At 48.1% G+C, this 72,089-nt stretch overlaps 1 long non-coding RNA gene and 1 pseudogene across 1 annotated transcript; both read right to left on the bottom strand.

Moving 5' to 3' along the window:
* Positions 1 to 19,368: 19,368 nt before the first annotated feature.
* On the bottom strand, positions 19,369 to 69,330 carry LOC135908650 (uncharacterized). Its single transcript, XR_010566382.1, has 2 exons — positions 68,736 to 69,330; positions 19,369 to 19,613 (listed from the first exon to the last, which is right to left on the bottom strand). It is a non-coding gene; the product is annotated as an uncharacterized lncRNA (long non-coding RNA).
* On the bottom strand, positions 49,014 to 49,193 carry LOC135908660 (U2 spliceosomal RNA; annotated as a pseudogene).
* Positions 69,331 to 72,089: the final 2,759 nt, after the last annotated feature.

The raw sequence follows: 72,089 nt of genomic DNA, 5'->3' as shown, positions 1-72,089 counted from the left end.
AGCGCCGGAGCCTGTCTGCCCAGCTCACCTGCGTTTTGTTGCCGTCGTCCCCGCCAGAGCCCCCCGGGGTTTCGTGTAATGGGAATCATCTCGATCTCGATTCGGACCTGGGCCGGTGCCTGGACCGGGACTTGGAGATGGACCGGCCGCCACCGCCTCCAGCGGGAAGTGTCGGCATGGAGCTATAGCGGCTCCTGTCACGGCGTCTGCTGCCGTGGCTGTTGGTCCATGTCGATACTTTGTGTGATTCAGTGCTGCCCGACCGCTCCCTGGACCGACTCGCGCGATTGTCCGCCACAGCTTTCTGCGATTGATGTTCATTCTGTTGTTGTTGTCTCCACCGCCTCTTTCTAAGAAGATATGGGGTCTTGAATCGTTCACGGCACTTTTTGTCTCGCGTGAGGTGTCCCTTCCCACACATGAAGCATCTTGGCTCGCACCGATGATGTTCGGGTGGATTGAGAGTTCCGCACCCGTGACATTTCTTGTTCGGTGTCGGGCAGACATCCGCTCGGTGGCCGAGGCGGCCACAGGTGGTGCATGTTACGTACTGCTTACGATATAGTAGTCATCAGTATTCAGCTTCGCGGTAGTACACGTAGTGTGGTACGTATGTACCTTCAAGAGGGAATATAAGTGCGTCAACACCTGAGGTAAAAATTTTAGCCTATAAATCCTTAATACGCACTATCATGGAGTATGCTAAATCTGTATGGGATCCCTACACTAAATCAAGCCATCAAAAGATTGATAGAATCCAGAGGTTAGCATCAAGGTTCATATTTAACAAGTACCGCTACTGCCAATTCCCCACTGTACTTTGTAAGCTTGCCGACTTACCTCCGCTAGATTTGCGTACCAGGTATGAGCGACTGAAACTAATTTACCTTATCATTAATGGTCACTTGCTTGTCGACAAACACAAGTTCTTCAAAATCTCGACAAATGAAATATCCAGACGTCGTCATATTCAGTACATCACACCCCCTCACGTCAGAAATGACTGTTTTGGGTACAGCTTTGTCCCGAGAGGTATTACGGAATGGAATGCGCTCCCCGACTGTGTCATGTCGCCTCATGCGTTGAGGAATTCTTACAATGAGCACACGTTATTCTTTTTGCCGCTAACTAATATGTATATCATAACTTTGCCAAAGGTGTATCTGTTCATTTTATGCGAAGCATATTACGAGGGCTCAACCCAGCTCCTCAGGCGCGGCGGTGACCATGAAATCACGTGACACCGTGACGTCACGACAGAGGAGAAGTGGCTTTGGCTCAACTCTTGCAAGACGGGCTGGGTGGGAATCGAACCAGGGTCTCCGGAGTGTGGGACGGAGACGCTACCACTGAGCCACGAGTACAACGCTTCAAAGCGGTACAAAAGCGCCTCTAGTGAATGCGGTGTTGCCTTAGAAACGCGCTGTTTCTAAGGCGTGCGTCTCTTGCTCAGGCGCACATTTCGTTGCCGCGCCGAACGCTGCTTTGCTCGACGCTCACCGCGTCCAATGCGGGGCGCGTAGTCGCTGCCCTGTAGCCCATTGTCTTACACCCCTTGGCGGGTCGACGGGAACGCTGTCGCGTTCCACTCTTGAAGGCGAAGAAGTAATGCATGAGTTGTTTCTTCGTCTAGCCGAACCAAATATAGCCAAGCAACAGCAGTTCACCAGGCTAAACAGTGGTTCAACAACTAAAATAAAGGCTAGTATGCTTCGCATCCTGGGCTTAACCTTACCTAAGCCACAGCCATTTTTCTTTTTGTTTCTTATTTCTTGGGGGAAGTTGTAAGGTGCATAGATTCTAAACTGATTCGCGTCCCTGCTGAGATGTCTGCAGTTGTTCATTTACTTGCTTTTTGTTGTCATACTGTATCCTTTTATGTGTTTGTATCTTCCACTCCTGTAATGGCCCGGGCTGACAGTATTTATTTATTTTATTTATACAATACTGCAGGCCCAAATGAGGGCCCAAGCAGGAGGGGCAGAATACATAAATATTTGGGTATGCACGTACATATATACATACAGACATGAAAAGAAAATACAAAAGCAATGCAACATATGTAAATATTATAAGAAAACAAAAAATGAAAGCGACGACTAATAAGATTAAGAGAAGGTACACCGAAGGAAGGCAACTTGACCAACATTAGAACAGTATCACACGCATATATGAGCACTGGCAACCACTATCCAGACAGGGAAAAAAAAGTACCAGAAGTTGAACGAGCGCTCATTGCAAAATACTGAATAGAATAAGGATGATGTGGAAAGTATTATACAATATTCACGTGTAAAAAGAAGAAGAAAACAGTAACAAGGTTTACCCATATGGCAATACCCCCAGTACCAAAGACACAAGCAGTCAATAGAAGTCAATAGAAGTGGCTTTGGCTCAACTCTTGCAAGACGGGCTGGGTGGGAATCGAACCAGGGTCTCCGGAGTGTGGGACGGAGACGCTACCACTGAGCCACGAGTACAACGCTTCAAAGCGGTACAAAAGCGCCTCTAGTGAATGCGGTGTTGCCTTAGAAACGCGCTGTTTCTAAGGCGTGCGTCTCTTGCTCAGGCGCACATTTCGTTGCCGCGCCGAACGCTGCTTTGCTCGACGCTCACCGCGTCCAATGCGGGGCGCGTAGTCGCTGCCCTGTAGCCCATTGTCTTACACCCCTTGGCGGGTCGACGGGAACGCTGTCGCGTTCCACTCTTGAAGGCGAAGAAGTAATGCATGAGTTGTTTCTTCGTCTAGCCGAACCAAATATAGCCAAGCAACAGCAGTTCACCAGGCTAAACAGTGGTTCAACAACTAAAATAAAGGCTAGTATGCTTCGCATCCTGGGCTTAACTTTACCTAAGCCACAGCCATTTTTCTTTTTGTTTCTTATTTCTTGGGGGAAGTTGTAAGGTGCATAGATTCTAAACTGATTCGCGTCCCTGCTGAGATGTCTGCAGTTGTTCATTTACTTGCTTTTTGTTGTCATACTGTATCCTTTTATGTGTTTGTATCTTCCACTCCTGTAATGGCCCGGGCTGACAGTATTTATTTATTTTATTTATACAATACTGCAGGCCCAAATGAGGGCCCAAGCAGGAGGGGCAGAATACATAAATATTTGGGTATGCACGTACATATATACATACAGACATGAAAAGAAAATACAAAAGCAATGCAACATATGTAAATATTATAAGAAAACAAAAAATGAAAGCGACGACTAATAAGATTAAGAGAAGGTACACCGAAGGAAGGCAACTTGACCAACATTAGAACAGTATCACACGCATATATGAGCACTGGCAACCACTATCCAGACAGGGAAAAAAAAGTACCAGAAGTTGAACGAGCGCTCATTGCAAAATACTGAATAGAATAAGGATGATGTGGAAAGTATTATACAATATTCACGTGTAAAAAGAAGAAGAAAACAGTAACAAGGTTTACCCATATGGCAATACCCCCAGTACCAAAGACACAAGCAGTCAATAGAATCGGTGTTTATCAATAGTGATAATGGCAGGCTGTTCCAATCTGTTACAGTGCGAGGGAAGAATGAAAACTTAAAAAGGTTAGTTCGGGTGTTATAAGGCGTCAAAGAATTATTGAATAAAAAAAAATAAACACTGTCACCACAAAATCGGTGCGTCCCATGCGTCTTGTGTGTAGTATAGTCAGGTTTCTGCAGTTCACCAGGCTTTTTTTAACGTCCTCGGGCGTGTCATATTCTGGTATACCATGTATGACTCCCTTGGATGTGTTCTCCGGCGCAGTAATGTAAGGGGCCGTACTGTAGGTGCTCGTTCCGAGTTGGATTTCCTGTATGTGGCTGTAGCGTTTCGCATTCTCCAGTTTCGGCGTGCTCACGGTCACGGTGTTTTGTCTTGGATTAAATCGTAGCGTATCTTCTGCGGCATTTTCTGGTGTCAGTGCGGCTGCCAGGAGAACGCCATCTTTTACGTGCGCAATCCGTTATTCCGACATGTCAAGCCCACCTCTCTGGCGGATCACGATCTTGCAGTCATCCTCCGGTAGCTGCGGTTGCCTCGAGGCCATTGGTCGCTGTAGAATTGAAGCGTTCGCTGTTTTCCACGCCGTTGAAACCGGCGAGTCTCATATGTTCTTGGATCGCTCATCGAGGTCTGGGCGTCTCTCGCCGTTATTACGGCGTTCGTGAGCCGCAATCCATCCCTGGTCGTCATATTCTTCCGGGTAAATAGTCTTCGCTTCCAGTTCTACGACGTCCATCTTCGCGTCTCGCGGCGAAGCGGGGGGCCCGGGCACCGCACCCGAGTCAGGCGTCGTTCCAGCCGAAGTGGTCGGAACAGTGAAGTCGTAGACCTAGGTAGTTAGGGCTAGCCAAGCCACCGGCATGGCAGCGTATTAAAACTGCGTTTGTGGCTCAAAAAATTGCCCACCTGGGATAATCCCGATGTCTGCGTAGTCCGTGGACCTCCCGGTGTTAGGTGTGGTAGTTCTAGAGACGAGAACTGCGTTTTCCCGCCACAATCATGTAAAATTTTCGGAGCCCATGTGTATCCCGTCTTGTCGGCTCGGCCCCCTAGCGGTCTTCTCAGAAAGGTTTATATACTGGAAATATATAATGGAAATTGCGCCTCCAACAGTCACTAGAATTGAAATTTTTCTTTGAAATGAAACAAGTGTCATTAAAATCGGTCCATGGGACCTTAGAAGAACACTTTTGCGTTTTCGTAAGATAGAGGGACCTTTAGCTCAGGCCCAACTCCGACGCGGCCTATTCAAATACATATAAAACGCAAAAACGTTTTTCTGAGATAGACCCTGGACCGATTTTAATGAAAATTGCTGCATTTCAGAGAGAAAGCTAAATTTTAGTGACTATCGAAAGCGGCATTTCGATTTATGTCCCGAATTTTCTTTAAAAGGTTTTCAAATATTCAACAATTTGAAAAAAAAATATAGAAGCACGAAGTTTACAAATTCATAGCTCTGCATCAAGAGGAAAGATCGCGGTGCTGTAAACGGGATCCATTAGATCATTCAAAGCGCACAAATTCGATATGTCATTTTACACCTTACGCGAGTTTGTTACGTTGGTTACAAGGGTTCTGCAAAAGCTGTATATTTATATAACAAACTTTTTTAAATTTTCATATGTACCATATCGATTTTGTCTGCTTGATATGTAATATTAGATGCAATTCACAGAATTGTATTATCATTTTTTCGTTGTTGAGTTAGCGTGGTAAACTTCATAGTTTCGCTTCTTAAAAATTTTAGATTTTTGCCAGCTTTGAATAAAACATTGACGACATCACTAAAAAATTCGAAAGGAAAAGTCACTAGATTTTAAGTGTTTCTTTTAAATGCAACAAACCGCGTCAAATTTGGAGCTGTGGTTGCCGAGAAAAACGAATTCTCCTTTTACATGTGCTCAGATAGGAGCACCCGAGCTGAAGTTTCCTCAACTAACAGTGTCGATGTGAGAAACCGGGTGACAAACTATATCGAGGAAGTCACTTCACAAGCGAATTGTGGATAACCTTTTACCTAGTGGCTCTGTCGTACGTATACGTAAATAGTTGCCCTGTTTACTGTAATGTCTTTCCCTGTTTTATTGAGTCCCCGTCCGACCCATGCTCTATTGACAGCGGTTCTGGCGTAAGCACCAAACGTTCGGCAGTTTCGGTGTGGTCAGCAATAACTTCCCTCCCTTCCTATTTTATTCTACTAGAAAAAAAAAACATTTATACGACATATGTAATGTAGTTACATACACAGAGTAATAAGCAATAGAAACGAGTAATCAACGATTAGGACTATTTTAACGACCGGTCGAAATTCATCGGCCTCACAAGCTCTGCTAATAAAAAAGTGAGCTAATTTGTCGCGCATCATGCTTGCACCCATTCTGAAGCAAAAAATGAAGCACAGTAAGAGCGTAAGACGTCCCGGCTAAAAAATCGCACGGCAATTCATCAGCGTCGCTGCTGCAGAGAAAGCCATCGGCAAGTGCGCTGCGTACACCATGCGCGACTTTTCCAATATGCAGAGAGCAGAGGGGAAACAACAAACCCAGCGAATGTTAATCAAGCAGCTCTTCCTAGAGCGGGACCTGCATCCATCAAGAGCATGGCGTGATGAGTCTCATCATTTGCTGGCCCCGTCGTTTCGCGATGGTTCGATCAAAGGAGGAAGCCGTCCAATTTTTTTTTTTTCGGAAACTACATATTCTCCCTTCGACTCATTTCCCTTGCAAACGTCAGATAGCCTGGGAGGAAACGTTCCTTTATTGCCGCTTTCTTTTTCGTGCGTACTTTGTAACGTTTTGTCCCACCCACAAGTTCCATTTTGGAATCGAAATGCTTTGGATCCAGGCAACCTTTGCATTTACGATGGCGTGATGCAAAGGCCAGCTCTCGATAACTCGCCAAGCCCCGCTGCGCCCGCCGTGGAAAGGAGTAAATACTGCGGTGAAGCGGAGATGAGCTGCCGGGCGAGGCGTGTATAAACCGGCCAGTTCTTCGGCAATCCGAATTGAACCGCGGGGCAGTTACGCCCGCTTGCTCGACAGCGGAACGCCGACATTTAACTTCGAATCGAGCGCACACACGCTACACCAAAATGCGTGCAACGTGTTAACTCATGCACGTACAAGGCACAGTGAGGTCGCGCAGTTCACGACAAGCGTAACCTGACGCGGCCACACGCTATTGGACATTGCGTCTGGAAGCCCTCTGTGACACGGGAAATTGTACGATAAACTACCCAATGGCATTACACTTCATAGGCTTAATTGAAATCTTGTGCGCTTCAATCGAAATACTTGCCGCTTCCTCGTAGGCGTTTCTATTTCTTGGTGACCCGTTTTCATTAGTTTATATATTATACAACTCCAAGTTGAGCTCTTCCAGTGTTGAGACTTTGTGCTTAAGGAAAAGTAATTAATGTAGACCATAAGATGACCATGTAGCAGTCGACGAAAGGGAAGCACCAAGCTCTTCTTTTCTTTCTTTCTTTAAGGTTTTGAGGCAACAACAGCAAGTGTAAGTCCTTTGAGCCACAACTACATGAGGCAAGGACAAGCAACCAGAATGTATTGGGAATTAAAGGGATCGACAACATGTGCTTATAATGCACATTGTTTTAGTATACAATGCAAAGCGTAAATTCCGAGGTCTCTACTCTTGCAGCAGTTACGCGGCAGGCGCCGTTGAGCATCTGCTTTTAAAGGGACCCTGAAACGATTTTGGCGATTTTCTACAAACGTACTGAGTCGTTAGAGTAGGTTCTTCTGATCATTAATTGATGCATCTAAGTGCTCTGCGTAAAGCGTGTAATTTATTATAAGGTATTAAAAATACCCATCGCTGCCGATCGCAGCGCACTGCACGGCGGAATTTTAAGCCGCCCCTACCCATATGATGCAAATAACCCATATTACGTCACATGGGCGAGCTATCTGATTGGCTGACCAGGGCGCGTGGTCGATAATTTTTCCAACTTTATGGTGAAAGAATGATGCTCGTAATGGTTGGAATGTTAGTTACTTTGTTTTTGTAAAAAGAAAATAACTTAAAGAGAATACACAAGAATAGTTTTTTAGTACACTTCAGCACTTCCGGCACACAGCAAGTGTCGTCTGCTTGTGTTACAACGTACTCCATTTTGACGAGAGCTCCGCGGTCAGAGTCGGTCTCAGTCTTTTCGCGAGCACTATGATTCGACTTTGTTGCCTTGTGGACTGCAAACCTAGCGACCTGCAAACCGCGAGTCCAGTATTAGGGCAAACGCAAGCGCAAGGGGACAGGGTCTGGCCGCTTGACTGTGCCGGGATGAGCCACGAGACGAGCCGAAGGGCAAATGTGAATGGTCTGCACGGTGCAGCCACCTGGTGGCACAGAGCTCAACCATACACAGTAGCAGCAACGAAGTGTATTCTTTGCTGCTGGTGTGTATTTTTCGCAGGAGTGTAATCATCAACACGTTGATTTATAAATGTTTAAAATGCTTTACACTTGGTTAGAGCAATATTAGCGCTTTGTTTGACTGGTTAAGCGCTGCGCCAGCAAGTGTCTGGACCGTGCAGACCGATCAGGCTGCTCACGTACGTCTACGCTAAAGTTCCTTCATCAGCTTGAGTTTATGCCTCCAGTCATTTGCCGAAATGACCAGCTTGCCTGTTTTTAGCGGAGTACCGGACACGTTCGTCGCTACGACAGAATGCTCGCAACGCACGCTGCTTCGATAGCTCTCGGTCGACGGCCAAGCGGCTAGCGGAGAGGTCTCGCGCGGGAGGGGGCGTGCTCCTAAACAACCGGAAGTGAGCGATGTGACGTCGCATCGTGACGCTGAACCAGTGAAGGCGGAGCTTAGCGCCGCTCGCTCGGCGAGCGAGTTGAGGAGGAAAAGCATAGCTAGGGAGGAGGGTAACTTCTAATCGCTTGCAGCTCCATTAATACGTAACGCTTCACTTAAATTGTGGTGCGAATGTTCTACTTAAGCTGTACCCTACGCGCCTACAAAATTTGTCCGAACCGTTTCAGGGGCCCTTTAATAAGAATTTGCCGACATCTCCCTCTGATAGTGCTTATGTAGCCTATGCTGGGAGTAGTAAAAGTGATCGCGACAACAATTTTGGGCCGGTAGGAAATATATTTCCATAAGATCCGCTGCGCCAGTCATCATAAATTAATACCTTGTTTATCGTGGCGATCGCCAGGTGACTCATGCTTGCGTAATCGTTTAGGTATTGGTATAATGTAAACGTGTTTGTTTCTATTTCCCGTAGAAGCGTCGCTTATGCGTCAGCGATTTCCAAGCAAAGTCGAGATCCTCCAGCTCGTCCGGATTAAAATTAATTATTTAAGCCGTGGATGGATCCAAGGTATGCCATCAAGAGCCACGGGTCGGGCAGGGGGTTTCAGTAGCTTCCGTGACAGCAGCGCTACTCGTGAAGGTAGACTATTTTCGGCACCGCAATACGCGCTGAGCATTGCGCGAGCGCATATAAAATGTAAGAAACGTTTATGTTAAACGTACGGTACAGTTCATCACCACTAGCCTACTAGCCAACATATACCAGTTTGTTATGACGTGGGTTTACACGTTAGTATCCAAGTCGCATAGCGGAGTGTCGCGACACCAAGCTTTACGCGACTTTGTGTCCATAAAAAATTATAATTGCTCTTTCAGTCACTAACATCCCCTTCAACTCTGTCAACAGTTCGAACGCCCACACTTTCGTAATTTCCATCATGACCTTATGCCATGTGTTAGGTTATTGGGCCCACTAAAAGCACCGAAAGAGAGAGAAGCATGAAAAGGCAGCGACAACCAAGAGGACACGAGGAATAGGAATAATAGCGTAACACTACGTTGATGTAGTTTAGCTTACAGTTTCAGTTTATTCGTTATTCAAAAAACAATAAGTAAACAACAAATAGTATGCAGACGAGTATGCATAGTGATGTATGACTTTACAGGAAGAACGCACGTCCAGTGAGCCAGAAAAAGCAAGAAATACATGACACCACAGGTCCAGAACCACCGAATATTACAGAAGAATCGACATTTGGGAAAGTCGGCACTGGTTGAACATAATGAAGGGGTAGCGCAAGACGACTAAGACAAAGAGAGGGAAAGACACAGAGCAGCGCCGAACTCGCAACTAACTTTATTAGAAAGCACACACACACATACTTAAGCACTACCACCTATACCCACGTGCTCTGCCATCGACGGTGTCATCAGCGCACAGGCAAACAGCAAAACCTTCTAATCTAATGTTCTACTATGAAGCGGTCTGAAAGTGCAAATTCACTGTCGCGCAAAGTTAATGAAAGCATGCTTACAGAAAGCATTTCTTTTTTCCAGATATGATACGCCTCAATGATATCCCTTGTAGTCTGTTGCTATGTGCGGAAAGAATCGCGCTTTCTCTAACGAGCGGATCACAGCCATGTTCAAAGCAATACCGCGTGACATGCGAGTACGCATTGCCCACTAGCGAGCGCCAATGTCCTGACAATATAGTGTGCAGGCAGCGACCGGTTCGGCCCATATAGACGTGGCTGCAGGAAAAAGGAAGCTGACAGGTAACTCCCATCCTACAAACAGGACGCACGCTTAACGGTGCAGCCTTTGTAATAAATGTCGAAGTACCTCGTGCCAACTTCCTAACAATCTTAGCCCAAGTGGCAGTGCCTATGCATGTGTTTGGGTTCTAATAAAGTTAGTTGCCAGTTCAGCGCTGTCCTGTGTATTTCCTGCTTCTTGTCTTAGTTTCCTTGCGTTGCCCCCCTTCAAGATGTTCAACCAGTACCAACTTGCCCAAATGTTGATTCTTCTACAACACATTTATTACACCGGGTTCTTTTACTCCTCCTAACAACTACCACCCATCTAACCCAAGTATGCTCACGTCGATGACGGCCGTGTGCATATGCAGGAGCAGGATTTCCTGGAGTGCCTCAAGCCGATTGGTTGTGGAACACCGTTCGGCCTACCCTTCCAAAAACACAAGAGACGAAGATGCCCGAAGCAACAGTATTGGTTCTCGGCGAGAATACTCTACCACAGGAGCATAGAAGAAACCTTCGGCTGCGCCCAAGACTTGCTCACTAGCCAAGCGTGACCGCACCGGAGAAGGTGACTGTGGCTAGGTCTGTCACCCACCGGGGGACCGAAGGAGAAAGACTGCGCCGATTCGTAGCTTAGTGTGCATATATGTTCTGGGACGATCAGAAAAAAAGCGCTCGAAGACGAACTGTAAACGAATATGTAGAGTATGCTGCGAGTATATAGGGGCCTTCATGTTTTGACATCCGATAAGGAGGGTTTCTTTGTTGCGGTGCCAGAGAAAATCTGCTACAAAAAGTGCTAGCTGTCATAGAAAAGAATTTACGATTAGATCTGAAGGCCGCTAAAGCTAAGGAGCGCGCTGTCGCTGGTTAACAGCCACAACATTCAGCAGCTAATGTCACCAGTAAAAAAGGGAAAGGAGTAAATTCAGATATTTTCTTCGCTGCAACAACTCACAATCTCGACATTTTGTCTCGAGCAACAGTCACGAAACGGGATACGTGAAAGCGGTTTGTGTGGCCTATCTACAAAGGGATGTTTAATTAGCGATTATAGATCCTTTTATGGTAAAAAAGACGGATGATCTCGCCAACTTCTTCGTGCAATCATATCCTGGCAATGTTAATGTTTAGCATCGATGTTCGAGGCCGATACTATAACATACAACATGATGAAAGTGTTAAGCTGTGTATCCTAGAGGGCAACAATGAGCTCAAGTTTTCTAGCATCAGTGGTGTATGTGTTAGTAGTTTTGTCGAAATTCTCTTTTGATTTGGCTTCAACTTTTTTTTTATTTGAAAGGAAATTTCTACCGACAAAAAAATGGCATTTGCATTGGTTCTAAAGTTGCTCCGCTACTATGTAACGTTTTCCTAGGCAGGGTTGATAGAATCATAGAAAATAACCTACAAACTATCAAAGTGCTAAGGTATGTACGCTCTTTTAATCTTTGTGATGAATTCTAATTTCCAACAGACGGTTGCTAACGTAGCTCAAGTGCCCCACAAACGTGGCTCAGTGTTAGAATTTACACATGAAGTGCCAGCTAAGAATGAACGCAATCCGTTTTACTCTGTGAAGTTATAACAGAACTACAGTCTAAAAACAGTTTACACCCTTTGGGGTGTATATTTCCCACACAACGATAATCGCCATCTGCCTTGCTTGCGTTTCCTTCCTTGAAAACGCCGCGACCGCTACTTTCCTGTCGGGAATGCTATGCCATGCTGATAACGCGCATGCCGTTCGTTACTGGGAAGCACCGGGCTCACCGCATTAAAGAAAGCAAATGCGGACCAGACAGATGACGATTATCGTTATGTGGCAATAGGGTGTAATTTGGCTTAAGAGTGTACACGCATAACCGCCATGAAATCAAGTTCGAATTTACCTTCTCTCCCATCACGTCGCAAACAACTTCACCGCTGTCTTTCAATGATGTCTTTGTGAATTACAAAAGGAACTGCTTCAGTGACCGCGATAAATGTCCCTAAGATTACATCATGCTAACAAAGTCGACATCCTTTCAAAATTAATTCCTTTCAGCTTCATTTCTCTTACGTATATCTGACCATCACCTTCCCGACATTGTTGCTCTAATCCTGAACCTGACCTCCTTAAGAACGCCCTAGCTAACAGGTATAAATAAAACGCATTTTGTACCTGCTTCTTTTATGTTAACAATATTAATCTTGCTTTATTTCGTTATGTTTTATTCTTTATTTTGTTATAGCTAGTTTGTATGATAGAGCCCATTTTTCTATCTGATACTTTTATGATCATGTGTAACCATGCTTGATTTGTTGTTTCACAGACTGTATTGATACATATCTTTTGTGTTGCTTCCCACTACCCTGTGTAATGCTTCGGCCCCGAACGCACATCAAATAAAGTTAAATATGGTTTTTCATAGGCGTCGCGCGAAGCATGAGCTTCCACTTGGGGAAAGCGGAAAAAAAATGGCTGTGGCTTAGCTAAGGTTAAGCCCAGGATGCGAAGCATACTAGCCTTTATTTTAATTGTTGAACCACTGTTTAGCCTGGTGAACTGCTGTTGCTTGGCTATATTTGGTTCGGCTAGACGAAGAAACAACTCATGCGTTACTCTGCTTCGCCTTCAAGAGTGGAACGCGACAGCGTTCCCATCGACCCGCCAAGGGGTGGAAGACAATGGGCTACGGCGCAGCGACTACGCGCCCCGCATTGGACGCGGTGAGCGTCGAGCAACGCAGCGTTCGGCGCGGCAACGAAATGTGCGCCTGAGCAAGCGACGCACGCCTGAGCCTTAGAAACAGCTCGTTTCTAAAGCAACACCGCATGCACTAGAGGCGCTTTTGTACCGCTTTGAAGCATCGTACTCGTGGCTCAGTGGTAGCGTCTCCGTCTCACACTCCGGAGACCCTGGTTCGATTCCCACCCAGCCCATCTTGCAAGAGTTGAGCCAAAAGCCACCGAGAAAATCAGTCTCTGTAGCACGCCGCAACCTTCGCTTCTCATTCCAACGTGCAGCTCTGTCTCCAGGAGGCATCTCACCTCGTGAGTGTCTAGCAGAGGCAAGCGCAGCTGCTTATACAGTAAAAGCTCGTTAATTCGAACCGCAAGGGGAAGCCGCTTCAGTTCGAATTAACGAAAGTTCGAACTAACGAAAGTGAAGGAGAGCAACAGTACACTGCGATTTGGAAGCAGTAGGGAATGTCAAAAATTTGGCGTGTCAGAAAGTGATGGCGTGTGCCGCGGCCACGCGCCATCTTCAAGTCGAAGCTCTGGGTCCGACTGTGCGACACCACCGATGTCCACCGAAACGAACGTTAGCCGAGGCTTAACACCATCACAATGAATCGCGACGGCCGATACCTCCTAAGCTGAAAACAGAGGTACACAACCGATGAAGACTGCCGAGACAAAGACGCCGAACATGTGAAGGTGGCGAAGGCCCTGATTCGTTGGTTCTTGATTGCAAGCGCAGCTGTGACGTACTTGATTCTCTGTGTTTTGGCGCTTGCCGTGCCATCTCCGCACAAAATTAGCAGCTGCACAAGATTTGCAAAGCCTCCGAGATTCGCAACGGGCAAGAAGTATCGGAGGTTACGTAGAACGGAGAGGCGGCAGCCGCCGCTGCCTTCTGGCTGACCCCGCGTCGGTTAGATTTTTTTCCGATTTTGCCTTCTCTCGCCGTTCTCTCCTTTTAGGAGGCAATACAGCCTTGTGTGTAGGCAGTAGGCACGTTTCTCTGGCCGTGTGCCAGGCGAGCGTAGTTCGAATTATCCGTGAGGGAACCTTCTCGCGTTCGAATTAACGGACTTTTTTATACATAGACTTCTGTGGAGCTTGCCCGGACCAAATCGTACAGTTCGAATTATCCATAAATTCGAATTATTGAAGTTCAAATTAACGAGCTTTCACTGTATACCGCCGCGACGCCGCGAGCGACGGCGCGAGTTGGAGCACCGTTTCTCCTCTGTCGTGATTTCACGGTGTCACGTGGTATTGAAGGCGACACCGCCACGCCTGAGGAGCTGGGTTGAGCTCTCGTAATATGCTTCGCATAAAAAAATGATGCTGTTCATGGTACAAAGCAGAAACCGAGCTCAGTCCTCCCGCAGTCGTATTCGCCGGTGCCGCATAAATAGTACGGCACTCGAGTAGAATGCGCCTTCACAACGTCGCGTTCGCCTACACACGTACTTATTAGCGTTGCTGAGGTTCTGCTCAAGTCGAAGCTATCGAATAATTCCGCCAGCGCGCCTTGTGTAGATAAGAGGAGCGTTGCTGTCATCCCATATATCCACGGCTTATCGCACCGTTTAAAGAAAATAGGCGAACGTGCGAATGTTAAGGTTGTGTTTTCAGCTGCTACCAAATTGCAATGCCTGTGCAGACTAACCAGACCAGGCCTCTCTGATAAGCGCACGTGCAAAAAGAAACATCAGGAACCGTTTGTTGAATGTGTGGAAGCAGTTGTTTATAACCTTCCTTTAAAGTGTGGGAAGAACTACGTCGGGCAAAGCGGAAGGTGCCTCAACGAGCGTTTAAAGGAACACCGGTACAACGTAGCAGAAAAGCGGGGCGGGTTCCTTGACGTCCACTGCAGGCATTGCAGCTACACTATTGCCGGGGTGGATGATGGTGACCATTCGACGTGTGCTCCAGCATACAAAGACTGCTCCATTGTGGGAAAAGCCCGAGGTAGGATAACTCGCGAAATTATAGAAGCAGAAATGATTGATAGGCTTGGCGATAACTGTGTGTCTAAACCATCAATTGCCCTTTCCCACAAAGAGTAATAGTACCTGCGCAATAGTGTGTAAAGGTTTTTTTGCAAACAGCGCATGTATGATGTACGCGAAAAAGTTGTATATATGTATGGGTCCCTTGCTCGAAATAAAGATTGTTGCAAGTTAGCGCCTGCGTGTGTCACGTCTCATCTTCGTCCTTGTCTTTTTAACGCGCTATAAGCCTCACGATGTCTTACCAACAAGCCCAAATCACTGCTTTACGGCAAGGTTACCTCGTAATAAAGTTCTTTTGCAGCAACCATTTTAGAACACAGGTCTTTTTTATCGCTATGGAATTGCATGAGTTTCGTTGAGTCACCAGAGCGTTTCGATCGACGTAATTTGCTCACACGACGTGATGAATGCAAAATGTCCCTAGCCATACAAGGAATTCCAGTGTTTGTTTTCTCTGTTTTTAAAGGAATGAGAAGGTTGATACACATACTGACAAGAAGCTTGTCAAGGTATATCTCTAGTGGTACTTATTACTTCAAACCCATGAAAAGAATCGCATAGGGAGTGTTATTACCAGGAACTCAGTCAGAAAATGTGCGGTTTATATAGCAGGATTTAGGGACGATGCCAGGAACTGGAATTAACACAGCATTGTGGTCAGGCATTCCATCAATAACATCGCATTCTGCTTTAGGTCGCCATTGGTGTCATTACCCAAAAAAGTCGCAGTTTCAAACGAAAAGCGACGCATCAATTGCGATAGCAAATTCGTAGACATCTAGACGAAGTACAGGTAGTTTTATTGGCCGTATAAATTTCGAAACATTCGCTTACCACCCGAATTAACAGGCAGACCTGCTTGACAATTCTGCAGAGTGCACAAGCAAACATGAACACATAACACTCGATGAGCGCAGACACAATCTGTCAAAGCGAGGCGTGAGCAAGTCCAATCGGTGGTACAAATTATTCCGGAGTCACCAACTACGGCGTGCCTCACAATCAAACCGTGGTCTTGGCATGTGAAACCGCGCAATTTTGACCGAGTAAAACAAGCGACTTAGTTACAGCACCTGAAGAACAAAGAGAAGCAGCTGTTGTGCGCGGCGATGCCCTGCCATGGCAGGGCATCGCCGTTTGAGGTGCATCTCAAATACAACGCGGCGACCACTCAGCCCTCGTGTCCTCAAATGAGTACACATGCATGGTGTACGAATATATGCAGTGACTGACCGATGCATGGGCGCGGATTTCCTTCATTAATATTACCTTCTATAGGGAGGAAAAAGGAGGCTCCCAAATTCTCATTACACCTCATAGAGCGGGCGGCGAGTAATAAAACATAAAGGAAAGACGCGCTATTAATTGGGTTAGCGTCAACCACGCCGTCTTCCATCGTTGTCGCCTTTTGCAGACGTTCTGACAAACGCCTATGTGCGAAAAATGATATCCTTAACGATGGAGATGTCTTGCAAGTTGTTCTAGCTTCATTTTTCCTTTCTGGCTCGTTGTTTATGGGTCAGTGACACGTTCTTTTCTTAAATCTTCGTTCGAGGACACTAGGGTCGTAAGGTTCCCTCGAGTGGGAATTCCGGGTAACATATAGACGCCTTATATAGAGAACGATGGGAAGCCGTAACGCTTTTTGTTGTGACTGGACAAAAAGTCGAGACTGACGCGAAGAGGAGCGGTACTCGGTAACGGGAGAGAGGACAGAGATCATTCAGTGTGCGACGACGTGCGCGGGCTCTCAGAGTGCTCAGCACATTACAGCGATCAACGGAAGAGTTCGCGAACGTGACTTGTAAGAAACCACTTCTGCGCCAAACGAAACCCACCAGACGGCGGTTGGAAACGAGCAACTGAAGAAAAGAGATGCGATTGCAATAACAAAGGCAAGCAACCGAGAACTGCGCCCAAGGAATGCGGCGTTTACACGGAGCGATCGAAGAGGCGAAGCAGCGATATGTTAGAAAATAAAATCAACGGCTCTGTTAGGTCGGGCTGCAACCGGTGATGCGAACCTGGTCGGCTACAACAAGGCTGCACCAATTTCCATCTGCTTCCTTTGCCCTGCAGTCCTCCCATCTTTCCAGCCAGCCCACCCTCTGTGGACGGGCATGTTGTGCCTGCCGAGAAGAGGTGGTTTTCTTGTGCGCGAAGTGAAAACGACTAGTTTTTTTTTCCCGGCTACACCACTTTCTTGTTGTCACTTGATATTGCTGAGGCGCTAGCGCAGTGTCAAGGCGTGCCGTGTTGCGCGAAGATTAGGGCGCCGCTGGGACCAGCGGCCACTGCAGGCTGCCCAAATCTCGTTTACACAACAAATAACCGCAGGCAGCGGCGCCGCACGGTGGTTAAACACGGCTGCATGGTTCCAGAAGAATCGAGGTCTGCTCAGCTGGACAAAGCAGAGCTTGGTCGGGTGTAAACAAAGAGAATGTGAGAAGAATGCGCCAAAATTTTCAGCCCACGAAACAATCATCGCAAAACAAATCACATATCACTGACGGTGCGAAGGCTGCGCCAGGCGGTGAAATAGGCGATTCAAGCCAGCCTCCTCCAGCACAGCCAATGAAGTAAGTTATTTGCGTAATGTTAATGAATTTGTTCTCTGGCATTATTTTTGCATTCTTTAAACTTCCTTTCCAAAGTAAAAGGTCATCAGTTCTAGAATTCCCACCTCAATGTCAAAAGAGAGAAAAAAAACAATAGACTGCCACCTTTTGTTCAACCCGGTGTGTCCTTTTCTTTTAGGACTCTTGCCTAGAGAAGCATGATCGACATTATGGTTTCTGGAATTGGGCCCATGGCCTTGGTAATTTGCTTATGCACTTGCATTGCCTTCTTCTAAATCACATAGCACATAGTCAAGTGCGTACGGGCGCTAGCCCTATATTACAGAATAGCAAATATGGCTATGTGAAATTCAAATTTACTGTACGGTACGGTACTACCTATTTTTAGAGTATAGTCTGTAATCTAGGTAGAAGGAACTATTTTTTAAAGAAGTTTAGCAACCCCAGCGCTACTGGGGCAGGTTAGGGCTTGAAAAGATAAGCTTGTGCCTGCTGGCGTTGACAAAGACGTATTCGTCGGGCTTTTGAGGGGTACGCACTCGCTTTACGAAAACAATGCACCACCATCTCGCCACCGAATAGGAAAGAGGACACAAAAGACCATCCTTGCAAGAACTACCTGTGCGTTACCATGGCGAATAGCACCCGTGTGACCCGTGGTCTCGCTGTACATGAACGCGCACGTTCCAGTTCTGCATATCGAAATACAACGGTTTTATCAGGTTTCCAAGCATGCAATGTCCGAACGTGAGCAAATAGAACACGCTTTGAAGCGCTGGCGGCATCTCCATAATCGCATGTCGACCACCTGCCATTCATAGAACCATCTGCTAAGATTAGTTAGCGTTGTTACGATCGGCCTGCAGGGGTAGTGACCTGCAAACCTTTCGCGGCGCGCTGCAGTAGCTTCGATCGTTCTGCGGGAGTGGCGTCCTTCAAGGAAACCGGCGACGCCTGCTAGATTAACCGACCATGCACTTCCTTCGGAGAACTGGAGCCCAAAGTAAAGCTAATCAAACATGCGCCTCCTTCGTCGAGTCGACGGCGCCTGCAAGTCAAGCCACGTTTGGCGGACCGAGTATTGTTACCTGATTCGCCGCCGCGTTCATGGTCTACTTGCAGCAAGAGAGCTTAGCTACTGGAAAAGGGTGTCCTGCGGTGCGTTTTCGCGAGCCCCAGAATTCGTCAGTCTGCTGACTGTCGTGGCGGCTACCCGAGAAGTCAGCTCTGGAATTAAGAGGCGCCCACTGGGGTAAAGCGTGACAACCTGCCTACAAGGACCCGCTCAACTCGTTGGGTTCTGGGAATCCAAAGTGCGTATGTGAGTGTGTGAGCCCTCCCCCTCAAAGGTGAGTCGACTACGCCTCCAAAGACTGTGGACGGTCCGATTGGACGAAGGTTCGAGGGCAGTTTTCCCTCACCTAGAGATCTAGGGAGGACAGAGTGTTCTTATGCAGCGGTGTGCTTGGAGCTTTGGGCTCGTGTGCTGTGTGCTTCGTCTTTCATTCTCCATTTGGGAGTCATGCGAGACTGTTGAAATGTATCGCCTGACTTAATGTATATTTTGTACATAAATCCCGTACTCATAGTTCTCGATGAGAGCAAGTTCCTCCCTACAACCACGTCCCAAGTGTGGGTGAGTTGGACGACGGCATGGGCCAGCTACCACATAGTTCATGCTCGACTACAACCCTTACAATCGGATGCCAGCGGTGAGATCGTCCTCCAAACCTTACAGCGTGCGCACCACCGCTGCTGTATCATAACTTGCGAATTTTATTGCGAGAACAATGATATGGATACTCCTAGCGAATTTTTGCCATTGTCGTCGCCGTCGCCGTGAGGTTCCGTATACGTTTAGGTAACTGTATGCTATATGATGTGCAGTATGTGCGGGTTATATTGTCACATATATCACTGAAGTTACCCGTACCAGGTCTTACATTTCTGACAAAATTATTCCTCAATATTCTGAGAATGGCAGCCCAGAAACAAATGGATGAGTGGATGGAAAAACTTTATTGAGTCCTGAGATACGCGATTATCGTGCAGCGGGCGGCTCCCACGTTGGGACAGGCAGGGCGAGCTTGGCCGCCGCATCGTGGGCTCTGTGGACGGCCCAGATTTGGTCCCCGTAGTCGGGGCTTCGCAGTGAGGTATTCCATCTTAACTAGTCTGCTTGATCTGTGCTTCGTAGCGAGGGGCATCACCATCGCACTTCTGTAAACTGAATCTGCATGAGCATCTAAAGCGGACAAATACGATGTGCGAGGTTACAGCTGACATGAAATCGTTACTATACTTACGATAGTTTTGCAAAACTCTACTCACAAATTTAATATTCTATTCGAAAATTGTCTACAGAACTACATCAAGTTTGTCCGCTTTGAGGTAATGAGATGTCATTTGACACAATCGTGATACGGTTGATTATTACTGATATATAGAGTAAAAAACTTAATATGTAAATTTGTTTCATCAACTTGGCAAATTTCAAAAAAACTTTAGTAAATACACTGACAAACTAAATAAAAAGCTTTCTATGGTTGCTAGGGGTTAGCTATTTCTTGAATATTGTTGAAGTTTATTTGTCCTGCCTGCTTACAGGAACGGGAGCAGAGGCTAAAAGCTACGTAGCCTCACAAAAGGCCTCTGCTCCTATTGCAGTTCGGCACGCAGGCCGATATACATGAAAAAATATTGTACCTCTAATCATTTTGAATAAATGCATCTTTCACAGCAGAGAAAAAAAAGAGCGTAAAGAAAGAGAAATAAACAAAAACAAATATCGGCCAAGCCTTACACATTCACAACATTCACACAACTAAGTTAACACAGATGTGGACATCAGGTGAAGAAAAATAAGACATTTGTATCACGCAATGCGAAATGACAAAGTATGACAAGACAAGAACATTTCATTATTGAAGCACACTCGAAATCATTACGTGTCAGGATGACTTCGCCATGCCGGCACCGGCTTCACTTCTGAGCGGCAGCTGCAACTGAACAGGACGCAGTCTAACCATCTGCTATTTCTTCTAGAGCTCTTGTTTCCTGCTGTCATCTACGGCAGACCATATCTCCATGCCTCTCTGACGCCTGCATACGGCTTAATCCTGCGTGCTGCCCGGCAGGGTTACTGCGCACATACTGCAGGCTGACTTTGCGGCTTTCCTGGACTCGGACCTACGGCGCCTGCGCTGGCTGGGCTGGAGAGGCACATACAGGGGACCATCCCGGCACCGGCTTCACTTCTGAGCGGCAGCCGCAACTAAACAGGACGCAGTCTAACCATCTGCTATTTCTACTATACAGGTTAGCTTTTATACTTTTCACTGCGTCCTATGCTTTGCTGCAGCTGGCACTGAGTAGAGCGCCTCTCGTTTTTGGTCTGTTTTCTGCGATGCCCACCAACATTGAACTCGCTAAAAAAATTGAGCATCCCAAATCACTGCTTAATAATAAGCTTGATTCACGTGTCGACAATCTGGCTGCCAAAATTGGGAAGAGGTTTGATGATCAGGGAATGGGCAACCTTGCTTCTCTAGCTGAAAGCGTGCGTTTCATGAGCGAACAGTATGACACCTTCAAAGCGACATTCAATGAACTGGTAACTACTATCAAAGCGTTAACTTCTCAGAATCAAGAATTAAGAACCAGAATCACAGACATGGAACAGTACAACAGGATGAATAACGTAGAAATTAAAGGCCTTCCATCATCACAAGGAGAGCAATGCTCTGCGATCTTGAAGGTTGTCGATGCAATTCAGTGTCAATTTCTTCTGGAGGCATTGACATAGTTCATCGTGTGGCCAGCAAGATGTCGGACATAAACATCATTGTTCGTTTTTGTGCACGTAAAAAGAATGAATTTCTTCGCAAGGGTCGCAAAGATCGTCTGCGATGCTCCCACATTAGCTTTTTCGGCAGAACAGATAGTCCCATTTACATTAACCAACACCTCACGGTCGACAACACACGTTGATTCAACAAGGCCCTTGCACTGCAAAAAGAGAACAGCTGGCAGTTGTTGTGGTCTGAAAATTGCCAGTTTAAATACCGTAAATCAACCGATAGCAAGGTCTTCCGAATGAACGCGGAGGCGCAGTTTACTGCTACATTTCCTGTCCTGCGGAGTGATTGCACACTCGTCCCTCAATACTTTTCATCATGTCATTACTATCACCAGCCCAAGTCAAACCATTGCTTACATCGTCTAATATTTCTATTCTTCATATCAATGCACGAAGTTTGCGCAAGAACCATGATACCATTTTTGCATTTATCGACTCACTTAATCATTTGTTTTCATTTATTTGTGTTTCGGAGACGTGGCTTGATAATGCGGATAGCAATTTATACCGTTTTTGTCCATACCAAGCAGAATGCTGCCATCGTATTTTGGATCGATACGGTGGTTCCGCTATATTTATTTCACCTCATATAAATATAGGCGTAGGTTTCATCTTTTTCTTAATTTAAATCACTGAATAGGTATGGATTGAAACTGACTTAGAGCTGAATTATCCTAATGGTAACTGTTTCATTCTTGGTTGCGTGTTTCGCTCCCCTTCTTCACCTAACTGATTTTCTGGGTGAACTCTCGACAGTTTTGAAAAAAAAAATTGTCTTGAAAATAAGCAAGTCGTAATTTTCGGTGATATTACCACTGTTAAGAACGGCCTGCTGAGGCGCAAGTTTTGCCAGCCAGGTGCGAGAGCGGCATCGACTTTTTCTAGAAGGCCACCATCATCCTCTAGCCAAATGGCGTCACTAAGTCTACTGTGTCCGGAGGACTAGACGCCGCGTCCTCGTCTCTTCGTCGCAGGATTGCCGAGATGAGTTCGACGAACCAGGCTTTGTGACTGAACACACCACCACCGACCCGGTCTGCCGTGAGCAAGGGAGTTCCCAAGGGAACGTATTTGGAGGCCCCGTCCCATGCAGCGTTCCTGACGTAAGCCTCGAGTACTGCGAAGACCATCGGACCTCGGTGGGGTCCGTGAAACCGGTGTGAAAGCGTGCTCCGGACCGTGAAACCGGTGCGGAAGCCCTCCCGCTCAAAGGTGGCTTGTCTACTGATCGAACATTTCCCTCACCTAGGGATCGAGGGAGGACCGAGTGTTTATAAACCGCTGTTGTGCGGCTGCTCAGTCTACGTTCTCTCGCAGTCTTGCTAGACTGATGAACTGCAACGTCCTTACGTAGATACTGTATAGAAACCCATATTTCTCGTTCTCGATGAGAAGCAGTCCTTCCCTTCAACAACACCCTCAGCGTGGATAAGTTAGACGACGGCATGGGCCAGCTACCATCTAATTCAAGCCCGACTCCAATCTTGACAACTGGTTACGAACGGTTCAATTGACCTCCCAATCCTTACACCACCAACTTACTTGACGTCGACAACGGAAATGTAACAGCTTATACAGACTGTTTTGCTGGTTTCTGACTGGAATCATTAATTATCTCTCCTACTAGGTGTTCTACTCACGGTATCAAAACGCTTCTTGACCATGCTTTAACTAACATCGCTCCAACTCCAAACTCTGGTGTCACAGATACTAAGATCCCAGACCATTTCCCAATATTTATATTCTACCGTCGATTAGTAAAGTTGAGAAATTATTTTGTAAGCGCCCAAATAATTACTTAAAAGATTAATTTCTTACAATATTCTCAATTTGGTTTTCGCGCTGGCAGTTCGACTAACTTAGCTTTAATATCCCTAACCGACTACATGCGTCACTCGATTGATACGGGTAACTTCGTTGGTTCGGAATCCTTGGACTTTACTAAAACTTTTGATACAATTAATCACAAAATATATTTTACTAAGCTAGATGCCCCGGGAATTAGCGGTCGAATACTAAAACTCCGAATAGTTACCTGCACGATAGAGAACAGTTTTTTTTAGGTGCTTATTCTGATACTAACGTTATTAACCAAGGTGTACCACAAGTCTCCAAACTAAGTCTCTTACTATTCTCTCTGTATATTAATGATTCACCCACGTGTCTTAAGTCGGCACATTCTGTACTATATGCAGACGACACTCCTATCACGTTGCGTTACAATTCTTTAACAAACTTAATCCTTAAACTAAACAATGAGCTTGACCATATTGTTGCATGGTGTTCGTCTAATCATTTAATTATCAATCCTTCAAAAACTCATTTGATGATTTTCCGTTCTAGCCTAAGAAACCTGGCTTGCCTGAGATAACTCTAGATGGTCACCACATTCGCGTCTCCGACTGTGTATCCTTTTTGGGCATCAAATTAGATTCTAACCTAAAGTTTAATCAACACATTGCTTTCATTAAGCAAAACTGCACCTTCGATATTAGAGCATTAATCAAATCAAGAGCATATTTTTACAAGACGCATTATTAGCATTATACTTTGCCTTTATCTTCAATCACATTAATTATGGCATTTTTTCCTGGGGAAACATATATAACACATATCTCGTTTATTCAGCACTTAGAAAACCAAGCAATACGCATTATCACTAACAATTGGTTTTTCACGAGTGCTACTCTACTACTTCGTGAAAATAACATCCATGTTGTAACGAAATCGTTCAATTATCATCTAATAATTGTATTTTATAAATTACTTACTAAACAGGTCTCACTAATTCATTGATTCCAGGCTCCTCATCAATAACAATAATACCAGGTTTGCATGTAACTACAATCTTCCACTACCTATGGTTCATTCTAACTATGGGCAAATAACATCTTCATTCGCTGATATAAAACTGTGGAATGGTTTACCCATCAGCATTAAGTATTCATCCTTTCATACATTTAGTCATGCCCTTAAGCTGTTTTATATGTATAATTACGTTTACATCATTCATTACACTACTTTTACCATTTGTATGTATTGACACCTTTATATGCACTAGAGGCTTGTACAAAAACAATTTGGTTTCGGTAATTTTATTTTTCTATGTTGTATTTTCGCGATGGTGTTTGTTTCTTTTAGTTAGCTTGCTGTTCTTTAATACATCTCTCCATTGTTGTTATTAACCGAGGGTCTCATTGCCATCTTTGACTTTGGGACCCTCGTCTGCATATTGCCTCTTACCAATAAACTGAAACTGCTGTTGTACATTGTACCCGCTGATTTACTCTGAAATGTTCCAGGCTTCTTTTGCATAACCCATTGTAAAAGCTTGAAATAGTAGATTTGCGTTACTTTTGGCATTGAATATTTTTCAAAAAGATGTTTAGTTTTCAAGTCTCTGATAAGGTCATGATATTGTTCGAATGCTCGCAGAACTCTCTTCTGCAGAATTATTATATTTTGATCATTTGTGTAGTTGTACCCCATACCAAAGTACACTATGTTACTCCAGAATAGAACAGCGCTTAATACAATTCATTTTGTAACCATTTTGGCAAGACTGGGCTGGGTTTGTACACGTATCCAACATTTCTACTAAATTCTATTGCTAGTTTTTCTACATGTGTGTCCCACGTCAAGCCTTCAGTAAACCAAACTTCTAAAAATTTCTGGGTCTTTAACTGCTCTGTCTGCCCTCAAACACAATAGTTGTCTTACATTTACGTGACTAATTGATTAAAGCAAATATGTATTTCGTTTTACTGATATTTAGTTGCAATTTATTTGTAGTAAGCCAGCCTGCCTGGTTATTTAGGTAATTATTCACTTGGTGCTCAAGTTTTTGAATGGATGTACCACTGAAAAAAATATTAGTGTCGTCCGCATACATTATGAGCTTGGAAGAACAATGTATGTCACTGAGACCCTTTATACATATTATGAACAACATAGGGCCGAGTATTGACCTTTGCGGTGCTCCTCTGGTTATAGTTGCATAAGCTGATGCGCTGTTATTTATGCTAACGTATTGCTGGCGGTAAGCGAGATAGTTTTTCATTAAGTTAAAAACCCCTCCACGCCCGCCATGCTTGCTAAGTTTGTACAGGAGGACTCCATGACATACCGAACCAAATGCCATCCTAAAATCTACAAAGAAACCCAATGTGTAGAGCCTATGTTCAATGTATTTCATTAGGTCATGTTTAATATACAGAAGGGCTGCTTCCCAGGATATATTTTTCTGGACGCCATACTGTGTCTCACTGATCACATCGTACTTAGTAAAGAATTTGTACCATCGAGCGTTTATCGCGTTATCAAATACTTTAGATAAAACTGGAATAACGGAGATTGCTCTGCAGTTTGTAAATTGTCGTTCATCACCTCCTTTAAGAACCGGGCAAACTCTGGCTATTTTTAAGCGGTCTGGGGAGACACCAGTTTCAAATATTCTATTAATTATATAAGCGATGTTTGGGGCTATAATACTGGCTACGTATGTTAAAGGAGTTGACTTAATTTCGTCGACACCGGCCACTACATTATTCTTGATCTGGTATAATAATTGCATGACTTCATCCGATGTCACAGGAGTTTATGCCACAGAATTTGTAAGGCTGAGTTCATTTAATGTAGAATAAGGTATCGTATTGCTATCGATTTGTCTTCTGCACTTGTCACAAAATATTCGTCCATCTTAGTAGCAGCGTCCTTATCCGACAAAATGCCTGAACTGGTTTGTATGCATAGCGGTGAAGCCTATCCTTTCTTAGTCATTAGGTTTTTTACTTCGCACACCCTGCTAGGGCGATTTTTTACGCTCGCAAATAGTTGTTCATTGTACCTTTTCCTCGCGTACTTTAACTCAGTCGTCAATTTATTTCTACATTCCTAAATTCAGGAAGTGTCACTAAATTTCTAGATTGAACGAAATCGTGGTACATTTTATATTTCGTCACGTAATTTTCTATAGTCTTGTATCAACCCACGGCTTTCTTGCTCGTTTTGGCCGCTGGTTTATTGCACTCATTGGGAATCATCGATTATAGCAGGCTTAAAAATTTCTGAAAAAATGCCTCGTATGCTGCATTGGGGTAACTTTGTTCCAACACGCATGCCCAGTCGATCAAGTGGTTATATGAGCGAAACATTTCTAAGGGGTCAGCACTAATGGTGCGAGATGAGACTACCACTTTATTTTTGCGTTTAACCTGCACACTTGGAAGAAAAAATCCGCAGTCGATCGCTTATATCAGCGGTTAGCGATACAATGTGCCGAATGAATGTTCGTTACACATATGTCGAGCCCTTTGATATTGTTACAATCTTTCTATGCCCCGTACCTCCACCAATAAGTTACAGGGATGGTGGAAGTACAGAAAGATTGTATTTACAATATATATATAAAAGATGAGTCAGGGTAGTTAAGATGGCTGACCATCAACAACACGCAGCAGCCAGCCATCTTCTTTTTCTCTCTTCTTTCATCCTTCCGTAACACTACGCATTGAAACGAATGGCGCACTGGCTGCCGAAAACCATGATTTCTCAGTGCCCATGCATTTCAACGGGAGCTACAGCTTCGTGTCTCAACCATAATGCCCGCTGCAGTTTACATGACTTCCGGCAATCGAGCCGTGCGGGCCGTCGCACCCGGCACAGCTCGACGACGGCCCCAGCACGTCTCGCAATGAAACAGAGTTGCTAGGAGACCATGCACAATAGCTCCTGGTCTGCTTGCGGGCAGCCCGTGTACACTGCGCCCGGTGTCTGGCTCCAGAATGCGCATACTGCACACCGTTCTGCACGCTTCTCTTTCTGCCTACTCTATCTGAGGAGTGAAGAAAAATGTCACAATTGAGCCATCAAGGCGAAGCAGTAAATTCTATAGCACCATGTTCGAATATTGCTCCAAGTGCGAGACTCGTTGCCATAGTGGCAATATCAATTGAAGTAAACTTACGCTAAATAAGTAAAAACTAGCTATTGTGCTAGCGGTCCTCTGTTCGAATCCTGCCGTCGGACAATTTCATTTATTTATATATTTGTGGTATTAATTGAAGCCATCGTGCCTCTTAGCGACTTTACCTCCACTTTTCCGTATCAGGTACGTTTCAAAGCTTTTTCCTGGGCCGATCCCGGAAGTAGACAACAACCGCGTCAATAAAATTACACAGTTTTCACGTTTAAGCTCTATTATCGTTTCGCACTTTTGATGTTTAAGTCTCAGAAGATTTAAGATAAAAGGCATCCGCTGTCGGTGTTTTCTTTCATGGCATTTGTTTGTGGGCTCGCATTCTCAAAATGCTGAGGAATAATTTTGTCAAGAATGTAAGACTACATGGTATAAGCAACTTTAGTTAAAGAATGGTGTCGCAATATAACCCGCATATACCGTATGTCATATAGCATGGCATGGCATATAGCGTACATATACAGGAATATACAGCGTGTTTCAAGCAACTTGTGCTTTTGGAATTTTAAGAATTTAAAAAAAGTGGTTAGCCGCAGCTGAATGAAACCAACGGCATATGGTTTGCCATCATGTGGCGCTACTTAAGAGTTTTTTTATATTGCGCTAAACTAGTTAATGAACTAAGATGAATAACACAAACTGCTTAATATTAACTTTAGGGCGAAGTGCGTTTCGTTGCGTTGTAGGGTTTGTGCAGAAACGACCGATCCAATTTTTTGCGGCAACGTACAGGCGCCGACAAAATTGGTATACTCCACGCAGTGGGAGCCGGAGCAACGGCAAACTAGAGTTACTGTATATGCTACCGCAGGTAGCAGAGTTGCGCGTCTGTTTTATCACGCCGCTAGCGCCCCTATTGGCAGAGCGTCATCACGTGGTAGTCAAGCAACCGTGCATTGCGGAGAAGCAGATGCCCGGGCCAATTTTTGTATTTCCCGACGCCGCCGCTGCAGCGAACTGGATTGACACAAGTTATCGCCAGTCAAATTCAAAGCGAATCCGGCCGATCTTGGCGTTCCCTGTTCGCGTGCGCGCTAGCTGCGGATCAACAACACAACGCGCGCAGCGCATCTCACAGTTGGTTCATCGCAGTGTCCGCGCAGTGCCATCGGAATGATATAATGACCGGGTGCTCCGCTCCCGTCTGCACGAATCGCTCTGAAAGCGGAAAAGCTTTTTATTCGATCCCATTCAAACCCATGCACCACACTGCTTTCACAGAACTGTCATAAAAAACCAGCTCACATTTTCAGGATAATGCACTGCTTTGGTTGCTGTCTGAACATAAAAGAGGTTACACAACTAAGTAAAGATATTTCATCTAGTACTGCTTATGTGAAGCAGGATGCAAGAGGAATTAATGTCGTTATTTACCATATGGTAAGGGCCTTTACTGTGTTTTGCATTATTACCCATATTGTAGCTATGTCAATCCTGTGAAAGAAAAACTTTCACTACACTCCCACAGAAGGTTACTTTTCGAATCCCTGCAGTGAAAAGGCACATAATGAAGTGGCACTTGAAGGTGTGGCTGATATCCAGTGCCTGCTAGTAGGTGGGTACGTTTCTACAGCAAATTTAATGGGGCACCAGAGTCGAAATACTAATGGTTGGTCATTTATTCACCAGTAATATTTAAGACTGCCTACACGTTGAGAGCTTAGGCACATAAACAGGCATGCCTATTGCAATATCCAGTGTCCAGTGAAGCGCCGGATTATGGGCCCAGTGCCGCGTGCTGGGGTGCTGGGCAGGCGTGGCGTACTGGGAGGCACTGGGTACTGGTGCGAAAAACAGCTCTAGCGCGTTAAATACGTGGTGCCTGGACACCGTATATATATATTTTTTGAGAACAGAAAAAAACGGAGAGCATTTTGGCGCAATAAAAAAAACAAAAGCTCCGACCAGGATTCGAACGTCGGACCTGCAAATTCTAAGCCCGGTACTTTACCACTACGCCACGCCAGAAGCCGAATATCGGCGCATAATTTTCTACGTCAAGGACCAAGAAGCAGTTCTAGTTTCACAGAGAGAAGCCTCGCTCAGTCATAGTAGATGCGCTATCGCCCAGCAACTAAAGCTCACGCCTGTGCCACAAAGAAAATTTTGCTGTCCATATTCATTAGCTTGCTCGGAAGTGCCACAACACCGATTTTCACTTGCGATTTGCATTTTAACTTCGAAAAAAGTCCTAAATGAACCACCGACCCGGGACGCTGTATGGGCTGTTACTACCGATTTGGATAGCCGTTTGTTGTTCTTCATGCGAAGGATATGCAACGTTTTCTTAATTCAGTGATGCCTTTCAGTCGGCACGTCTGTCTATTCATATATCTTCGTCAGAGAAGCGCAGGCTAGGACTGTGATCCTTCGGCGACAGCACATATATACCTGTGTTCATGACGCGTCACATCGGCGCTCATCGCTACTTGTGCTGTTTGTGCGCTCATGCTACTTGTGTTCATTTAAGGACACTGATGCGAAAGCTGAAATATGGTGATTTATCCTTGTTAGACTTCTTGATTCCTGAGCCTAAACGCGTCGAGAGCGTGCAGTGGACTCGGCGGATACGCTTGGCATAAGCTGCGGTGGGGACCGATCTCGGCGCCTTTTCTTGGCGATCTTATTCAGTCAGCTGTTTCGATGCACTTTGTTTGCGATTAGGCGGAAAAGCAGTCCACAAGCGATGCAAAAGCGCTCACGGTCGATCGACAATATGGTAGGCAAGTCGCCTGCAAAAACAGAGTGCGGCTTCGCCGCATAGATTTGGTTGCTTGTCAGGCAAGATGGCGGACCTACGCGCAACTCTGCTACCTGTGGTAGCATATACAGCAACTCTACGGCAAACTGCATCACAACGCCATCTACAGGCAGCATCTGGGATCGAGACAGCCAATGGGTGCCCTTTATTATCTGCAGGCATTGGCCATTCGCTGTCTCGATCCCAGAAGCCGCCTGTAGATGGCGTCGCGATGCAGTGTGCCGCTGTTCCGGCTCCCGCTGCGTGGAGTATACCACTTTTGTCGGCACCTGTACATGCTGCGTGATATTTTTTATGCGTTGCATATTGCAATCACTCAGTTCAGCCCTTGGGCGCGGCCGGGCAGCCACCATTGACCTTGAGTGCAACCACGTGACGTGACGTCACGACAGCCGGAGGAAAAGCTGGGCCCCAACTCGCGCGGTCGCGCGCGGCCACAGCCACCACCTGACTCCCGCTCCTCCCGCTAGGGGCGCTGCGTCGGCGCGTGACGTCACGGAGGAAAAGCTGGGCCCCAACTGGCGCGGTCGCGCGCGGCCGCATATTGCGCGGCCGCGCAATATGCAACGCATTCTTGGCTTAACCAAGCTACGCCAGGCCATTTTTTTTCAGTGTTTGAAGAAAACCCGGGAAATAAGAAATAAAAACACGTGACTGAGCTCATACGCTATCGTATCGCAACGCTATCAATCGTGGTCCGTGCCAAAGAAGCGCGCGCGCGGACCATGGCGAAATGAGAGGCTGTTGTTCTAGGCACCGCTTTTACAGTGCGTCAGCGTCTTTGGCGGTGGCACACCGAAAGGAAGCGCTGTCATCGCAGATAAGCGATAGACGACGCACGGTTGAGAGCGCTGCAATGCGATTCACCTGCAGGTGCTGAGCGTTGACCGTCTGAATTCCACTTCAAAAACGGGACCGATTGTACTACCAGGTGTGGAAGTTGGTAATGGTGTTGGAGTCGCAGCCCACGAGGTGCACACCGAAGACCCGCTCTTACGGAAACATTGGCAGCCAACGGTTTTTGCGTTTACTCAAATCAAAGTTGAAGTCCCCGGTGAACACTAACGGCATCGTAATTACACTGCTGCAGACGCAGCCACGGGTCAATGACCCGGGGGCATATTGAGCGAACCTGAGCGCAAAGAAGTGTGATTTCGTTTTGTGTGGCCAAGAGACTAATGTAGAAAGCGGTCAGTAGAACGTCGATCTCCCCATACTTGAGTCGCACAACGCATTCGTCAGCAACGCCGTCAACCAATGAGCACCTGGCTTCGTAATCTGGTGGTAAAGACAACATTGCCGGTCCAATGGATCGGTAATGTTGTCCATCCATCCATCCATCCATCCATCCGTCCATCCGTCCGTCCGTCCGTCCGTCCGTCCGTCCATTAGTGCCTACGGAAGTCAACGCAGCGTTGACACCGGATGCTGCGGATCTACGAAAGGCCCCGCTACGACTACCTGACAGACCGAAGTAATGATGAAAAGGGCCACCGTCGAACGCTACCGAGGAGCGGCGCCGACCTCGGATTCCCAGGTTGCTGTACTGTAACATATTCCATGCCATCGGAGGTGGGAGCGCATCGGAGGTAGGAATGCGTCGGATGTGGGAGTGCTGCACAACGATGCGATATCATGGGCGAGCCATTGCGATCGGTTCAACGATTGTGATTGGCCACGGTACAGTCATGAGATTACCTGGTTGAGTCGTCTAGGGAAGACAACGGTATTAAAAGCGGTGATTTTTCTTGCAAAGGCTGACCTGTCCAGACGTGAACTCGAGACGCTTAACATGCTCCTGCATGGAGTGCTCTTCCGTAACTGGAGCCGTGTAACTAATGTCAAATAAGCCCCTTTTCCTTCATTCCTACTACCGGACGTATTCGTCGATGGGCTTGATGTATTCCTTGCCCTAACGCCACCTCGAGCCACAACAACCTTTACCTGTTCTGAAACTGGTAAGATAAGATTCTGAACGAGAAAGGGCTGAAGTTCGGGGAGGCTAGCGTGATGGCACTATCGAGATTTTGTCAAAAGCTCGTGCGTTAACTGCAAAAGCATTCGCGGAAATGGCACTAAGTGAGGTGCATGGCTATTCGAAACCTCAGAAAGCGGAGCACGAGAATGCCGCCGCGTTGTAACCGCATGAGTTTGGATCTGCGCAGGCAGAGGTCCCAGTAGTGGCAGCAGCCGACTTATTGGAAGAACAGTCGCCAGATTTGTTTATAGTGCCTACGTCGGAAAGCCTACAGCTGCTGTTAAATGTAGACAGTTCATCCTTGAAGTCCGAGCAAAACAAGATCCCCAGCCAGCGGAACATCCGAAGCAACCTAAACGAAGGTGAAGCACGAAAGAAATGTGAATTTTCATGAGAGGCGGCCTACTGTAACGAAAGTAAGCATCTCGCAAGGGTGTCACATTTCAGCATCTGATCGTGCCCAAGCTTAATGACAGGATCTCTTGCGCTCGTCGCACGGAAGCTCTCGGGCTAGTCACTTAGATGCCACGAAAACTAAGCATCGACTATTGCAGGATTATTAATGCCAAGGTTGCTTCCGCGACGCAGATCAATCTGTAGGCACTTGCGACGCATGTCAGCGCCAGCGCATGGGGAAGCCGGTTCAAAAAGGCAAGAGCGCCGATGAAGCTAGTGTGGATCATCGCTGAGCCATCTCGCCGGCTTGTAGTCGACACAGTAGGACACTGAGCTAAAGTGGCTGCGATACGAGATTTCCCGCGGCCTCGCACAAAGACCGATATCTGCTCATTCTTAGGGGTCGCCGAGTACTATCAGCAGTAGATACCTAGGAATTCTGAGCTAGCTAGCACTAACTGATGCTCTTCGAAAAACTGACCCACAGAGTGTCCTCTGGAATGAAAAGAAAAGAAGAATCCTCTTTCGGCGCCCCGAAGAGCGCACTGACGAGTTAGCAGGTGCTAAGATCGCCGGACTACACGAGGCGATTTGTGGTTCAATGCGATGCGCACGAGCGAGGCGTGGGCGTCGTATATAAGCCAAAAGGGAGAGAGCGAGGAGGAACACTCCGTCCTTTACGTAAGTCGGAAACTCGCTAGTCGAGAACAGGCGTACAGCGTTACTGAGGAAGAATGCGCATGTCTCGTACGAGCTGTTCAGAAATTGTCTTGCTATCTTGCGGGCACGAGGTTGGTCATAGAAACGCATCAACGTATTCCAAAGATGGCCGTCTCCTGCTCTGGAGTCTCGTTTCACAGTAATAGTCTTTTCAGATAGGCTATAGGAAGGGGACTCGCAATGGCTGTGTCGATTGCTTGAGTCGAGGCCCCTAGATCGAGAACCAGTCTCAAACATTTCATGAAACTGGTGCTTTTTTTCCTGACGTAGGATTAGAAGACTTATTTTGGTGTATGCAGTTGAGTCATGTCTCGTGAAGCGCATAACAAATTCATGTATGTATTTAGTGCTGCTTTAAGATCTGTAAAACTGTCACTTTTGAGAGGAAATAAGCCTGGCGGAGCTCAGCGAGAATTGGTCTCGCACTTGTTTGCTCAGCGACTGAGCTTAATAGTGACAGTACGGTTGGTTGACCCTTTCTCAACGCATCCTTGTACCCGCCACCTGTCCCTGGTGATCTCAGCCACCTTTCCAAAAGGCGACAAAGCAGCGTGAACGTCGTCGTCAGGTACACCGTGAAGGAGCCAGTAGAGCTTGATACGGACGCCTCTGTCACACGGGTCGACGACCACACAGCGGTGTTCTTTGACATCAAAAGCGACTGCAGCGATAATCCTCTTTTTCCCTTCTTCGTCCTTGAAAGTCACCGCCCACAGATGGTTCATTTGATATGCACCCAGCGCAACCACTTCCGGCATGAGAAACAGCCGTGTAAGAGGGTCTCGAAAATGTTCCACTCTAAGGCCTCGCCTGAACGTCGCCATGTAAAAAAACCGTATGCAGAACGGACGCACCTGTTGGCAGCGTTGGTAAAATCATATGGTACTCCTGACCTGGTTTTTCAGTTGACCTGATAACGCGGCCCGAAAGGGTCGCTGAAGCCGCTCGTGAAGAGCCCGACATTCCGCTGCCGCTCACCTCGGTGGCTGAAGAGGAAGTGCTCAGTCGTGAGTTCGATGCTTCAAAGTGGGACAAAAGCGCCTCTAGTGAATGCGGTGTTACCTTAGAAACGTGCCGTAGAAAGTTATACTGCGGCGTATATCGGTGATTAGGAGCATGTAAATTACAGAAGTCGCACATAAACGAGTAGCGAAGTACGTTTCCGCTACATTTCTTCTGCGCTTGGCGCACACACAGAGCCATCTTGCGGCAAATAGAGAAGACCCCCTCTTAACAATCTACGGCACTGCCCCAACAGGTCGCGCGCCACTCGCCCGCTTCTCCCCTTCGTCTCCGTTTGAGCGCATTGGGGCCGTGCAGGTACAGGTGCGAAGATGCCCTGTTAGACACGGGACTTTTTTCTGAGCCTCCTTCGAGTTCACCAGACCACATCGAATCGCGTCACAGCTACTTAAGGAGCGCAGAAGCACATCTACCACGTTCCCGAGGCTCGGCAGCTCCAAACAAGTTGGCGTCCCCCACTCGTGCGCCGCATCTGGAGCTATTCACTGCTTGACTCTTCCCGAAAGTGTAGCGAGAGCCTGGAACGGTTCCATGTAATGTGGGTCCCGATGCAAGACGGCTGTAATGCACCGTGAAGCCCTGACACCAATCCCCCCATCCGCCTTTGCAAAGGCAGTTGCAGACCGTGAAGGTAATACCACAGACAAATAATCCTACGGACAATTGGAGCCCAAGGAGTGACCCTCTGAGCCGAATGTGACGTACACTCGCACGGGCGCCTACCACTGGCCGAAAATGACTACACGTGAGCGGGCTCGGGGATTGGCCGAACGTGACTTCGAGACACCGAATGGATTAAAAATCAGAGACCGGGAGCAGCAAGGGAGCATTCCTTCATTCATCTCTTTCGAGCTTCTTGCCGCGGGCAGCAGCGTCCGAGTTGCTGCCGGCCCGTAATGACTTTATGACTGTTAATTTCTTTGTACTCTCACTGCAAATAATGTAAATAAACATACACTTTTCATCTCAGAAAGTCCTCCTCAACCTCGGCCAACTCCCGCACCCAACGGCAAGGTCCAAAATCTGGGGGACAGCAATGGGGATTGTCCTCCACATCCAACAGCCCCAATATCCTTGCGTTTAATAAGTTTTCTCGCTCTCTCCCTTTCCAACTTCCAGCGTGCGTCACTCGAAGCCTCGTGTTTAGGCGACGCGGCTCCTCTTTCCGCTCACAGCACGATTCCTAGGTGCAACGTCCGATGCGAGACGCCTCTGACGTGATCGCTGCGCCATAGTGCGTCTGTGGTGGGAAAGCATCCCTTGCGATGTGTGCCATGCTGCTGGCGAGAAGTCATGCGTCTGCGTGCTGCTCCCAAGCGAGATAGAGGACGATCCCATCGAGCCGTCAGCCCCATGATCGCGTCCGCCTTCATGGCGCATCGCCGCCCGGCTGTCCGTGCCGATCACGACGTTTGGCTCGCGTAGATCGTTTCTCCCTCCGAGACACCGAATTCTTTCGTTCGTTCCGCTTGCTCAGGCGCACGTTTTGTCTTTGTGTCTCAAGAGCATGCCGAACGCATGAGTGGGCGGTGCGAACGGGACGCGATAACGCTATCGCATTCCACTCTTGAAGGCGAAGCTTAAGCGTCCTCCATTTTTTTGTTACTCCCGATAGCCTTTATCAGTACAAAGTGATGCCGTTCGGTTTATTTAATGCCCCGGTCACATTTGAGCGAATGATGGATGCTCCCCTACATGGTTTCAACTGGTCCACCTGCCTCTGTTTCCTGGACAACGCACCTCAAACGCTTATCGACGATTCTATCTGTTTTTCGTCAGGCGGCGCTACAACTAAATTCGTCTAAGTGCCAACTCGGTCGTCGTGAAATTTCCGTGCTCGGGCACCTCGTGGATTGTTCTGGTGTACGGCCTGATAACGATAAAATACGGGCAGTGAACTTTCCCGTACTAACATGTTCAAAGACGTTCGCACATTCTGGGTCCTTTGCTACCACTTCCGTCGGTTTATGCGAAATTTTGCGGACGTTGCGCGCCTTCTCAGTCAGCTGATCAAGAAAGACGCTGCCTTCATTTGGGGCCCTGAGCAAGCTGGTGCTTTCACCGAGCTGATTCATCTGCTCACTTCCCCGCCTATTCCCGCTCACTTTGATGCGTCAGCTGCAACAGAAGTCCATACCGATGCCAGTGGCCACAGTATTGGAGCTATCTTGGCACAGGAACAACAAGGGCGAGAACGTGTTTTTACCTACACCAGCCGCCTTCATTCCCCTGCTGAGCGCAAGTATTCTATCACCGAACGTGAGTGTCTGGCTCTCGTTTGGGCAGTGGGCGAATTCCACCACTATTTGTACGGCGGGAAATTCAGTCATCACTGGTCACCACGCTCTGTGTTGGCTTTCGTCCCTGAGAGATCCATCAAGGTGCCTTGAGCGCTGGACTGCGCCTTCAAGAATACAACTATTGAGTTCTATACAAAACTGGCCGGTTACATCAAGATGCGGACTGCTTGCCGCGCCATCCTGCCGACGCACCTGACGTTTCTGCGACCGGCATCCCTGTCACCATTTTCTCCCTGGCTGCTTATCGCGACATTGGAGCGGAACAACACCGGGACGCCTTCTTACAAGACCTTATTCGACGGCTCTATTCAACGACGCCCGATCGTTTCCTTCGCATGTTGGAACTTCACGATGGCATATTGTACCACTCTAACATGCACCCCGACGGCCCTGACTGTTCTTTGTGCATGAGCATCTGCGTAACACTCTTCTCGCCCAGCTTCATGATATACCGACTGCCGGACACCATGACGTGTCACGGACTTATGACCGCGTTCATCGGCGCTTCTTTTGGCCTGCTCTATACCTTGACGTCTGCCGTTATATGGCTGCGCATGACCTTTATCAACGACGCAAAAAGCCGGCCACACTCCCTGCTGGCCGCGTTCAACCACTTGACGTACCATCCGAACCATTTTTCCGTGTACGTGTTGCTCTTTCAGGCCCTTTTCCTACGTCTGCTTCGGGAAACAAGTGGATTGCTGTAGCCTCAGACTACGCCACCCGATATGCAATCACATGGACTCTTCTGACAAGCTGTGCAACCGATGTGGCTTTCTTCCTACTAAAGAACGTCCGTTCACCGCGGTTCCCCTCGACAGCTCCTCACCGACCGAGGCCGCTACTTTCTTTCGAAAGTTCTCAATTACATTCTACACTCGTGCGCGACTAAACATAAACTTCCTACTGCTTACCATCCACAAACGAACAGTCTAACTGAGCGTCTTAACCGAACCTTTCCTGACATGCTGTCCATGTATGTCTCCACTGACCATCGCGACTGGGACGTTGCGTTGTCGTTCGTTACTTTCGCCTATAATTCGTCTCGTCATGACACCGCAGGCTTGTCTCAATAATTCCTCTTGTTCGGCCGTGACCCTACGCTGCCTTCCGACACCATTCCGCCTTCTAGTCTGAATTTCACATCTGAGTACGCCCGTGAAGCTATATTCAAAGCACAAGAAGCGCGCCATATTGTCCGATGTCGATTTGGGGAGTCGCAGGACAATCAGCGGCGGTTATACGACGCCCGCCATCGTGACGTCCATTGCACACCAGGCGGCCTGGCTATCCTTTGGTGACAGTCGCGACGCGCTGCCCTCTCGGAGAAGTTACTTTCATGCTACTCTGGCCCTTACTGTGTCTTGCGTCAAGTAACTGACGTCACGTACGAAATCACCCCTCTTGAGCCAACCGTGGCTCAGAACCGTTCCGACGTGGCCCACGTCGCGCGTCTTGAGCTGTATCACTCGCCCGCCTCTTAACCAGCACCGAGCCGGTGCTTCAGCCGCCGGGGGTCATGTGTGCGAAGATGTTTTCATCTTGGTGGGAAGAAGAACAACGCTCTGGACTTCGCGCGCTGTCTGCCATCTTGTGAGCTGCTACAATTATTGTAAATATCCTGTAAATATACGTCCGACTCTTTTTAACCCCGTAGCAATATTGATGAGGTTGCACTTGTAGCTTGAGAGTTTAATGTAGAAACACAGAGTGCTACCGTTCGTCCTGAATGACATACTGACAGGCACATGCTGCAAAGATGTAAACGTGGCAAGTTGCGGCGCGTTTACAACTGGCGTAAATAAATACGGAGTCAAGTACCATTCGTGCCCAACTCCTCGCGCGCCAATAGTCTCAAAGCACGAGTAATAGTGCATTCGGCTATTTTGCTGGGGAACCCAGGCTGAACTGCTTACACTGGACACGTTTCATTTTTAACTGAAGGGATCCCCGACGTATCCTGAAATAGCGCAGGCGCGAGTGGCTGGAAAAAGGCTAACGATGCTTCGCATTACACAAGTTCTCAAATAAACGAGAGGATATAGCCACGAAGATAAGCGCCGTGCATGGCTTCCCTGTTGCCACAGGCGTGTCTAATGGTGCGCGTCTTTGCAGGATAAGGACGCGGCGCTACTCTAGTCGATGCCGATCGGCACTGAGGCCTCCGTGGCGCGCATGCTGAATTTCACCTCACGTGCATTTTTAGTGGAGCGTCCCTCGGCGACTGCACGAAGCTGGCTCATTTCACTTGAGAGAACGTAACCACGCACGTGCGGAGTCCGCGAGAATAAGAATAGAAAGAGGAACGCCCAACGTACGAGCCCATCGAGATTTCTCAGCGCGCGTGCGCTACCGAGATAGGGAACCAATGTTAGCAGATGCTTCACGCATGAGCAATTTGCGGAAGGAGGGAGGGCTGAAGTATCACTAAAGAAATGTCGCTAGTTCTCAGCTCATATATCAGAAAGCTGCGCATGCTAGTTCAAGGACCTGTGCAGGAATCCAAGATATGAGTGCTTCACGCTGGGGAACAAGGTATCTAAATCGATTCCTATGTTTCCGATTTCCACCATCATGGCCCGAAGCATATCAACTGCTCATTGCGATCACAGAAGAATCTAGGGCACTGGAGCTTGCAAACTTTGTTGTGCCCAACATTGTACTTACTAGAAGGCTCTGCAAGTATGGGCCCGTATTAACTAAAGAGCTCTTACGCTACTGTCCGTAAGGGCAAATGCTGGCCAATGCTGCGGCTTGACCTATTATTACCGAAAGTGGTCGACCAATGGGAAAAATGAACTTACGAACGAACATTTTCCTGATATCAACCCCAGGTTTATGTTCACCCCCGGCATATTTCATGTGCATATTTTGGTCAACTGGGGACGCGCTGCACGTTCTACTAGCGGGAGCAGTCTGAGAAGCAAAGAACAATGTTAAACTAGTCTGATGTGTTGGAAGAAGACGACGAAGTGTCTTCTTGGCAGAACGCTTGTTTCTGTGCTCTGTGAATTTTTGGGTGAAATCTTCGCTATTCGAGGTGCCTCGCCTCCCCGTCTTGCGGCCATGGACGCGGAGCATGCCAGAGACCCGCCTGGCCAGAAGTCATCACGGCCGTCAACCGCAAGGAAGCGAGTTGGCTCCCCCAGTGACACCGAAGACACCGAGCTGTATTCTATGTCGGAAGACGACTCATCCGACGACGGCTTCATACCCGTCCGGAGTAAGAGGGCGAGGAGAAAAATCGCCAACACAGCGCCGTCAACTCCTGCGAGCACAACGACTGTGAAGACAAGGCCTGCGCGCTGGCCACACGTCATCATCTTTATGCCGACAGAACCGTCAAGCAACCTACGATTGCTGAACAGGCAAGCCCTATCCATTTTTTTGGAATGTGCGGTGCCGGATCAAATTAAAGACATAAGAATAAATCCACGCAAGAATATACTCGCCATAGACGTGTACAACGCGAGTGCGCTTGGAAAACTCCAAGAAATCACAGAGCTAGACGGAATCAAAATGCGCCCCTTTATCCCGATCGACGACACATCCATAGCCGGTGTGATTTACGACATTGACATTGCCATTCCCAATGATGACTTACCTAGCCTCATCAAGCCGGCATACGAAGGCACGATCATTACGCAAGTGCGCCGTCTTGGGAATACGCGCTGCGTAAAAGTAATATTCAAGGGGGATTGTATCCCATCCCACGTTAAAGTCGGACATTTCCGTCATCCGGTTCGACCATTCATCCAGAAGCCGCTTCAATGCCATCAGTGTTTCAGGCTAGGACACGTCAAAGGCGTGTGTCCCAACTCGCTACTGTGTCCCCGTTGCGCTGAACCTCATGCAGAACAGACCTGCGGTGCCACGGTCCTGAAGTGCGTCAACTGTAGCGGCCCTCACGCGGCCTCCTCGAAGGACTATCCCCGCATCAAGAGGGAGCGCGCGGTTCTTAAGCAAATGGCCAGAGACAATTCTGCCCACAGGGAGGCAGCCGAAGTAGTCCGGCGTCGGCGACGACGTAGGCGCCATCGTACGTCTTCGAAGAAGGCGCATGCGCGAAGTGACAGTACCCACTCCACTGCGGTGCCAGTTAGTCACGCCGCGACAAGGCCCACCACTTCCACGAAGGAAGCAGAAAAGACTATCTTCAGAGGAGTGGCCTACGCTACCAAGCCGTTCCCTTGCGAAGGAACCTCAGAAGATCGGGGTCCCACCTGATCCTTCTCCGGCCATGGACGATTCACCTAAAACAGACCGCCAAGTCATCTCGGTGCTACGTTCTCTCATGGAGGCCATTCGAGCAATTTTAGTGGACATCGGGACACCCTGTGCTCAAAACGCACTTAAAGTGCTGGACGCCTTAGGCCCAGTGCTTGCATCCCTCAACTAGAAAGATGGCTACCCACACCCCATCCTTCCGGAAAGAAGTCAAGGCTGCGTCCATCATCCAATGGAACGCCAGAGGGCTAAAATCACGAATTTCAGATTTTCGGCAGTTTGTGTACACCAATCTGTTTCCCCTCATCGTCATCTGTGAGCCCAACTTGTCGAAATCAATAAGACTGTCAGGATACGAATTTATCATGTCATCAACAAATGGTGCATGCAGCAAAATCGTCATTTTTGTTCGTCGTGAACTCACCTATGTTTTGCAACCAATTGCTCCCCACGACGACAATCAATATATATGCATCACAGTTAAAAGGAACAAACTCTTGTTTACTCTCATAGGCGTGTATATATCGCCTTCCTGCAATTTCGATACCAAAAGATTTGCGGATATCTTGAGTGTTTGTACCGCCCCATGGGTCATCATAGGAGATTTCAATGCACACCATCCAGCATGGGGAAGTACACGGACAAATGCAAGAGGACGAAGATTAGCAAGCATCGCCCACAACTATGGCCTTACTCTCCTGAACGATGGTAGCCCCACCTTTCTTCGCGGCGTGACATACGGCAGCTGCCTCGACCTTGCTTTCGTCTCCAACTCTCTCGCCAGATGTGTGAAGTGGTTTCCAGACATTGAGACACATGGGAGTGACCACATTCCCACCTATCTGAACATCAAAGGCTTGTCGTCTAGATCAGGCTTACGGAATACCATTCGGACGATTCAATGGGCCAACTTCAAATCTGAGATGGAAGATGCCTGCCGCGAGGGCCTACCATCAGGGTTAGAGCAAACGATTAAAATGACGATGCAAAACGCCACTCGCATGATGACGACCTCTTCCACGCGGAATGACTTCGACATAGAATTAGAGCGCCTTCGAGCGCTTCGTCGCCGGGCGGAACGTCGATATCGGCGTACAAAATCAATTCATGACCCTAGGGCAGCCAGGAGGATGCAAAAGAAGATTCAGCGTCGTATGGATAGATTAGCGTCGGAACGTTGGGCGACGTTTTGCCAGAAACTCGACCCCCGCAAGCCACTGTCTCACATATGGAAAACGGTGCAAGGTCTGCGTTGCCTTCCGGAACGGCGTTTCCCATTCAAGGCGCTAGCGCTTTTCCAAGGGCGGCAAGACATCGCTGTCGCAGAAGACTTTTGTGCGCGGATCGCAGACCAAGCTACTCGTCCAGATCCTCCAGCCCGAGCTGACGTCCCCAATTCACGTGATGGCCGCATGGACCTTCCTTTTACAATGGAGGAGCTCGAAGCGGCTCTAGCTCTCTGCAGGCGCTCATCATCTCCGGCTCCGGATGGTATATCATACCGGGCCTTGTGCTATCTTGGAGAGTCCGCACGGATAGAGTTGTTGAGCCTTTACAACTCCTCATGGCAGGAGAGAAATGTTCCTGACGAATGGAAAGTAAGCCGCCTGGTGCCACTCTTAAAGCAGGGCAAATCCCCATTAGAGCTCATCTCTTACCGCCCAATAGCGCTGGCCAGCTGTGTAGGAAAGATAATGGAACGGATGATCCTTGGCCGCCTGGAATGGTACCTTGAATACTACAAGATTTATCCGAATTCCATGGCTGGTTTCCGACGTGACCGCTCTTCTATCGACAATGTAGTTGATCTCGTTTTCTATGTCCAGCACGAAAAGTCCCGTAAGCGTTTATCTGCAGCTTTATTCCTAGATGTGAAAGGGGCATACGATAACGTATTACATGAGGCCATTCTCGACGCCCTTGCGACGGTTGGCCTAGGTGGTCGAGTTTTTTTGTGGATTGCAAGCTACCTATCTGCAAGATCATTCTTTGTGTTAACTGACGATGGCCCAACTACGCGACGCTATACCAGCAGGGGCGTTCCTCAAGGCGGTGCTCTCAGCCCGACGCTATTCAACCTCGCTCTTGTTGGACTTGCTGAGTACTTGCCAACTACCATCAAAATTTCAATATACGCAGACGACATCTGTGTCTGGACATCGGCAGTCACACGTCCTCAGATACGTGCGCGACTTCAAAGAGCGGCCACTTTGACAGCGAACTACTTGTGTAAACAGGGACCCAGCATATCACCAGAAAAATGCGCACTAGTAGCATTTACTCGCAAACCGATGACGCCTTATATCATCTCAATCAATGGGCGGACTATTTCCTATGTCCGAACCCACAGATTCCTTGGCGTAATAATTGACCGAGACCTCTGTTGGAGCCCGCACGTGGCCTACATGAAACGGCGCCTGACAGCAACTTCCCAGTTGTTTCAATACTTGGCAGGAAAGACGTGGGGGATGTCAGTAGACGCAATGCTTAAACTCTACAGAGCTCTCTTTCTCGGTTTTCTAAGATATAGTCTACCTGTACTGACCAACACCTGCAAGACAAATATTCGTGTTCTGCAGGCAGCACAAGCTCAAGCACTCAGAGTCTGCCTTGGTTTGCCCAGATGCACCTCAACAGAGGCAATTATTGCGATTGCTCGGGACCATCCAATGCGAACTCACATTACGGTGGAAGCCCTGAGAACGCACATCAGACATTTTGCACGTGCCACCTATCACCACCTTGCAGCACTACCTTCGGACAGGCACCAATCATCATTCGCTAAAACTATCATCAAATACAACGACAAACTGCCATCGGGCTTCACCGCTGCATCTAAACCATCGATACCCCCTTGGTGTCTTATCAGCCCTACAGTCCATCTCAGTGTACCAGGAATCGGAAAAAAGTCTGAACTGTCGTCGCCTGTGCTCAAACAACTGTCTCTGCTTCTTCTGCACGAGAGGTACGCGGACAGGGAACACATTTATACCGATGGTTCCACAAACATCCAGTGTTCGTCCGGTGCTGTGGTTGTCCCAGCAAAAGCTATTACCATCAGCTTTAGGACTGACCACCCAACAACATCGACATCTGCTGAACTAGCTGCTCTTCGCGCTGCACTTCGTGTCGTCAATCGGGAGCCACCTCGGCAATGGTCAATCTTCAGCGATTCAAAGGCAGCCCTACAATCTGTACTATCAGCTCTGCATCGCGGACCATTCGAACAGCTCGTATTCGATATTAGATGCCTACTCCATACATCACGGGAGAAAGGACACCATGTGACGTTTCAGTGGCTGCCAAGTCACTGCGGCGTCACTGGAAATGAAGACGCCGATAATGCCGCTCGGGCAGCTCTTGAGGACGCACAAGAAGAGGCCATACCGCTTTCACGATCCGACGCAGCTAGCAGACTTCGAGTGCTTGCACATGAGATCACGCTATCTCTATGGTGCACACCAAACAGCCAGACCACCCAGAGCCACCGTCAATACCACCTGCCCTCTTTGATGCATCTCTATATGCCAACTGGACTGCGTCGAAGAGAGGCGACCCTGCTTTATCGCTTATGGCTGGGGGTGGCTTTCACCAAATCTTACTCCTTCCGCATTGGAATGGCCGACAACGATCTCTGTAATGCCTGCCTTTGCGAGGAGACGCTGGAACATGTTCTGTGCGACTGTCCTGACTATAACGTTCAGCGACAGTCCCTGGCATCTGTTCTAGCGCGCCTTGACAGTAGACCATTGTCGCTCGACACGATTTTCACATGCCGCCGACAGAAGATATCGCAGGTGAAAGCGACAAAGGCACTACTTCGGTTTTTGAAAGAGACGGGATTGGACAAGCGGCTGTGAGAGTGACGTCGCGTACCATGCCAGAATGATGGACTCCAACGGACCATGTGTGTGTGCTGTGATATGTGCTCTCTCCCTCTCCCCCTTCCCCATCTTTAATCTCCCCCATCCCTCTCCCATGTGTAGGGTAGCAAACCGGTTAAGCCATACTGGTTAACCTCCCTACCTTTCCTTCTCCACTTTTTCCTTCCTTCCTTTTAGTCTGATGTGTTCGTGTTGTTCCTGGGGCAAAAAAAATCAAATATATAAAACTAGCCGGCGCCATTACCGGAGGCCAATATACTATTAGTATCAATAGAAAGAATATGTCGCGAAGAAGAGAACATAATAACGGTGGCCCTTCAGCGCTTATGCGCATGCCCAGCTTGAAGAGATTCTGCCGGAGCTCTCCACGTGTCGCGAGCAACTTCGGAAGCCGTCGCTCGCACGTCGTCCTGCTACGGCCGGCATATATCGCGTCAGCCGGAAATTGAACGTCCGCGCGAGGAGCCCGCGCGCAGGGCTCGAGTATCTGTCTTGAGAGATGCGACAGCGCTCGCCCGGCCCGGCTAGCTGGTCCGTCCAAATTCCGTGCACCGACTGTGTCAACATGGCGCCTGGCAAAGCTTGCGAAGCTCAGTCTATACGCAACACCGTATCTATAGTAATAAAGAATAGCCACGTCTCTACACAGATATCCGACATCACGACGCCATGTGAACATACAGGATGCGTTTTTAACACTATCCCATTGTATTTACTGATTTCAGTCGAGCCCCTTTGAAAATCCAAGTTGCTCGACACGAAGTCCAAGCGTAACGGGGCAATATTTATGCAATCCCTTTTTGACGTCAGCTCGATACAGCCGCTATTCGTTCTGATCGCACCCTTCGCCGCAGCCATCGCAGAGAACATTGCTCCTTTCTTTGTCCATGCCGGCACCGGTCGGACGTCGCAAGGTGCCAACGGCGGGCGGGCGGGCGAACGTTCGCAGTAAGCTCACTGTCACGAGACGACGATGCACATTGCATCGTCCCACGTTGCAAGCACATTTGTGCAAATTGCAAGCGCACGGCGCTTCCAATGAATTTGCACTGCGGTTTTCAAGGCCTGACGTCCCTGTAACCGCATTTTCTTGTGCCTGCTCTTGAGAAAGGTCACCTGCTTGTACGAGGCTGACCGCATTCATGGCATCAGGTAGTATTGTTAAGAATGGCGAGCTACAAGGCAAAATTGGCACCCAATTACGACAAGGGGGCAAGACGCGCATTCCGCACTCTCCCTCGCTACAGCTAGGAGGCGTTCGAAGAAGCGGCCTTTGCGCTGTTAAGAATGGCGAGCTGCAAAGCAAGATTGCCACCCAGTTACGACAGGGCGACACGACGCGCATCTCCCTCTCACCGTTGCTGCAGCTAGGAGGCGTTCGAAGAAGCGGCCTTTGTGCTGAAAACCGCCTCCTTCCTCCAGCCCCATCGACATTGTGACGGGACGAGTTCGGTGTGTGAACAATGGTTTCGGAGCTCCCCAACGTGGACCTGATATGACACGCATGGACAAGCTGCCGTGGGGAAGCCGTATTTTGGTGCTTCTCATGCTCGTCCAGACGCAAGACAACGAGCTACCCTCGATGGGCGCCGATACTTCCCGGAACGGCACCCCTCCAACGCCGGCGTCGGGCATCAGAACGCGGTTGCCTTTGTGTACGTAAACTGATCTGTGGAGCAGCGGCGAGTTGGTGATGAGTAAACGAACAGTCGCCGCCTCGTATGGCCGGCGGACCGAGTGTATAAAAACTGTTGTTGTGCGAATGCTGGGGCCACTTCTCTTGAGCAGTCATGTTAGACTGACACACTTCTCTCATGCAATCAGGTTGGACTGATACTCTTTTTCTCAAGCAGTCATGTTAGACTGATTTAATTTCTGTAAATAAACCCATTTTCCTCGTTCTCGATGAGAAACAGTTCTTCACTTCATCAACGATCTCAGCGTAAATAAGTTGGACGACGGCATGGGCCAGCTACCTTCGAATTCATGCCGTACTCCTATCTTGGCAAAGGACCACGAGCGATGGGATTGAGCCCCCAATCCTGACAGTATACGAAGTAGAAAACGGGGTTTCCTCTAGCCTAACGCAGAACTTATTAACTGTATGCTCGGAATTTTAATTCATCCACAGCTGCGCGCCAACACGCCGAAAGTGGGTTACTGAATACAGCTGTGTCGCCTAATAAGCTCAAATTAGCGCTCCAAATTTTATGACATTGATACGTATGCACCGTATCATATATTAATTTATAGTTTGATTGCGTAGAAAGAAGATGAACTCACTGGTACGCTCTCAGTGAAAGTGCCTGAGTACGGTTTCCTAGGGCTCAGACTGCTCGGTGCGCGCAGAGTCCGGTGGAGCCACGACGAGGGTCGAAAAGCGGCCTGACGACGACAAGTTCAACACGACGTTCGTGGGCAAAGCACGGACAGATTGACAAAGTGAATACAGGGTTGAGATTTTAGTTGCGGTCACGGCAGCATGAATCAGACTGCACACACACTCGAAAAGGCCTCAACTGAAATTTTATAAAAATGTAGCTACCAAAATTTCAGGAACCTAATGTATGTAGCACGCGAACTGTGTGACATGCCTTACGGTGCACGCTGTGAAAGTAATCAGTAGCAGAACAACCAAAGGAATGTACTGGCCTATACGGTGGCAGAATACTCTCCTGAACCGCTTGTTCCGCGGTTGAGTTTTTTAAACGTTTACGGTTTGCATAAATAACATGTATGCACGCACGTTTAATATTCAGCGGAGCGCGGAATGTATAGCTTATGATGGCGACTTGCGAATGCGTGCCTGGATTCCTTCCTCCGTGTGTGGGGCCTGCGCGGTGGAAGGTCAGTTTATTGGCACGTCCAGTGCGCAATGGGAAGAATCGCTTAACTTGTTGCTGGCATTGCCTTTCTTATATTACATTACATTTCTCGATAGCAAGCGCTCACTTTGCCGAAAAAAAAATACATTTTTTAAAGCAGCCTGATTGTGTCGTTGGGACCAGCCTGTCCCGCATGAAAGAAATGTATTAGCGCTTTTGTGTTACATAAACGACTCAGTAGGCAGTTTTAGCTTTTACGATACGTATACCATACCTGCAAATCTCCCAAATGTTTTGTGAAGTTTACGAAATTCGACTCGTTTTGTAATTTTGCGAATGTAGCGTGAAACTTTATGAATTATGCTCGAGAAAAAAGTTTTCCTTGTCTGTCACCGAATCTTCGTTTGGAATTCTGATGTTGAGAAGACGCAAGAAATACACTTCCTTCCAGCAAGCTTATACAGAAATGCAAGTGCCTGAGGCAGGCGAAACGGCAACGCGAATAATTGATATTTAAAACAGCGCCAAAAGAGAGCGACAATGGAGGGCACAGGTCAGCGCTCGCCCTGTATCCTCCTTTGTCCGTGTTTTTTTGGCGCTGTTTTAAACTTGAATGATCCGTACCAACTAACGTGTTCATGCGAAGCAAGAATATTCCGACAACACAATGCCGCAGTCTTACGACATCTGTCGACGTTGAGCAATAATGTTCCATGATACCTGCAATGGAAAATTCAACAGTCGTGCTCGAAAGAATGGGTTCCTTCTGCCTTCAGGCTATAAGATTGTATGAAGCCAGAGGAGAGCCCGTGCAAACAGGAACGTGATCAAAGGAAAACGGCGGCGATCATGAAAGCACACAAGTTTCGATATTTCCAAATGTTTCGAAATACGAGAGGCAATCGAAAGAATCATTCAAAGATATGCAATCTTCATCGCTTTCTTCTCGCTCTCGACCGCGGCATGACATCGCCGCATCAGGTGTCTCGAATAGCGAGTGCGTGATCCTCGTGAAACGTGATCTGACATTCGGTCTCGTGCTTCTTACTCTACGCTGTCATCAGTTTGTTCTGTAGAAACATTCTCCGGAATGATCCTTATTCCGAGAATCTTTATTTCTGTCGACGAATTTAGCCAGGTGGGCGTATACCTCACTCTGGATTTGTGCAAATAGCGGCACAGCTGCTTCACGATTACTCGTTGCCTTCGCCTAATGCATAACGCAATATGTCGTTGCTGAACAGTTCCTGTTGTAATGTGAGCCATGCAGCTGCTCATTTTTCCAGGATATGAACAGGATAAAATATTAACGCCACCAGTGCGAGACCCCACAATATGGAGCGCTTTCAATCGAAAATCGTTGACAGTTGCGAGCATAAAAACAAATATTGCAGGAAATGACTACTGACGATCTCTTACCTTGAAAGAAAGCAAGTTCGTGAGACGTCAACGCGGATTTGGAGCTACACTAAAGACAAGCAGTAAATTAGCGTAGACAGATAAATTATTTATTCAACACTACATTTTAGCTAGTTGGTCGATTACTAGAAGTGAAAATGAAGGCAGAGCTACTACGTTTCGTGTTTCGCGCGAGACAACCAGCGCCGCCACGTCAGCGTGACGTCACGGATTTCGAAACATTACAGCGGAAGCTGTATGTGGCTAGTTTCCAGCGGATCGGTGTCCATGGGCCAAAAACCGTGAGCCCATTCCGAAGATAGTGCATTACCGGGCCGACCCGCGGCGGAGGTGAAGCAGGCTTCAAGCATTCCGCCAACTTGCAAAAACAAATTAAATACCTTAGGTCCTAATACAACCCGTGTCAGATATTAAGCTGATAAGAACAGATACTACACTTTGACCCGCGTCGGCCATGTCTACGTTCGCGCTGCTTTCTCGTTGCCGGCGTTCCAAGCGCTTGCGTATCTCCTTCCGCTCTCCCGTGGTGGCGGTCCCGTCGAAATGTCACGTGTGTCTAGCTTCCTCTGGTTCATCGGGGCGGCGGTCCAGTCGTGCACGCGAATGAAAATCGCGGTAAATGAGTCCGCACCTATGTTCAGAATCCTGTGTCAATTCTGTGTCGTGTGCTAAACAACTTCGCTGGTCATCCACCTTCACAGAGTAGAGTGGCTTGCGATTTTCTTAGTGCATTTGGGCCGCTCATGGCGACCGCAGGAGTTCTCCAAAAATCAGTCTTTGGCGCTCTTAGAAAGCCACGCTGCCCATCTTTAGCGGCAAGACTTGGCCAAAGCTGACGTCGCCAGAATACGAGATGCCACGATGCGGAAACTTGAAGGTGGCGCCTGTTCTCCATCACCCTTCCATCTGTAGCGAGTCTCTCCTTTGGGTGTTCGTGTGGGTGGCTGTGCATGCGTGCGTGTGTACATGCGAGTGTGTTCTTTTGCGCTCTAAAACAACGTACTGAGATTATTTACCAAATAGCCTAGATACAAGTTCTCCTAGACTGTATAGCTGCTTACATGTAGAACATAAATATTGCATTGAGCTGTAGCAAGGGTATAGAAGAAAATACAGATTGCGGTAAATTTTGTGAACACGTGCAAGCGCAAACACCACGAAGTTATTCTAACGTATAGGGACTACTCAAAAGCTAGTTACGCAATGCGCTGATACACTCTCTAATATAACGCACAAAAAGAACAAGAAAAAGAGGGTTCAGTACATGTTTGCAACCATCATAATTAAGCCAGAAACGTTAAACTTTATTCACGCGTTACAATTTACATGCAATCGTTTTCACCAAAGATCAACTCGGTGTGACGTTCAGTTCTCCTTGGGCACTCAAATAAAAACATTGCAATAACGGTCGTATAAAGCTTTCTAGCACTTCCTGTAGAATTTTCTATGAATGGTCATAATTAATTCAAACATATTTCCTTTCACATACAAGTTGGCCATAATGTTTCTTTTGTCTTTTTTTCATTAACATGCCTATTACACTACGGGGCTCTTGCATACGTAATTTACTGCAAATTCCTTAATTATAGCACAGCCTTTTATGCAAGCCTCCACATCGTCCATATGCATTGTTTTCACCAGATGTAAACAAGGTGCCTAGTTCAACTCACCGAGAGGAAGTCGGCGATACCTATATTAGGTAACTCGCACATAACGTATGAAAGGAGGAAGCAAACTATTTTTGCGTAAGTAATTGCAACAATGATAATTAAATCAACAACGTTAACCTAACTCAATACAACGCCCCACAACATGGGCCCTAGTTCACGGACTATGGGCTCAGTGTCAAGTACCCTACTCCTATGACTCTGGGAAACAATGTGGGTAATGGCCGTATAATGCTTTCGAGCATCAATAACGGCGCTAATTAAATGCCTTTTAAACTGAGACTAAAAATTGTGTCCGCTAATCACACAAGAGATGTCCCCTCATTTGTCAAAATGCCACCTTTGCGCCACATTGAGTTCTTGACGGGCATAAGACAATTTTCTTACGCGGTTCATAAAATACGCTTTTGAGCTCGGAAACGCTTCTATAAGTAATTTTCCACAAAGGCAGTAATTAGCATAAACAGTTGCAACTTCTATCGTACATCCCGCGAAGTACGCTACTTATTTCGACGAAATATAAATCACGCAGCGCCTTTAGTTCACCGAGGAGACAGAAAGGAAACCAGCTACTCACGTCAGATAACGCTTAAGAAGAGGGAGAAAGTGTTTAAATTGATTGTGTTGTTCATGTAGGAGGTTGTGGCCAAGTACTGCACCAGGGTGGCCAATCCTGCTCTGGTGAGGGAGTGCGTTACCGGTTCTGGTCACCGGGATCAGGCCACACTCCAGGCCTGTTTGTGCAATTTTATCAACACGCGGATTTTTTTTTAATTTTTTTTTAATCCGGTGGAAAATTGCCGGCACCGGGATTCGAACCACGGACCTCTTGCACGCGAGGCGGGTGTTCTACCTCTACGCCATCGCTGCAACCGAATTAAATTACATCCGAATTATTTCAAAGCCCAAAATTAATCTACACGATTGAAACACTCTGTGTGCATCACCCATAACATGGGCCCCATTTCTTATATCTAGAAAACTGCTGCCGCCCTTTGGTTCTCCAAGGCCAGCGCTCGGACTCAGTGATATGACGCCTCAAGACAGGCTGTAAACGAGGTTTCGCAATTTAAAATGCCCAAGCATTTCTATGCTTACCCAATGAGGAAAACCGTCCGTACCTCCATCACAACGAGCGCATTCACTTTCATGATGCCTCTTGCTTCAACACGGACTACGCGGCGAGAACACAGCGTACACGCAGCTATCAGCACTCGGCCCACTGAACTGAGCGCCGATCGATCTCAAGATCCGGCTCTCGCAGCCGCCGCCGGAGCGCGGTTGATCACGGTTCATACTGGTTCGACGCGAACGGATAAGGCGCCAAAGAGAGATAACGGCTCATAATGATCGCAACGTCATCGGCGCACCTGGCGCCGCCACGTGCCGTAGTTTGTTTACATCAAATTCATCTTGCGTCGCCGTACGCTGTGTTGGATCTGGAGGACAATCTCGATTGCTGACCCCAGATTTTGGACCTTGCCGTTGGGTGCGGGAGTTGGCCGAGGTTGAGGAGGGCTTTGAGATGAAAGCTGGAGGTTTATTTACATTATTTACAGTGAGAGTACAAATAAATTAACAGTCAAAGTCATTACGGGAAGGCAGCAACTCGGACGCTGAGGCCCGTGGCAAGAAGCTCGAAAGAGATGAATGAAGGAATGCTCCTTTGCTGCTCCCGGTCTCTGACTTTTAATCCCTTCGGTGTCTCGAAGTCACGTCACGTTCGGCCAATCGGCGAGCCCGCTCAGGTGACCCCATTTTCGGCCAATCGGCGAGCCCGCTCAGGTGTCATTTTCGGCCAGTGGTAGGCATCCGTGCGATTGTGTCACACCCGGTGTAGAGGGTAGCTCCTTGGGCCCCAATTGTCCGAGGGCTTTCTTCCCTCTGCGGTATTGCCTTCCCGGCTTGCAATTGTCCTTACCAAGGCGGATGGGGGCATAGCTGCCAGGCCTTCACGGTGCATTACAGCCGTCTTGCTTCGGGACCCACGTTACCTGGAACAGTGCCAGGCTCCCGCTACACTTTCGGGAAGAGTCAAGCAGTGAATAGCTCCTGAGGCGGCCTACGAGGTGGGGGACGCCAACTTGTTTGCACGTGCCGCGCATCGGGAACGTGCTATACGTGCTTCTGCGCTCCTTAATTAGGTGTGAGGTGATTCGATGTGGTCTGGTGAACTCGAAGGGGGCTCAGGAAAAGGTCCCGTATCTAACAGCTCCTCCTCGCCCCAGAATTTCGGAATGGCCGGTGAAATAAATTCGCTGGTCATAAGGAACGCTGAAAGAACATGTAGGGTACTGGTGTCGATCGAGCCTCGTGCGACGAACTTCGGGATCCTGGGCCCTGTATAACGTACGCCAAACAAACAAAACAACACAGCGCTGCACCACGTGCAAGCGCAGGCTCTTCACCCCTGACTCGCCAGGCTATTACTCGGTCAAAAGGAACCCTGAACTTTTCATTCCCCAATTTTGATAAAGCAGTTGCAACCGCCTTTCCAAACCGCTATCCATATCTTCCCGAATGCCGATAAGGCCAGAGTGTTATTGTCGTTGCAAATCAAAGGGGAGAAAATGAAAATAGCCGAACATAACTTATGTGACCTAACTACACGAACAGCATGTTTCCAACCTAACGCAGTGGCGAACTTATCGCACGTATTGGGGCCACTGAACAATCTGGTCAACCTCTCAAGTACGTAATCACAAGCGCACTAGCCTTGTGGTCACTCAACAGAACGCGTACTTGCGTCGTAGGCAAACCTTTCATTACGCTTACTCACGTTTCTTCCTTTAGTCCCTACAGGACACGTAACCTAAACAAGAACTTAATTTGCGTAACTTAAGCACTCAGCAGAACCCTCTAAAAAGATGCGTCTCCTAATAACTCGTTCCCCGCACGCTCTTTAGAAAAGTCAGAATACGGCTGCCCTCAACACACACGAGCAACCCAGTTAAAAATATGCTTCCTTCCGTCCGCACAGGACACGCGCTAATGGAACTAAGAGCTCTTCTCAGTGCAAATTACGCACTTACTGAAAACCTACACGCTTAACCTTACAAATTAAAAAAAAACTTAAAAGGTTAAATAACACACAGGCGCGTTACCATAGGCCTCTCACCGATAACCTTGACGCTCAGGTTACTCATACAAAAAAAAAGAAAGCCTATCTACTTATTAATGAACACCGCGCTAAACTAAAATTTTACCTAAAGCTCATCTTTCAAATTTCGGAGCTTCTCTAACCAAAACATAAACAAAGCTCATACTTTAGATATCGCAAGAAACTGTCTCAAATCGCGAAAATTTTCAAATGTTCAATGATAAAACAACACCACGTTTCACTTCTACGGAAGCTCTCTTGGCCTCCCGTTCCAAACGTTTACGTCTGACTCATACTTTGAGCCGTACTCGAAGTGGCCGCGGTTCAAGAGCTATTCTGGCTACCCCGGAACAACAAAAGGGCCGACACACTAGCAGCTCCTTCAACACGTTACAGCTTCTGGCCAGTTTGCGTCCTGGGGCCACGCTTTCATTACTAACTCGACTGACCGCGACGCGACTGCCTACCACCTCGTCTCATCTTGCCACCTCGCGCTCCTTCGCACTACATGCTGCGCTCCGGAAAGAACGACGGAACGACGAGGAACATAACTGCCCCGTTCCCTTTGTCCGCGTCCATGCAGAACATGCTTCACGGCCTCCTTTGGACCGGTGGCTAAAACGTGTTGGATGCGTCAACATCGTCAACGACGACCGCACCTTTCTTTTCCTCGCGCCCTGCCTTTTCGCGCCTGTCTCTGACTTTGGCTGCGCTACATTACTCACCGCATTTCGATCTTTAATGCACTTCTTTCTGCGGCGCTTTCTCTTTGAACTCGCTTTCATGTCGCCTTCTCGTGCCTTTTGCTGGCCGGTAGACATTTCGTCGGCCCGGATCGGTCTCTTACCCGCACAGTCTGAATGATCCTTAACGAAATCAAACCGCTCTTGGCTACCTAGACTGGCGGAGAGCTGCACCGATCCCTGAACAATGCAGTTGTCTTCTCTTGAGCTACGTAGCTCGTAATCCTGAGAGCTGCCATCAACTGCACCGTCCAGCTCGCACTGCGCTGCGGCACGCAGATCCGACTCAACATGGGTGCTCGCGTCTATCAAGTCCGCAGTATTCTGTACCTCGCTAACGACCTCGCTAACATTACATGCGACGCGCACGCGCGGTGACTGTGCCAATTCATTCACAGCTGGCCTAGCTTTCTCTACAGTACTCTGTTGGCACAGCACCTCGTCGCTCTCACTACGGCCTTTAGCGGCCTCTGTTGCCACTAAGGCATCGTTAGCAGCTAGCCTTTTCCCTTCACCTATGAAGGTGCAGCCAATCTCACAGGCACTACCGTTCTCGTCGGCTTTTGGCGAAAATCCTCCAGATTCTTCATTTTTTTGCTCTGTACCACCTACCGAATTTTCAGACAGCCGTTGTCTTTGTGCCTTTAACTGCTCAAAGCATTGTATCTGTTTTTCCAATGCTGCCTTCTCTTTCTCTTGCCTTTGCTTACGTTCGTGACTCTCACGCTTACGTTCACGACGCTCACGTTCCCGTGGTTCTTCTATCACCTCCCAAGCAATCTCAATGTTTTCATCCTCATTGCCACTATCTTGAATCGCCTTTACGATAGCTGGCTTTTTCATCTGTTCGTTTGCTTCAACTCCCAAATCGTCACACACCAACAAGTCTAACCTCGTCAACCTTCTAAGATCCATGGCAGCTGCCCCGACTGGTGGTTAGAACTGTTTTCCTTAATTAATTTGTGCAAACACACAATATGCAACAAATTCTCAATTCCTAGAACTACCAAAAGAAACACACAACATTTGAAGTCTGGCAAATCAAAAGGAAAAAAAAACCACGCGCTCATTTACGGTTGCAGCACCCTGCCATCTGGTTCATTGGTCCGCTGTTCCCGTCTCCTCAGGACTCTCAGGGTTGAAGGCTCGCTCTACTTCGCTGGTCCCAATTCCTCAGGACTAGTTTGGACGAAGGCTCTCTCTTCGCTGTTCCAAGTTCCTCGGGACTCCTTTTGGACGAAGGTTCTTTGTCGCTGTTCCGGGTTCCTCAGGACTTCTCTCGACGAAGGTTTATCCGTAGCGCTGCCTCCAGTTGTTGGAGTTGAGGACGATCCCACCGCTGGCATCCAGTTGTAGGATCTGGAGGACAATCCCAATTGCTGTCGCCCACATTTTGGACCTTGCCGTTGGGTGCGGGAGTTGGCCGAGGTTGAGGAGGACTTTGAGATGAAAACTGGAGGTTTATTTACATTATTTATAGTGAGAGTACAAAGAAATTACCAGTCATAAAGTTATTACGGGCCGGCAGCAATTCAGACGGTGCGGCCCGTGGCAAGAAGCTCGAAAGAGATGAATGAAGGAATCCTGTCTTGCTGCTCCCAGTCTCTGGCTTTTTGGCTTTTAACCCTTTCGGTGTCTCGAAGTCACGTCACGTTCGGCCAATCGGCGAGCCCGCTGAGGTGGCGTCATTTTTGGCCAATCGGCGAGCTCGCTCAGGTGGCGTCATTTTCGGCCAATGGTAGGCGCCCGCGCGATTGTGTCACACCCGGCGCAGAGGGTAAGTATGTAAGTAAGTAAGTAAGTAAGTAAGTAAGTAAGTAAGTAAGTAAGTAAGTAAGTAAGTAAGTAAGTTTATTTTCCAGGTTCAACTGGAGGGTTTTCTGGCTAAAAGCTGCATGAGCAGCTTGACTAGGGCCCAAGAGCGGTCGCTCCTTGGGCCCTAACTGACCGAGGGCTTACTTCTCTCTGGGGTATTGCCTTCCTGTCTTGCAACTGCCTTCACAAAGGCGGATAGGGGGATTGCTGCCAGGGCTTCACGGTGCATTACAGCCGTCTTGCTTTGTGACCCACGTTACCTCGAACCGCGCCAGGCTCCCGCTACACTTTCGAGAAGAGTCAAGCAGTGAATAGCTCCACCTGCGGCGCTCGAGGTGGGGGACGCCAACTTGTTTGGACGTGCGGTGCCTCGGGAACGTGGTAGATGTGCTTCTGCGCTCCTTAATTAACTGTGACGCGATTCGATGTGGTCAAGTGAACTCGAAGTAGGCTCAGGAAAAGGTTCCGTATCTAACAGCAGCTGGCCGTGTCGCCGTAGCGCTGTCGTTTATACTAGTCGGATCAAGTTTCGTAACGTTGGCAATCACACCGGGCTGCGTGGGGATGAGCAAGTGACACAATGCTCACGCCCATTTAGACAACTCCCAGGGGAGTTTCCGCGTAATTTTGCTTCTTCGCTCCATGGATAACCCACCCACAGTTCAAAATTTTCCTGCACATCATGCACGCGTACGGAGGCCCTGTTATGTCGGCGTGGCCGCCAAAAACGCCACGCCGGGCACGGTGGCCTAACGAGGGACGTAGACGGTGACCGAGGCTGAGAGCTAGTTTACTGAAGAGAGGCGCCTTAAATAGGCGCAGCACCTACAGCTTTAGCAGCATCGCCATCGCAGCGCCCCCTAAGGGCGAGTAAGTTTCGGTCTCGAAACCAAAACCTGAACCCCATGCGTTTAAGTGGCGCGAATGTATCATATTCGAGACGGAAATACTTTTCGCACGCCAAGATTCGCAACAATGGCGCACAAAATAAAAGCCCCTGACGGATCATTTAGCAGCCTACTTAACTAAGATTGGCTAATTAACGTTTTAATATCAACGTGAAACGGCCAGTGCCAAGGGGACATTTTTAGCTAATGGCGAGGTCATAGAAAATCGGCTTCTAAAATGGTTCAATAACCCTATTATAAGGCACCCTTTCAGGAAGAATTTCCAGTCATTTTCACCGTGATACCGAAAACGAGTGCTTCAGGAGGACGTAACGACACCTCAAATAGACGTGACATGGCAAACGCCAGAGACTACACGACAGAAAAGCACGAAAACATTGCCACTACTAGATGCCGTTGACTAAAGAAACTGACATGCTAGGCACAGTCATGCGATTTCACTGTCAATCAGGGCTAACGACTGTGCGATTGATTTTTTGTTTGTTTTTGGTGACGCACACAAACCAAGAGCGGGCGCCGTCAGCCAAAGCTAAGCCGCGCGCATAAGCTTGGCGTTCCGGTGAGCACCGCCACGGGCTGTCTTGAGTTCCATCACGTGACTACGCGAAGTGGTCTTGAGTGGCGATCAGGCGTGTTGCTCATAGAGTTTCCTACAAAATGTTTGTGGGAAACTCTATGGTGTTGCTGAAGCGTTGCTGAGTTTCGGTTTTAGGCGGAAAATTGTCAAAGCTACAGGGCTTTTACGTACCAAAACCACGATCGGATTATGAGGCATGCCACAGTGGTGGACTCCGGAAATTTGGACCACCTGTGGTTCTTTCGTGTGCACCTAAATTTAGATACAACGGATGTTTTCTCATTTGACCCCCATCGAAATGCGGCCGCCGTGGCTGGGATTTGATCCTGCGACTTCGTGCTTGACAGCCCAATACTATAGCCACTAAGCAACCACGGCGGGTATTTCGTGACTTTAAAGGGCCCTTACAAAATAGGCATAACATACAGGGGTTTACACCTTATACATATATGGTAATAAAGTAATAAAGGCCTATGATCAGGTCGTATTATGAAAATAAGCAGTAACTACGTTAAACGTGTAGATAGAACAATAAAACAATTTCTCAAGAACGTAAACAATCACTTGAAATATCGAAAATTATCTTTGGCAGCTCAAAGTAGCAATGTTCCCGGGAAGGTCGTTCCGGTGAGTGGCTGTTGCGTAAAAAAATTATACGGAAAATATCGTATGGGCACGTGGCGGGCAACCCTAAGAGAGATGACCAATGCGATTAGATACGCCTGACGGGGCTGCGATGTAAGGCACGGGATTAAATGATAAATGGTAGAACTCGTGGAACATTGCCATACTACATAAAATGCGGAGGCGATGCGAAAGAGTTGAAAAGGTGAGAGTGACGCAGGACTCTTAGAACATGCGGAGTGGATAAATTTTGCGGGAAGATTTTCAACTGGCTAAAGTATATTTATTAACTACGTTCTTTGAAAAGTATACAGCAGCTCCATTCATAAACTGTAACAGTAACATGGATCCGTTCACGTAAGCAATATGACTTGCCAAAAAAGAAACCCTAGAATTTGTATTTCTAAAACGACGTCTTTTATGCGTGCTTTACGCCTTCACTGTGTTAGAGGTGATTTCCATAGCTGTGAAGAGATTTGTTTTTTTGCTGATAATATTCTACGAGTACGGAGCTGAATCTAGCTTTAGCGTATGCAAGAAGCATAACTAACTTGTCTCGCGTGGTTTTCTTGTCAACATTTATTTTGGTAATATATAACTAAAGAAATGCTTATTTTCCATGTAATATCGTGCGAGTATACACGCATAAGGTTCCCAGTCAACACCAGGCTGCAAATGACAAGGAGTCGATCACTGAAACCTGGCTTGATTATTTACCGTCGCGGATGGGAGGCCGAAAACGAGCTGATGAAGTGCACGAACAGCACTTCATCATCCATCAGACGCGCATTGCTACACTTACCCGCCGACGCCGTGAAAACAAGCGAGCGTGCAGCAGCTCGGCCTTGGCAACGAACAGCAATCGCGAAATAGAACGCCCAAGTGGCGACAGCACTGTCAAAATATCGTGCCGCAACTTCATTTCTTTCTTTCTTCTATTCTGATGTCTCCTTTCTATGCTCCCTCTTTCTTTGCGAACAACGCAGCGCAATGTCATATATATATATATATATATATATATATATATATATATATATATATATATATATATATATATACTGGTGGTGCACGAAGGAAGGCAGCTGAACAATGATAAGGAATCGGGCGATCAAACTACAATAATAACAGAGGTAGCTGGATTTCTAAAACGGTGCGACGGAAACGACAGCACGGCCTCTCTCGGGAAAAGCAATTTCGCCGCCGCGCAGTTCCCTGGTGTACCACGCAAGTAACAGCGTTTCGGAGATCAAAGGAATTTTCGACGGGACTCGGGTCGCGCTGCGCAAAATGCGTGCACGCTGCCAGATCGTGACCACGCCTGACTGCGCGCGCGTGGCGAACACGTGCCGCAGCGTAATTGCGTCCGCAGGCGTGTGTGCTGCACTCGTGCGCCACAGCGCGAGCGTGGCTTCCAAACTTCGCTGAAGTGCGCGTCTAAAAGGGCTCCAAATGCACTCTATGCAGTGTTATCAGTCTCTCCTTCGAGAAAAAGATAGATCCTTATCGTGGTCATTGGACGCGCGGGTGTCTGAAGTGTTTCGTTCATGTCGTCATGCACCTACTTTTATGCGAAGCATATTACGAGGGCTCAACCCAGCTCCTCAGGCGCGGCGGTGACCATGAAATCACGTGACACCGTGACGTCACGACAGAGGAGAAGTGGCTTTGGCTCAACTCTTGCAAGACGGGCTGGGTGGGAATCGAACCAGGGTCTCCGGAGTGTGGGACGGAGACGCTACCACTGAGCCACGAGTACAACGCTTCAAAGCGGTACAAAAGCGCCTCTAGTGAATGCGGTGTTGCCTTAGAAACGCGCTGTTTCTAAGGCGTGCGTCTCTTGCTCAGGCGCACATTTCGTTGCCGCGCCGAACGCTGCTTTGCTCGACGCTCACCGCGTCCAATGCGGGGCGCGTAGTCGCTGCCCTGTAGCCCATTGTCTTACACCCCTTGGCGGGTCGACGGGAACGCTGTCGCGTTCCACTCTTGAAGGCAAAGAAGTAATGCATGAGTTGTTTCTTCGTCTAGCCGAACCAAATATAGCCAAGCAACAGCAGTTCACCAGGCTAAACAGTGGTTCAACAACTAAAATAAAGGCTAGTATGCTTCGCATCCTGGGCTTAACCTTACCTAAGCCACAGCCATTTTTTCTAATCATCCTTCGGAATAATATTTCGCTGAAATCATGATGCATCATTACATCAAAATCTTGTTTCGGCAAGAATCCAGCCTTCAGAGCTGCGGGCATTTTACTGCAGAGGAAAATAACGTTCAGCAAACACACAGCAACCGTTTAACCGTACTATGAAACGTGAATAAGGGAACGAATCCCTCAACGTAACCTACACGCGACTCTGCGATTTCAAGCCAATATGCTCATTCCATAGTTGGACTTTCTTGGCCTCGCACAGCTCCAGTATTGTCACCTGTAAGCGATGTAAATTAACCGGTGCCAGGAAGAGAAGCGACGAAACGCTGTTTTTAGGCACATTCTGGACTGCTGCAAGAGGCACAATGCGGCGCAAAGAAGGAACGATCACAGGCTCACCTTCGATAACGCTCGCCAACAACAATGGCGCGCATTCCGGCTCGGCAGGCGTTATTATAGCTTGCGACAACCTGCCTGATGGCGCCGCAACGGATTTCTGAACGTCAACTGTTGGCGCCGCGACAGACTATAGACCTTGTTCACTCCAACGGCTACATTTAAACGAATACGAGAGGAGCGGCTCGAGTGAGAAATCGGGCTCAGAAAATCCGACTTGATAGCGTTTACACTGACCAGAGCCTAACAGGTCGAGAGCGCTGAGACAACCTCCGCCGAAACCAGAGGTAAGAAAATCATTGCTGTCTCCGAATCGCGGACCCAACCATGCAGTCCGCGTTTACATCTGCGCTTCTTAACGGGTCGAGCTGGGTCAACGTAACCCGTGCAGTCGGGCTGGCTTAGCTCGATTCGGCGCTCGTTCGGCCGGACCAACAAGATTTTACATGAGTACAAAGACGGCGCCGAATTCGTGTGTTGTTTTATTCGGCGCCGTCTTTGTAATCATGCTTAACCAACTAGCCCACCAACACATGCTCAGTTTTACATGAGCGCGACAGGCAAATCTGAGCCCGACAAGTGGGCTCGATTCATTCTTGGCAGGTTCATGAAATCCCTGGTTAACAACAAGGTCCTAGGGTCGCGAAGGTGAGGACGAGATGTGGTCCAGAACCAATCGCCAGTGGCACCAACCTCTCGCGTGAAATTGCAGCTCGACCGTACATCTCGCCGGACAAAACAGCAGGTCATGAAATTATACATCCACTACGACTCAATGAAAAAGTTGTAAAGGTATAGAAAATGGCACTAGTATAATACATTTTTTAAAGACGCGGGCTGTTTGCTACTATTCGCGAACAATGATTCGGAAACTGTGTCAGCCTTCTGCAGGTGACTGCTGTCTCGCTGGGTGCCCTCTTGCTCTGGACCCTGTCAAATGTCGCCATATCTGTCGAATTAGTCATCTTGTCAGCTCTGATTGGCGCAGGCATGCTATGGTCCCTCTGACTGGCTCAAAATGCCATGCTTGACATAAAAACTGTTTACAGCGCAACCACATGCAACCACAAAGCATAAGGGACAGGACACAAGCGCTGACGGTCAACTGGCAGTCAGCCAGTGTCCTGTTGACAGTCAGCGCTTGTGTCCTGTCCCTTATACTTTGTGGTTGCATGTGTTTGCGCTGTAAACAGTTTTTATGTCAAGTATGCACCAACTCGCCCAGAAAGAAGTTTTAATCAAAATGCCATCATTACAGAATTTGACAATCTCCAGCATAGCATCATCTGTTTCGTGGCAATGCCCACTGAGACATGCTGACACGGTATTACCGTATTCGACATGGTGATGCCACGAGAAGCCTCCTATGTATAGCCGTGAGAACGTCCCGCAATATATATTAGCATCTTTACCAATTTAATCAGTCATCTTATTTTCGAATGCTCTTGCTCCTGTTGTAAACGACGTAGTCATGTGTGCATTATTAATTAAAGAAAAACTGCAGGATGCATGCGTGCAAATCTAGCAAATATGAGAGCGTGGTTTTATTTCAATGGAAATGATATGGACACTTCAGGGGCATTTCCGCCGCATCTGCGCGCCGCGAGAGTAAGATCTTACGAGGGTGAGCCTAGAAACATGGCGGCTCGATTTCGCGCGTGCAAGGGAGGAAGCGGCGAGGAAGCCATCGCGCGAAAAGCAGAAGTGACGGGGGGGTGTCGCCTTACTCCGCCGGTGGCTGCGTATGGCGCGGCTGAGCGCGGGCCCTCCTTAAGGTACGGACACACTAGCGTCAAAACGTGCGCGACACGCCGCCGGCGGCGCGCCGCGTGCCGCGAAACCTGCCGCGGAACCGGTTTGGTCTGCCGCGCAGAGGATGGGTCGAGGAGCCGTTTTCGGCGGCGTGCCGCGAACCAATGAGAGACGTCCGGGCTTTCTCCCAAGCGCCACCTCTTGGCGACTGCCGAAGTTAACTTCCAGCGGCGGCGGCGGAACCACGATCGACGACCGAGCGCTCCGAGCCAGCCGCAACAAACAGCACTAGTGCTACGTCTGCGTGCCATTTGCGCGCGCCGCCGTCTCAACAGCAGAGAACACACAATGACCGAAACGCTCATCGTCGTCAGAACATCGTCGTCTGCATCTGCCATTGCAGGAATCAACGCGATCAGCGCGCTGTCTGCTAACCGAGCAAGGAAAAAGCGCGCGACAACCGCGATATCGCGCCTATGCTCGCGCAGTTCGAGACAAGGCGAGATCAGCACTGTCACGTGACTCCGCGGCGGCCGCCGCGCGCACAACCGATGTGGCCTCTCTGCCGCGCGGCGTTCTTGCCACCGGCGGCGTGCCGCGCGCGTCTTGCCGCTAGTGTGTCCGTACCTTTAGAGGGACACTCTTAACACTAATAAAGTGTTAAGAGTGTCCACTCTTACAACAACAACACTAATAAAGCGTTGTTTGAGAACACTGCAGGCAGTCATTTCAAAACAATAGTTTGATTATTAGACGAGAAAATGAAGGTTGAAGTATCAGTATTTGACTTTCGCGCCAAAACCCCGACGCCGGTACGTCAGTGTGACGTCAGGGATTCCAATGTATGTTTTCGCATTTGGGCCGCTTCGGCTGAGTAAAGGTTCCCGAAACTTGCCAAGTTGAATATTTGGTTCCTATAGAACACAATGCACTCAATCTGTACGGCTATATAATTAAGTATAGGCCCTAGAAGATGCTATCAAAATCCATGACGTCACAGCGACCAGCTGCAAGAACTTCAAGGGGCGTCGCCACCCGTCTTTCATACTTGCACTTTTTCTTGCTTACCAAGCATCTTATCGTGGTAAGATCGCTGTTTTTGTTGTAGAGAGGCAATTTGCTGATTCAGAAGAAGTAATTTTTCTCTTTAGTGCCTCTTTAAAAGCCATGTGCGGTGTGAACAGAATCTAGGCGCGCTGAGGCTTGATGGCTTCACGTGCGCCGTGTGCTCGCCTCTTAGTTCGGGCTAAAGAGGCAGCACGACGGGCTATTCGCCGGCTCCTGATGCTGCCGCTCTTCCTCCCGCCAGCGTTTTGACAGCCCTCAAGTGAGATGTGTTCACGTTTGCCTGTGCACATGTGACACCATACGTGCTACTTTTTTTCGTAAACAAATGTTTACACGTTTAAACGGCGGATAAAACTGCCATCCTTACTTCCTATACCTGTATAATAATTCGCTATCGTAATCGGTGCTTCGCCTTTCGGACGAAACTGCGTCATTTGCTGTGAATTATCTTGATAAGCTGCTGTTTTTTATATGAAGCTTTCTTTGTCTCTTCCGTCGACTTTTCTGCTGCTGCTGCTGTCTTGCACGCCGCATCGAGTGGTGATTGAGAATCTGCATAATGTACATTGTAGGCACGGCGGGTAGACACGAGCCCGTTTCAGCCAGAACTTCATGGGCGTCACCACAGTGCCCTCTGAAGCTTTCTGGTCGTTGTCTCAATGCTTTCTGGAACTTCTTGGCCGTCGAAACCATACCCTTTGGACGGCCGTAATTACGTTTTAGCATTGCAGATGCACCAGCACTTACTTTTGTACGCACTTGCCACAGCCCAGTGGGGAGACAGTATGATAGAAAACGGACACAGAGAATGCGTGAAACCAACGCCTGACGAAACGGCTGAATAATAGCCTTGCCACTTTTCGCTCGTGGCAGCTTGCATACCTTGATGGAACGCGGGAAAACGGAAACGCGCCGTGAGAACGCATGCTTCATTTGGGATCTCTACAATAAAAAAAAAAAACGCTGCTACTAACACGGCAACAGTTGCGGAAAAATTATTTAAAAAATATTTCAAGGTATGATAAGGCACGTTTCTGAACAATAAACACCGTGCAAGTTTGTACATGCGGACAACTGACGCAGAGTGTGCTGACGCAAAGCCGCATTGAAGCACGGCAGCATCAAGACGAGAACTCGCCATCGCCTGTCCAGCAAATCAACGCATCGGCCACGTTGCGATGCGCCGTGTGAAGGAACGAGAGTGCTAACTTTCTCGCAGGCTACGAACAATGCCGCAACAACGCCTCGAGAAAAAAGCGTATCGCTGTGTGTTCTGTGTACTAGAGAGAGAGAGAAAATAATGTAGAGAAAGGCAGGGAGGTTAAACAGAGGTAGTTCCGGTTGGCTACCCTGCGCAGGGGGAAGGGTTAAGAGGGATAAAAAGAGAAACAGAGTAGAAGGGGGAGATAGAAAGAAAGGGAGACAAGCACGAACAAAGCGCGTACACTACAGAGCGGTAGGGGGCGGCATTCTTAGAGTCTGTCGTGAAGCCCCGTGGACCGCAAGAACCTTACTAGCGCGAGTAAGGCCTTCAACGCGGATGTTCTTTCGGAGCATTGGCCTAAAGCTTTTAGTTCTGAAAGTGGACGATTGTACGTAGACAAGCACATGTGGTGCACGCAACGTAACATTTAACTCACATCACGACTGTCGTAGGCCGTCAACGTCCCCACTAAATATCGTCAACGAACGCTAACAGCACAGAAAGCTTCTTGGTCATACATTGGCACAGTGCGCAGGATTTGCATAATTTCTTCTTAACATAAAATTTTCAGAACCGCGTTGCTTCAGCGGGTACTTACTTGCACGTGGTACATAGTTCGACCTCTCGGTGAACCCAGCGCTGTGTATTCTTGCGAAACATACGAGGCCTCAACAGTCAAATGGCTGCCGTTAGAATGAAGGGTTACAAATACCGACAGGCCATATATCGCATTCGCTCGTCAGTGTGTCGCACTTTGTGGAGAGTTCTTTTTATTGCGATTAGCCTTCTTTGCATACCTCTGGTTATTTGAGCCTGCCTGCCTATTTGTCCATCTGTCCGTCTATCCATATGTCCGTCTATCCGTCTATCCGTCTATCCGTCTATCCGTCTATCCGTCTGTCCGTCTGTCCGTCCGTCCGTCCGTCTGTCTGTCTGTCCGTCTGTCTGTCCGTCTATCCGTCCTCTTACGCCGACCCAGTGACCCAAGTTGTCTAGCGTCGGCCACTAGGTAGGTGCTCGTGATACCGTCATTGTAATTATATCAGCGAACCCTCGCGCGAAGGTGGTGAAGCTAACGCAGTAGCATCCATGCCAGACGCTGCCTCCCTCTGTGCCAAAGTACCGCCCCACAAGCTTTAGTTTCCAATGAAGAAGTGCACCCACACAGTTTAGACTCGCGCAGTGGCTTCCAATGCTTAAAAAAGGATTCACTTTCGTTTTTCATGCAGGAAGCAATCATTTCTATGCTCACCCGTCCTTTTCGCCTGCTCTTTTCGACTCTTGTGGAAAATAGCACATTAGTGTGCATGCCGATAGAAGTCCACTTCTACTAATTTTGGCGAAAAGAGATGCATTTAAAGAACTCCAACACATGCATCTGGTAAGAGATGTTGCAGAGGAAAGGGCAAGAACGGAAATCCCTTTACATTATGCACACTACAGACACCCCACCAGGCCAGTCACTGAAGCGTCATCTTCTCGAGCGAAAGCTCGTGCTCCTGTCACTTAGTGTTATGCACAGCAGTGCAACAATGTCAATCCGCCGCCTCCATTACAAGTTTAAGGTGGTGAGTGCACTATAACGCCGATCAGATTTTATTGCAGCGTGAATGATTATGTACGTGTGCATGTCTATAGCAGCCCAAGAGCTGTATCAGTTAACAAAATTTGTTGCTGAGCTAGTTGGTTCATGCTAATAAATGAATACTGGGAAGCACATTTCAAAACGGGACAAGAGAAGACAGCGCTTGTCCCGTGGGTCGACGTCTTCTCTTGTCCCGCCTTGAAACTGCGCTTACCAGTATTCATTTATTAGCTGTATCGCTTGTGCACTACCACCTAGGCCAGCGTGATGCTCTCCTGCATATTTGTTGCATAGTAAAATTTTAGAATGCAGAACGCACCGCGCTTCTATAAATCCGTTTTCTGCGTGATCCAGCACTGGTTGATGCCACGGAAAATAGCTCCGCGTTATACCAATACAGATATTTGCAAAACAGCAACAACAACAACAACAAAAGAAAGCTATCGCAATTTTCTTCACCCGAGTGACTGCGTTCGGTTGGTGGATGAGCGCTCGGTTCTCTTCAATTTATCGCTTCTCTCATGAATTTTGCATTTACACATCGTCTTCACTGCGAATGTCTTGCTACAGGAGAAAACTGTTCTGCAGTATAACCAAGAGATACACTTTGATGCCTGTCTTTGCGAATACGTTATCTGGTATGCAATGCAACGGGCTTCGCTGCCAGCATCACGGTAGCGTACAGCCCGATTACAAATCGGGCATGTAGCATTAAGCAACGCCACATAAGGCTGATACCACGACAGCCATGCGTCGTGTTGCCTCCTTGCAGTCAGGTTTGTAAATTTAGGCTGTAAGTACGCTGACAAGTATTTCTGTTTGGATTCTTAGGGTACTGGCCTCGACCGGCACTGCTATCGCTATGACGTGGAAAGTGACATCACGAGATTCGCGTTCGCGCATTGCCGCCGCTAACGCAGCTCGCTGGCTAAGCGATTGAAGCCTCGATTGCGGGGTTGCAGATAACGTGCGTCATTTGCAACGCAGCAATTGAGTTGCCCACTCTTACAGAATGGTTTTCTGCTCGGTGACGCTGTGCCGGACGTATTGGGCCGAGCCTGGCGCGTGCTTTCACGCGTACCCCAAAACGATGCGTCAGCGATGCATGCTTGTCTGATAATTTCGCTGAAAACGAAGTAAAATGATCATCGAAAATAGTCGAGCAAGCGATGCACACAGGTCTAGTGGCGTGCGCGCTTGTTATGGCATCAGTCGAAATACCCTGCGCAGAGTATGCATACGACTTGTGTGCGCGCACACGGCGAACCGGATTGAAGAGACAAACGTATAAGCGCCTGAAGTGCCACATATAATACGCCGGTGACAAAGCACCGTCCCGCAATAATTCTGGCGGAAGTGGCAAGCCGCACCCTCTGTTACAAATGATGTGAACAGTACTGTTATTGCGGCTCAAAGTGCGTGCAGCTACTTTTATGAAACATCGTTGAATAACCAATATGAAAGCATCAGGTTGCTCGTTCGCCAAAAAACTTTGCTGCCTTACACAGCAGACTGGCACGCACGAGCTAGGTTGTTCTGCAGCCACGACGCCAAACATACAACGCTTACACCTTGCAAACACTAAGAATTGACCATGACCGAACCGATGGAGATGCCAAAAACCTCGCAGCAGGTATCACGTGATGTTGCTGTCTACGTCATGGAGACGCTGCAGCAGATGGCGCCACGGTATGTCCTCGAGGCAAATATACACTGCTCACGAAACTAAAATTTTGCCTGCTTGTTTAAGGCTACAATAACTCGAGAATGTGCAGACAGAAACGGCCCACCCGCGCCTAAACCACACCAAATTTTGTGCTCAAAGGCAACGTAGGGAGTTGCTTCACAAGTAACCCTAATGCAATCAAATACTACACGCATGAGCTTCTGAGTAAGGTGCGTAAAGTGTGTTGAATCATACTAGAATTCAGTTGACTGCAGAGTCCTGCCGCAGACGATCAGGCCAGCTTTTAAAACCTACGCCACTGTGGAACCAGGGAAGAGAGCGGGAGCAAAAACAATATCTCAAGCTGTCATGCCCGGACTATGCGCGGTGTAAATGCACAGCAGTGATGAAATTGGTCAGAAAAGCCCTATTTTCCGCACAGCGAAGGTTTTCGTGAAACGCTAGCTAGGCACGTCCTCGTCGATTATGTGGCCACGATATAACTGCGGTAATAATGCGAATTACCTCTGTGCACAGTAGAGCAACATCGCTATTTGAGTAGAAGCAAAAACAATGAATCTGAGCAGTACACGGAGGCGCATCCAAATTTACTCCGTAGTCGACTGTGTGCGTGCCGGAAAACAAATGCGGTTATTGTACACTGCTGCTCCAGAGTTAGAAAACAGCAGTAATGATAGTCTGAAAGCACACGACGGACGTTTAAAAAAAAAAAAATTGATCGATTACCTGTTAGCGGTTCGTCGTCAAATGCCTGGGCCACTGACGCGAATGGCCAGAGCAGCATGAGCGCTATCAACGCCCGGAGGGCCACAAGCGCTGGAGGCTGAGGATGGGGCGACATCCGTACCGTCATCGTTCCCCCGTTATCCGTCCCGCTACAGGAGCGCACGGGCCTGCGGCGGGCTGTCCGGCATGGGGGAGGGTGACACGCACAACACAGCGAAATTCGCACAGCGGGATGGCAACACAAACAGATCAAAGCAGTAACGGAGATGAAGCGTGCGGACCCGACGACGCCGCAGTGAACGGCACTCGAAGGCACATGACACTCGGCACACAGTCGCTTCGATATGCTGCACTGCTCAAGCTTGCGTGCAGTCGTCAGCGCTACGCGGGAGGAGTAGCGGCCGTCATGGCCCAACACTTTGTGATCACTCTCCGCACTTTTCGACTGTGCCGCGCACTGTGGACTCCTGCCGAATCTGTAAGACCGGGAGCAGCGCTCCAGCCGAGATATTCAGGGAGCGATATGTGCGTAGCCTGCGGAGCACCTCCCAATGCTACCGACGAGCGCCAGCGCTCGACTGGCTCAGCCCTCCCCACCGCGACGGTCCAGGAGACGCGCGCCACCTGCCGCCGTGTCACGGAAGCGCTACGCCTTCCCACGGGTGGCGCTCCGTCCGGTCCTTGCGCCTGCGAGGAGCGCTGCCTTCACGCTGTTTCACGGCAGCTCTGCGTAGCGTGCGCGCCGATGCGCACCCTGCGTTCGACTGGGGCAGCCGCATCAGCCAAGGTCAAGTGCATCTAACCTTTGACGAACAAACATCAGACGCATCCACCGCCTTCTTTCCAGCGCTTTTTATTTATAAATTACGCATTACAAGAACGTGGTGCTGAAAGCAAGTAGCTTAGATACTGAATGCTAGGCCGAACATTAACCAAGTCTACGCAACCAAATTGCAAAAGTTGCCGACAAAAGCACCAAATAATCGACCACGGTGGCTCCATGGCTGTGGCGTTATGCTGCTGAGGACGAGGTCACGGGTTCGTCTCCCGGCCGTGGCAGAACACCCATATACCCTGCTTTGAGTCCACGTTAAACAACGCAGGTGCTAAAAATTAATCTGTGGCTCTCATAACTTCGCAACCTAACAAGTTAGTACAGGATATTGAGTGAACTATCTCGTAATATGCTTAATTTTTTCAAGCAAAGCACAGGGCCAAATTAACCATAACTGTAACTGGCCCTCAAAAGCTCTGCTTTTCGCAACGTGCGTTAGAATGCCAGCCGGCCCCTCTTTCTGATATCAACGACGATGATTTGGGGGCACGGGTGGATCAATATTGCGAACGATCTGCCCTCTCTCTCTCTCTTTATATATATATATATATATATATATATATATATATATATATATATATATATATATATATATATATATATATATATTGCCAGTTACTATTACAATAAGTGAACCAGCCTGGAAATGCTCCTGTCAGTTATATATGCATATTTAAACAGGCATAGCCCTATTTATCAATAACACGTGGTGAACCATGGGGGCCTGCAAAATTATTACAATTTGCATTTCTTTCTGACCACTATATAAAACATCAAGAAGACGCAGGGACAAAAGGCAATGATTGCCCCACAGAGGTGTCGCACCCCGCACAGTAGCAACAGCACAGCGCACATAAAAAAAATGTACATTTGCTACAAACAATTTTATTAACTAAACAAAGAATTGTACTTGGTGTTTAAGCCCACAGCATAAATTTATCGCTAGTTTATGTAATAGCATCGTCGAGGTTATACGCAACGAAGTCCTATCAACACAAGTTAGTTGCAATATTCACACGAAAAATATTCACTGAGGTTTAACTCTTGAAAACTTAGTTATCACGAGCGAAACGTCTGTTTGGCTTGCTTTTGCAAAGACTATGCTCAAAGTGTTTCATTAAAGTTAGCCCACAGTCCTCCACAGCCCTTACACACACTGCCGAACGGGTTGTCCGTGAAGTCATGGTGAAACCTGTCCGTCGCAGTCGAGCTTGCGCCAGCCGAATGGTGTGGTTCGTCAAACGTTCGTTGCGGTGCGGTTGCTTGCAGTGGAGCACCAACTATTTCTCAAATAGGGGGACGACCGCAAACGATCTCGCCTCTCTCTCTCCCTCTCCATATATATATATATATATATATATATCGTTGTGGTGTGAACCTCTCTTCTTGTCTTTTGTGTTTTGTGCCTGGTTTTTTCCTTCAAAACAACACGCCAGTAAGCTGCGCAGCTCGGATTCGGGCTCAGTCGGTGTCATTCTCTCCGACTACTGCAGAGACCTCATCTTGGGGATGGATTTTCTGCGGGATCACGGCGCAGTCATCAACATTCCGGAACGTGTGGCGACATTTTCTGCCAGCCCATATGGCGACACGATGAATGACGGGCAACATGAGCGTTTGCGAATCGACGACGATGTGACCATTCAGCAGTGATCCTGCCGCCTTGTTTCTGTATCATGCAAGAATCCCTACCACGGGAATGTGATCGCAAAGCAAATCGTTGCACTATTGCTCACGCAAGGCGCTTTCATTGCTAGCGGCGTACTCGACATGACTCATGGGCATGCGGAAGTCCTTCTCACGAACTTCCGCAACGAACGGCGTCACATCCAGAAGGGTGCCGCAATTGCGTACTGCGTCGACATCACTCAAGTAGAAGATTGTTTCACTCTACTAGCAACGACCGTCCCACCATCGACGCCTTTGTCTGTCGACGTCAGCTCCACCCTGTCGCCTTCGGAGGGGCAGCGCCTATTGGAGCTGATATACCAGTTCGAAGATTGCATTTCGACTACGTCAAAGTCCAAACACCGCTGACCAAGTACCGTATCCTCACGAATGATACTACGCGGCTGATTCGACAAAACACCTACTGTACAGCTCCAAAGGAACGTGAAGAGATTCAAAAGCAAGTGAAGAAGATGCTCGATGATGATGTTATACAGCCCTCAAGACGTCCCTGGCCATCATCCGTGGTCTTAGTGAAAAAGAAAGACGGAAGCTTGCGATTCTGCATCGATTACCGCAAATTAAACCAGGTCACCAAGAAGGACCCGCTGCCACGCATCGACGATTCGCGGGACAGTCTGCGGCATGCACGTTATTTTTCATCAGTGGACCTACGACACGGGTATCGCCAGGTCGAGGTCGATGAGAGAGATCGTGAGAAAACTGCCTTCGTGGCCCCCGACGTTCTTTACGAATTTAAGGTCCTTCCTTTCAGTTTGTGCTCAGCGCCTGCCACTTTTCAGCGTGTAATGGACACCGTACTACCAGGCCTGAAGTAGCAAACATGCTAG

This window comes from Dermacentor albipictus, chromosome 4 (genome assembly GCF_038994185.2).
Source record: "Dermacentor albipictus isolate Rhodes 1998 colony chromosome 4, USDA_Dalb.pri_finalv2, whole genome shotgun sequence".
In the NCBI taxonomy this organism is placed as follows: Eukaryota; Metazoa; Arthropoda; class Arachnida; order Ixodida; family Ixodidae; genus Dermacentor; species Dermacentor albipictus.
The sequence above is the reverse complement of the archived record's forward strand: the minus strand, read 5'-3'. Positions and strand labels throughout refer to the sequence as shown.